A 72,089-nucleotide genomic window follows, 5' to 3' on the forward strand; every position below is an offset into this window, starting at 1 on the left:
AATAAATTTTCCCTCTGTCTTATATTTTATTTTATTTAATGCAAGTTCACACAAACTACAGATTGGGATTTTTAAGCCATAGTCCTTTTTTGCCCTCAGTTTTATTTCAAGATAATTAACCTGATTCACTGCATAAGTTTAAGGCATACATTTCACATATATTGTGAAACGTTTACCAGGATAGATTTAGCTAACATGTGTCTTCTTATATGGATACAATGAAAAAAAGGAAAACAAAATTTCTTTGTGATGAGATCTCTTAGGATTTACTCTCTTAGCAACTTTCCTATATATCGCACAACAATTTTAGCTAGAGTCATCAAATTGTACATCATATTATTATTTCATCTTGTAGCTGGAAGTTTGTGCTTCTTGACTACTTTTACCCTCACCCATTCTTTGCCTCTGGTGGCCTGAAGTCTGATATCTTTCTATATGAGGTTGGGTTTTTTGTTTTGTTTTTTAGATTCCACATTTAAGTGAAATCAAACAGTATTTGTGTTTCTCTGATTTATTTTGCTTCGCATAATGCCTTCAATGTCCATCCATGTCATTACAAAAGGTAGGATTTCATTTTTATGGCTGAATAATATTTCATTATGTATATACACCATAACTTTTGGATCCATTCATCCATAGATGGACACTTAATTTATTTCTATGTCTTGGCTATTGTAAATAATGCCACCATAAACATGAAAGTGCAAATACCTTTTCAAGTTATTATTTTCACTTCCTTTAGATTCCAGAAGTGGAATTGCTGGATCATATGGTAGTTCTAGTTTTCCTTTGTGAGGTCACTACATACAGATCTCCTTTTTTGGCCGTAATAATTTACTATCCCATGAACAGTGTACCAACCGACAGGATTTCTGTTTTTCCATATCCCCACCAGCACGTGTTATCTCTTTTTGATAATGGCCATTTTGACAGGTGTGAGGTGATATCTCGTGGTTTTTCATTTGCATCTTCCTAATGACTAGTGATGTTAAGCATCTTTTCATGTCCTTGTTGATCTACTGTGTATCTTCTTTAGAGAGTTTTAATTTTAATTGAATTGAATCTTTTAATTGAATCTTTTCTTTTTTCTTTTTCTTTTCTTTTCTCTCTCTCTCTCTTTTTTTTTTTTTTGCTATCAAGTTGTATGAGTTCTTTGAGTTCTTTATATATCTTGGTTATTAATTCCTTATCAGAAACATGGATTGCCAATATTTTTTCCCATTTCATAGTTTTTCTTTTCACTTTATTGTTATTTATTTATTTATTTATTTATTTATTTATTTATTGAAGCTTTTTAGTTTGAGGTATTTCCACTTGTTTATATTTGATTTTGTTGCTTATGCTTTGTCATATCCAAAAATCATTACTGATACTTTTATGTTTTCTTCTAAAATCTTTATGGTTTTATGTCTTACATTTAAGTCTTTAATCCATATTGAGCTAATTTTTGTAGGTGGTGTAAGATATCGGTCCAATTTCATTCCTGTACATGTGAAAATCCAATTATCCCAGCACCATCTGTTGAAGTGTCTTTTCTCTATTGAGTATTCTTGGCTCTCTTGTCAAATATTAGTTGATCATATATGGTTGGGTTTATTTCTGAGTTTTTGATCCTGTTCTGTTGGCTTATTTGTCTGTTTTCATGCCAGCATCATACTCTTTTGATGACTATCAATTTATGGTATAGATTGAAATTTGAAAAACAATGCCTCCTGCTTTGTTTTTCTTTCCCTGAATTTCTTTCACTGTTCGGGATCTTTTGGGATTCCGTATAAATATTAAGAGCATTTTTAGTTTACTACTGTATAAAATACCACTGGAATCTTGATAGACATTGCATTGGATCTGTAGATAGCTTTTGGTTATATTGACACTTACTTGTGTCTTCTTCAGTTCTTTCATCAATGTCTTATAGTTTTCAGTGTACACGTCTTTCATCTCCTTGGTTAAACTTATTCCTAGCCATTTAACCTTTCTGATGCCATTGTAAATGAGATTTTTTCTTGATTTCTTTTTCTGATAGTTTATTATTGGTGGATAGAAATGCATGAGATTTTTGTATATTAATTTTGTATCTTATTGCTTTACTGAATTCATTTATTCATTCTAACAGTTTTTTGATGGAGCCTTTAGGATTTTCTCTTATAGGGATGCCTGGGTGGCCCAGCAGTTTAGCACCTGCCTTCGGCCCAGGGCATGATCCTGGAGTCCTGGGATGGAGTCCTGCATTGGGCTCTCTCCATGGAGCCTGCTTCTCCCTCTGCCTTGAGACTACTTCCCCCTCTGCCTATGTCTCTGCCTCTCTCTTTGTGGGTCTTGTGAATAAATAAATAAAAACTTAAAAAAAAACACACACACCAAGATTTCTCTTATAGTATCAAGTCATCTGCATACAATGACAATTTCACTTCTTCCTTTTAAATTAGTTTTTTTTTTTTTTTTTTTGGTCTAATTGCTATGCCAAGGATTTCCAATACTATGATGAATAAAAGGGACAAGAGTGGGCATTATTTTCTTAGGGTAGTTGATAAAAGCTGCCAGTGAAGCTGTCTGGTATTGAGCTTTCCTTTATTGGGAGACTATTGATTCTTGATTCAATCGCCTTCCTCGTAATTGACCTATTCAGATTTTCTATTTCTTCTTGATTCAGTCTTAGTAAGTTGTATTTTTCTAAGAATTTTCCATTTCATCTGGGTTGTCAAGTTTGTTGGTATATAGTTGTTCAAATAGGTCCTTATGATTTTATGAATTTCTGTCATACCTGTAGTAATGTCTACTTTTCATATACAATTTTGTTGATGTAGGTCCTTTCTGTTTTCCTTAGTCTTTGATGATTTGTCAATTTTATCTTTTTTTCTAGAACCAACACTTAGTTTTTCCTATTGTTTTTCTATTCTGTACTTCATTTATTTCTGCTCTAATTTTTATTATTGACTTTCTTCTGCTAACTTTGACCCAGTCTGTTCCTTTTTTTTTTTTCTTTTTCTTTACTTATTTAAGGCTTAGTTAGGTTATTTGAGATTTTTTGTTGTTGTTGTTTCTTAATACAGATATTTATTGCTATAAGCTTCTCTCTTAGAACTACTTTTTTTGGGATCCCTGGGTGGCGCAGCGGTTTGGCGCCTGCATTTGGCCCAGGGCGCGATCCTGGAGACCCGGGATCGAGTCCCACGTCGGGCTCCCGGTGCATGGAGCCTGCTTCTCCCTCTGCCTGTGTCTCTGCCTCTCTCTCTCTCTCTCTCTCTCTCTCTCTCTGTGACTATCATAAATAAATAAAAATTTAAAAAAAAAAAAAAAAAAAAAAAGAACTACTTTTTTTTTCCTGTGTCCCTGAAGATCTGGTGTTTCCAATTTTGTTTGTCTCATGAAACTTTTTAATTTCCCTTCAATTACTTCTTTGATAACTTGATTGTTTAGGAGACTGCTGTTTAATTGCCATGTATTCATGAATTTTCCTTGTGTTACTGATTTCTATTTTCATGCCATTGTGGTCAGTGAAGATACTAGGTATGATTGCAATTTTCTTGAATTTTAAGGCTTGCTTTGAGATCTAACATGTGGTTTTAGAAAATGTTCCATGTGCTTGAAAAGAAAGTGCACACTGTTGTTGATTAGAATGTTCTGTATATGTCTGATAGGTCCACTAGGTTTCTACTGTTGTGTAACTGTGCTGTTGCCTTAGTAATTCTCTGTCTGAATGGTCTCTCCATTGCTAAGACTATCTGATGGTAATGAACTTCCTCAGCTGTTGTTTGTTCAGGAAAGTCTTTCCCCCTTGCTCATTTCTAGCTTCACAGTATTCAGAATTCTTAGTCAATAGTTTATTATGTTTCAGTATTTTGAATATGTTATCACATTCTCTCCTGGCCCAAAAACTTTCTGTTGAAAATCCACTGATAGTCTTCTGGAGGTTCCCTTATATATAATTTCTCTCTTTCCTCTTGCTGTTCTTAGAATTCTTTCTTTGTCCTTGGACTATTTATAATGTGTCTCAGTGTAGTCCTAAATAGGTTCAATCTTTTTGGAATCCTTTGGGCATCATAGATCTAGATGCCTATTTCTTTCTCCAGGTTTGAAAAGTCCTCAGCCATTATTGTTTTAAATATAGTTTCTATCCCTTCCACTTTCTCTCTCTCTTCTGGAATTCCCAAAATGTGGATATTGTTTTTTTTTTTTTTCCCATTGTTACCCATGATTTGCATAGACTTTTTTTTATATTTTTTTTAAATTTTTTTATTTATTTATGATAGTCACAGAGAGAGAGAGAGGCAGAGACACAGGCAGAGGGAGAAGCAGGCTCCATGCACCGGGAGCCTGATGTGGGATTCGATCCCGGGTCTCCAGGATCGCGCCCTGGGCCAAAGGCAGGCGCCAAACCGCTGCGCCACCCAGGGATCCCTGCATAGGCTTTCTTTACTCTTTTTCTTTCTTTCTTTCTTTCTTTTTTTTTTTTTTTTTAATCTTTTTGCTCTGCTGACTGGGTAATTTCCAAAGTATTATCTTCCAGGTCACTGATTATTTCTTTTGCATGTCTGAGTCAACTTTTGAAACTCTATTGAATTATTCAGTTCAGTTATTAAAGTATTCAACTTTGGGACTTCTGTTTTTCCAAGGACAGGACCTGGGACCTATATAGCTTATTGTATGGAGACTCAAATCAGGTCAGTGAGTGCACTGAATTCTCTGGTCAGGTGCAGCCAGGTTTTGCTCTAAAGATATGAAAAGCCACAGGCTCCACTTTCAGTTCAAGTACAACTGTAGGTACTGCTGATTGGGCTCCGCAGCTTCCTGTGGGTACTGGTTAGGTTCTCTACTCAGACAGGCTGCAGGCTGTACTCATTGATGAACAAGGCTACAAATTAGATTCCCTCCCAGGCACAGCAGGAAAAGCAGCTCTAAAGCTAGTAAAGTTCTTTCTTAACTCCAGCTGACTCACATCCCAAGTTCCTAACTGAACAGGGCCACTGGCTTTGCTCTGCCATCTATTAACTCTGCCTCCCATCTCTCAGCTGAAGAACCACTGGGCTGCATTTTTTTCCAAGTGTTGTGGCCAGCCCTTCTGGTCAGATGGGGGCAGAAAGAGACTCTCTGCAGCACAGAGAGCTCTGCCATCACCTCCTTGTCTTGGGAGAATGGGCAGGGGCCACTTCAAGCTACTCTCAATTTTCCAAATAGGCTCTCTAGTTGGAAGTGCCTTGAAGCTGCCCTTAGCTTTGTTCTGAATTAACTTTCCCACCTATGTGTAATATGGGAAGGATCCACACCCAGTACTGGATTTTATCTGAGTGAGGGCATTTGGTTCTGCCACCTGTCTCTTAGCCTGAGTGCTGCTGGGCTACACTGCTTCCAGGACTTGTCACCAGCCCTTTGTGCTCAAATGGTGCTGGAAGACACCTTCCATGGTGGGTGAGGCTATGCTTCAGCATCTTCCATGGGCATGGGCAAATTGAGCTCTAGGGCTAGGAAAGCTCTTTGAGGATTCGAATCAGGCAGATCTGCAACCCCTCAAGTTTCATGGTGATAGTGCAACACTGAGTTGATTCTGTGTGTGAGTAGAGACACTGGGTGGGGTTAATATTTAGGCAATTTGGCCTGCCAATATCTCTGTGCTGGTTGTTGCCAGTCCCTCCCCATTTCTCTGTCACAGTCAGATTCCCAGGGGTTGAGCCCTGCAGGTATCTCTGCAATCTCCACGGTGTGAAATCTCAATAGGGATTGCCACAACGAAGTCCACAATTATGAGGGGAATCCTGGTTGTCCCACTCAGGTTCTCTTTCTCTACTGGAGGAACTGCAGGCTTGGTGAGACTTCTCTGCATGGTACTGTGCTGGCCTGGGACAAGAGCAATACAGTTAATGTGTAGCCTCTTCTTTTTTTCTCTTCCCCTACTCATGCAAATTGTCTTGGTCTCTGTGGCACAAGGTGGGAGGATTCAGCCTCACTCTTGTGTTCTAGGATTCTCTCAACCGTGTCCTATTATTTTTTAATATTTTATTTATTTATTCATGAGAGACAGAGAGAGAGAGAGACAGAGAGAGGCAGAGACACAGGCAGAGGGAGAAGCAGGCTCCATGCAGGGAGCCTGACATGGGACTCAATTCCCCGGTCTCCAATATCAGGCCCTGGGCTGAAGGTAGCACTAAACCACTGAGCTACCTGGGCTGTCCCATGTCCTATTCTTAAATAGTTGTTTGTGGTTCTTGTGTGGGAGAACAAAGTCAGGAACAGCTTATGTCAATGTCTTGGTGACATAACTTTCATCATGGTCCTTTAATTCCCTTTCTGGGCTAATCATTTTACATGATACTGTATGTGTACCAGCAAGAGACTCCTAATGAAAGGCTTTCTTTTCCAAACAGAGTTGAATTATACCCATCTGAGAAAAGCAGCCTTTCTAATTTCATGTGTGTCTTTAAGATGCTTTATAAGTAGTGGAGTGGAATAATCTACATTTAGGTTCTGGATGTGGCCATGGAAACAATCTTGTAACTTAGGTATTTTTTAAACAATTTTTCTTTGTATGTATTTCTGTAATAGTCAAATAGCCAAACACAGTTATCCAGCATTATAAATATTTCTTTTATGTGCTTGGTGTCTTAGAATAGTTATTTTTTAAGCAGAAAAAAATATCTTGTCAGTTATTCTGTACCTTTTAGAATGACCAACATCTTTGTAAGTATTTCACAGGGTGTTTACATTTATAGTCTCCTCCATCATGCTTCAAATTATTTTAAAATGTTCAAGGCATCTAGATATAATTATCTTAAAATCTATTTAAAAGCTAGCTTGTCCCATATAGGTTTAAAACTTAAAACATGCTAAACTTTGAGAAATGTCTTCACAAATTTATAAATGAAACATTTTTTTTCCTTTGCAAATAAGCTTAACAAAATGCTGGAATTTACGTAATTGCAACTATTTGAATAACTCAGTGAGAAATGAACTATTTGAACCACTAATTGAGGAGACTAGTTTTGATGAATAGAACTGCCCAAGTTTGAGACCCATAAATCCCCACTTTCATTTAGTATTTCCAACTCTCTTCTTGACCTTATGCTCTGTTCTGGGCAGTCTATTATGAGTTTAATCATAGGTTATAAATATATGTCACAACTGAGCTTATTAACACGTAGATCTACCAATGTATAGCAGAAAGGAACATGACCACATGACCTAGCTGGAGTGCTGTAGTCTACAAAATGCACATTATAGACCCTGTACACTATTCAGTCACTTTTAATTCAATTTTATTCAAATAAATCTAGTCATGTTTCTTACTTGATGTAAATTATATTTGTCTTATTAATGTATAGCTTATGGATTCATCATCATTTTCATACAGACACGTGTACCTACACACACACACATCAAGTAACTATTTGTACTTGGTACTATGCTAAGCAGTTTAAAAAGACATAATTTCTAACCTCTAAAATTCCCAATCTATAAGATAGAAGCAATGTTTTTAAGAAGGATATGCCTAAATACAATAAAAAAGGGAGTAAAGGGTATAACTTAAGACAATAAAGGAGTTAATATATTTAATCAACTTATTTACTCTAACATATAAACAGAAAAGACAAATGGTAAATAGAAAAATTGGTGTGTAAGATGAACAATGATTTTTAAGTCAAATAGATAGACATGACAAATAGAAACATGAAAGTAATTCATATCATACTAGTAACCAGTAAATTGCAAATTATAATTAAGAAATCATCATTTTTATTCATTAGAGTGAGATTATTGAAAAGATAAATACTAACTAAAAAAAACTAAAAAAAAAATAAATACTAACTAGTGTTTGATAGACTATAGGGGTATAAACTAGTAAAACAGTAGAAGTAAAGTAACTTGACAATGTATCTATCAAGCTTGAGATACATATAATATTTGATGTAGATAATGTAGTCTAATAGTATATTTTCAAGAATATTTACCCATTTTCAGAGAGATTCTTATCAAATGATATTTAATGCAGCATTATCTTAGTAGCAAAATAACAACATAAAAACTGGAAACAACCCAACATGTCTTTCAGTTAGATAAAGTCAAATAAATTACAGTATATTTATTTAATGGAATGCTGTATAGAAATTTTTAAATAAGTATATGTTTCAGCAAAACTGTTAGTGTTTTTTATGGCAAGGAGAAAAATATAGTGAGAAAATAATGATAGAAAAGAATGTTCACTTTTTTATTAGCTCTCATTTTTAGTTTCTTTTTTTTTCACAATGAATTTGTTTCATCTAAAATGATAGATGAAAAGGGAAGAATGATGTGATTCTTATACTTGCAAATGTGACTTTAATGATCATATCCAAGTAAAAAGACAAGAGTCACTTGTTCCCTGGCAGGTCTTTTGGCTTCCTTTAAGCCTTTAGAGAACAGGGCCTTGATGGAAGAGTAATTCACCTGCCTGCTTCCTATAGCAGACATTTCTTACTGGCAGAGAGGTCAGCCTGTATTTTTATCCTAATATTTCTTTGTTTTGTCAGTTCAACATAACTCTTCACATGTAAAACCACAAAGTAATATTGAAAGACGATATATATCCAGATATACAACTCATCCCCCCCCCCACTTTAACTATTATTAACAAAGTTAAAATTCATCCTGGTTTTATCTAGACTTGAGTAGAATGCTTCTTTGTAATTTATCCCAACACTTAATTTAAGATTAAAAACTGTCTGGATTTACAGCTTCACTTATGCATAAAGCAGCCTTTGACCATGGTATTAAATCAGAACACAATGTCCCCTTGGCAATAGTACTTTGATGGCAGTGTTATGGTACACTTTGGCTTTTTTTTAAGGAATCATTTTCTTTTTGGTAAAAAACACTAAAAAAACACCCTAAAAGGAGAGAAGAAGTGACTAAAAAGGAATGCATTATTATAAGGAATATCTCTTAACTCTCAATGTTTCAGAAATAGAAAATACATGGAATTGCAGGGAATGGTTTGGTACTGAGTTGAGCTGCTGAGGAGGATGTCATAAACATGGTGCACGTATGTAAGTAATTCTCCAATGCCTGAAAACGGAGTTTTAAGTTCAGTGAGTTCCTGTGTCAGAACCTTGGTTCACAGATTGCCCCTTTCTGGGATGATTGGTTGATCTTGACCAAGAAAGTGTCTAAGACTCACTTCATCAATTGTCATAAGTAGGTAATGCCAGTGGGTGCTTCTGGGAGTATTACATTTAGGGAATTGTGAGAAAAATTGAATAAACATTTTTACCATTACAATGATTACTCGAAAAAAGTTTAAAGCAGAGTAAATACATTTTCAAATGCAAATCTCCCTTAAAGCAATGGGGGGAAAGTCTGGAAAAATATATTCTGCTTTCAGGGTACTATCCTAGAAATAAATGGTTTTTCACCATAAAATAAGTCATATGAGAGAACTACAAATGTTTTGCCAATTTTTCAGTTTCTGTAGTTACTTTAGCTACTTGACAAAAGTTATATTTTAGAATAAATAAAACTCATGATGAAATGTCCATTTTTCTAATATTTACAAACTTCCTAGAAAGCTTTGCAATCACTGGATTAAAAATAATCTTGGGCAGCCGGGATGGCTCAGTGGTTTAGCACCACCTTCAGCCCAGGGCCTGACCCTGGAGACCCAGGATCGAGTTCCACGTTGGGTTCCCTGCTTGGAGTCTGCCTCTCCCTCTGCCTGTGTCTCTGCCTCTTTCCCTCTCTGTGTCTCTCATGAATAAATAAATAAAATCTTTAAAAAAAATAATCTCAAAATTGAGTTATACTGCATTTTTGGGGATCACAACAATAACAACAAACTACTATCACCAACAATAATAGCAGCAAATCTTAGGCCCTACCAGTACTCATTTCCCCAGTGTGGACTTGAAACATGTAATAGTATTTGATGCCAATGTAATTATAAACAGGTGTTAGTGTACTTCTGAATTCACGTAACTACTTAATCAGAAGGCAGCTCTCCTGATGTTAGCCATGTATATTAGGTTTTTAGATATTTAAGAAATGGACTATACATTTTAAAGTTTCTTACAGCTTATCAATTGTTCTTGGAAATACTAGTCTTCAGCAGAGCTGCAATGGGTTATCACACCAAAGTCTGTCTCCGTATAGTTTTTTATAAAAGTTATTCTCCTCCTAATAGGAATATTACATATGCTGTCTGTAAATAATCCTACAGACCCAAGCCATCTCTTTAGTGACATGGTTAAGGAGGGGAGCCAGAGTAGAGCCTGAAAGTAATGCTCAGTATCTAGAAGACCTTTTTCAGGGTAGAAATGGATCTCTGAGAGGAGGGGAAAAAGAGAAAAAGAAATGTTTGAAGGTAGAATGGGGGCAGTGAGAGAACAGAGCTAAAAAAGGACTGTCAGAAGCTCTTTCTAGATTTATATGCATTAAAAGGTGATTTGTGGAATCAGTGAAGAAATAATTTGGATCATTTTCTGGATTTCTTGTTTGCTCATGACTGTCTTTCTAGAAATAGATTTTTAACTGTAGGGTCTTTAAGACATTGAGGCATAATAAAGAGATTAGGTAGTTTAAGTGAGCCAGTAGAATATTTGTTAACTAAAACATCCTAGAATTTTAGTCCTGAGAGGACCCAATTATTGAATAACTCTTTTTCTTAAAAACAAAAACAAAAACAAAACAAAACAAAAAAAACAACAACAAAAAAAAAACAATAAACTTTACTCTTTTTGGAATTATGCAAATCAATAGATTGGGTAGATTAATTTAAATAAGTAAGTTTTACAGAGAGAAGCTATTTTCACAGAAATTAAAAAAAAAAAAGAAGGTATACTACACTATTAGTATGATCCCCTCTGTTGTGTAGCACATAATACAACAAAAGCAACTGGTGATAAAGAGAGCAGTCTACTGGATATTTGGACCTAGTTTATTCCATTCTCTAAATCTTAGTTCCCTGTCCATAAAACAAGATGAAGATACAATTTATAGGCTTGTTACAAAGAAAGAGAAAAAATACTGTGTATGAGTACCTATATATATGTGTATATACATAAACTCATGTACCTATAACTATATATAACTATATATATATATATATATATATCATTTTTGATATACAGTATGCTGCTGAGCCACCTGGCAGATAAAATAACTTCAGTAAACTTTATTCCTAATTCCTCTTCTACAACAATGATCAATTTGTTCTTAACTACCTGACATTACATAGTATTCTCCTTTGGAAATGATCTCTATGAGCATCAAAATGTGCAGTCTTATCTTGTCCTTATTTGAAGAAAGAATACTTTTAAAAAGAATTTTCCTTTAATTCTGTTATAATAAGAGTTGAAAAAACATAGATTTGAAATTCAATTGCCAATATATACATTTTCTTTAATGTTGAAGAATGCAAAAACTGATCCCAAAATGCAGTTAATGAAATAATCAGTCATCAATGATCCTGCAAATTGGAAATATTCACAGATATGCAAGATAGCTTGTGAATTCATTAAGATATTTTAAATCTATGGTCAGTCAATTTTCTCAATAGTTTAACCACAGTAGCATTTTCAGAAAGACTTTTCTAAATAGATAATTTCATTAGTAAGCATTTACAAAAAAAAAGTTATCTAAATGAATCAGAACACAATTATAGTGTAGTTATTACCAAATCATTTCTGAAAAGTAGTATTTTCTAACTTATCCAATATGAGAATCTGAGAAATATCATTTTAACCGTTTAAAGCTTATTAATGATTACATTATTCACTAGAAGAATATAGTTTAGTATATCCTGTATCCTCAATATGATAATTAATGCAACATCATTCTTGAAAAATGCATTTCTTTTGCAGAGATGTCTGCTGCAAAAATTAAAACTTAGACAACAATTAATATAGGAAGAAGTAATATTTTTCTATTCCTCATAATAAATCCACATTTACAAAACTGACCAAAAAATGTTTCCAAAGTTTCTAAGAAGTTACTGATTTAGCCACTAATATTTTCCATAAAATTCCAAACCCATTATATAATTTTAGGGTTCCAATTAATTCAAACATAAATATAGAGAAGAAAAATATGTTCTATGGTGACCTTTATGCTCAAGGGGCTTATTCAGCCCCCAAATAACCTAGACTTAGAATATTGTTATTCTTTAATACACTCACACCTAACAAATGAATGCAATGGTATAGAATGCAATCTTGTAATAATTACAGTTCCAGAGTGCTGAATAATGGTAATAGTTGTCACCACCACCACCTTTGCCTGAGAAAGTCAACCACTGAGGGCATTCCATCTCTGTTTTTAACCTTGGAAGAAAAAATATTATTTTGGGTCAGCATTTAGACTTTTTATTCCTGACTAGCTTCTCTTAGAAGTTATTCTGTATTTTTTCATCAAAACTATTGGTATAGCAAAGGTCAGTGCAAAATTTATACAGAGAGAAATAGTAATTTTTATCATTTTATTCTACCCAAAGTATTATCAGCTGACTCTTTCATTTTCCTGTGACCTAATTGTTCTATAACCTTGAAAATTCCCGTATGTTCTTGGCTATATTAAAATTGATTATATGTGCACATCAACAAGGTATCAAGGTTTACATGCAAAATAAAATCCAGTTTCTTCCTTTTAAAATTGGCTTTAAGAAAAATTAAGTTAAAATATGTGTATGTATATATATGTATATATCATTTATCATTATGTGTGTGTATACATATATACACATATATATGTATATATCATTTATCAAAGTCAATAAATCTGGTCTCCATAGAGATTTGCTAGTCATAATCCAGACAGCTGTATATACAATGTATATGTTGAAATTTCTATTAATTGTTATTCTCAGCATGTATTGAGAGCTAAATGTTTTTCCTACAGCAGTTCTTCAAAGTCCTGCAAATTTTCCAAATGAAAAATGAAGACCACATATTTGAGTTGATTGAATTCTATATCTGTATAAACAGGGCAAGCCAAAACAAATATTGATCTTCCAAAACCAAAAACTTAACTTCTTGATAATGAAAATGATCATTTTCATAAAAGACTGACTTTAAATGGAAACATAACATCAAAAGTCACAATAAAACATTAAGAGAAAAGTTTATGAAAATGGGAAGGAAAATATAATTACATTTTATTTTATTTTTTTTTAAAGATTTTATTTGTTCATGAGAGACAGAGAGAGAAGCAGGCTTCCCCCAGGGAGCCCCATGTGGGACTAGATCCCCAGACTGGGATCACACCCTGAGCCAAAGGTAGACGCTCAACCGTTGAGCAACCCAGGAGTCCCAAAGGCTATAATTGCATTTGAAAATAATTTCCTAGGCATCCCTGGGTGGGTCAGCGATTTAGTGCCTGCCTTCAGCCCAGGGCGTGATCCTGGAGTCCTGGGGTCGAGTCCCGCATCAGGGTCCCTGCATGGAGGCTGCTTTTCCCTCTGCCAGTGTCTCTGCCTCTTTCTCTCTGTGTCTGTCATGAATAAATAAATAAAATCTAAAGAAAAAAAAAAAAAGAAGAAAAGAATTTCCTATGTAAGAAAATCATTTCATTTTTAAAACTTACCATTTTCCATAAAAATCTTTCTGAAGCAAAAGTAGTGCTGCTGATTAGAACTTAACATAAAATTTTAATTTTTGTTTCATAAGCACATGCATGTCAAATTTATTTGAAAACCTCAAATTCATGAAATCTCTAGTGTTTTTAATTATTAAATATAAAATACAGCATATTTTAGTAACAAATTTCTATTTGTTTACACTTACCTTTAAAATGATTGGAAAAGTACTAGATATGTTTGTTTTAAACTGAGCCCTGAGTTTCATTATTGGAATGTATTGTAATATCTTTTCAATTTATCTATTTTAGTGAATCTTCATGGCTATAATGACCACCACTTCTACACTTATTTCAAATGATCTCCCAATTGACACTGTATTCCTATGATCTGCATTAATTTTTTAATTTTTTTAACATGGTTTGAACTACTCCAACTGAACACCTTGCCTCCACCTCCAAGTCAGCAGTCTGTCACCATTCTTACCAAATTCCTCTTAAAACTAGTTACTAACTTCTTTATTTTTGTGATTGCACTGCTTCTCTAAATCACAAAGTTTTAATTACTTAATTAATATGTAAGTAAATACATGAATAAATAAGTTCTAGTTCATTTTAATATGACCTTGTCAAGCAGTCCATTGGAATTCAAGAGTAGATCTCTATTTATATTATTTTTGAGTATGTTACATCTTAATGTGTTGGAAGCATGAGTATGCACAACATACGTAGTGTCTGCTAGGTCTTCATATAGTGTCAATTTAATCTGGATCCGAATACTAGGGAGACAGACTTAAACTGTTTAACCAACCAGAAACGTCTCCAGCAAGCCTAGAATTATCTTCCCTGAATGGTGCTCAGTTAAAGTTGGTTGCAAGAAATATTTGCACAGGATTTGGAAAATGGAACTACAGTAGACAACATATTTATGCTGAGAAGGTCTTTGTCAGCTCAGGCATTGTTGCAGTTCACCCACACGGTGATGAATGTGCTGACTCACTCAACCAGCAGGCACCAGTCACGTCTGCAGGTCCTACAGCTCCAGTCAATTTATCTCCTTCAGCCCCACTGGATCACAGTTCCAGAGCAGTTAGAGCTCTGTAAGGAATATATTAGCCTATTTGCAGCCATCTGCATCACCCAAGATGGAGGCTTCGAAGATGGGGCAGGTGGTTATAGGCATCAATGTGTCCTCCTGAGTTCCAGTTTGTCCTTAGAGGTTCTGATGTGTCCACACTGTCCTCCACTTCATATTTAGGTACATGGGGCAAATGATTTCAATAAATGGTCTAACCAGCTCCCAGGATTTTCAAAATGAATCCCAATGAAAACTCTTTTGTGTCATGTATGATACACTTGCTTCTCTGATTGGATTATAACTGATGCAATTGCTCAAAAAAGTTAGTAATGAATGTAGACAATTTGGATTTTAAAACCATTCTTCTATGTAATTTTGTAGTCTATTCCTTCCCAGTCATTCCCATGAGCAACCACCTTAGAGTCTGATCATCTTTTCACCTGGATGACTGTGGCAGTTTCTTAACAGATATTTCTGCTTTCACTTCTGAAAATTAGGGATAAATAAACAGAATCTCATTAGATATTCTTGGAGGATTAGAGGTCACATATGGGCTTAAAGCCACAATATTTGGATGATCACAATGGACTAACCATGAGTGAGTGGGTAATGAGACTTATCTGTTGAAAAATTAACCATCTTTTTGTTTTCTACCATGCTTTAGCAAAAGAAACAGGAAGACTGATGTTTTAGTAGTAATACAAACGTGCTGCTTGAGGCCAAGAACAAATCAGATGTTTTATCCTCTCAGGATATCATCAAGAGCTTTGTGTATTTGCCTAACCATTTCATACCTATATTGTGTGATGGCCATGCTTTCCTCTTTCTGGTTAAGTGCTCAATAAACTGTTCTTCCATTGCCAAATATCCATAAATATCCATGTTCTTTTCTATCACCTATCCTCAGACTAATCTAAAAACTTTTGTTAGAGGGGAGAGGGGTGGAGGGATGGATGAAGTAGGTGAAACGGATTAAAAGGTATAAACTCTGAGTTATAAAATAAATTAGTCACAGGGATGTATAGTATGTGAAATATAGTCGGTACTATTTTAATAATTTTGTAGGTGGCAAATGGTAACAATATCATGGCATTATTTTGTAATATATATAAATGTTGAATCACTATGTGGTACACATGAAACTAATAGGTCAGGTATACTTCAATTTAAAAAAATGTAAGGGCAGCCTGGGTGGCTCAGTGGTTTAGCACTGTCTTTGGCCCAGGGCGTGATCTTGGAGTCCCGGGTTAGAGTCCCATGTCAGGCTCCCTGCATGAAGTCTGCTTCTGCCTCTGCTTCTGCCTCTGCCTCTGCCTCTGCCTGTGTCTCTGCCTCTCTGTCTCTCTCTGTCATAAATAAATAAATAAATAAATAAATAAATAAATAAATAAATAAAATATTAAAAATATATATATAAAGCAAAACAAATATTATTTTCCTCTATTTTTAAAATATTTTAACACCAACAAACCTCTTTACCAAAGTAGATTAATGTGTTTGCTTTCTTTCCATTCACTTGCACAGGCCATGTCCTCTGCTCTTTCCCTGCCAAAACATAGCTCAAAACCTTCATCATAAATCATTGGTGATTGACCCAAATGTGAGCAATATCTGACACAAATCAATGGGCACATGAGTTTATGTTGGAGAATATGAAGAGTGATGAGAAAATAGAGGAATTAGTTATGTTATGTCCTACTTCTTTAGTCTTTATTTCATCTAAGTTTATAATCTTTGTGATGTGCATTTAAGTGAAAAATTACACAGATTTTAAATTAAGGAACTAGCACTAGGAAATAAATTTTAATAAAAATAATTTTAAAAATATGCAGAGATGAAAATCATAGAAAATGTGTACTAAAGAAGTAATTTCTTGGGAAAATATTAATGTTCAGATGTATATTTATTTTTTTCTGTATAACTCCCTCTCCCAGGATGGATTGTGACAAAAGATATATGTTCAATAAACACAGGCCGACTGAATGACTGAATGGGTAAATCATGTAGAGCTAAGTATAAATTAATCTTGTAACTGAAATTAATGATATAACAATTACTTAAATTTGGGCTGCAAATAAAAACATCAAGAATTCCTTTGTATGATGACTTTTCCACTGCCTGTAAAATAAATCCAATGCCTTACCCTGGCATCCAAAGCCTCTCATACCATGGATCTAATTTTATACAAAGCTTGCATTACTATCGTGGCTAGTATTATGGGCAATTTCCTTGCACTTGGTCATGTCTTGTGTTATTCAGCCTTCAAGCATGCACTGCTTTACTTTCATCCTCCTACGACTCCTACTCATTAAATTATATATGTGTGTATGTGCATGTGTGTACACACACAAATGTGTAGTTATATGTTGATGTATATATAGGCTTGATTGTATTTACATGGTATATTTAAGGAAATCAATAGTCAGAAGACAATTGAGTACATATGGGAGAAAGAGAAGGAAACAACTAGTGAATAGTTTTTGAGGATTTAGGAGAAAATGAGCTCAAAAGTATAAGAGGGATAATTAGCTTTGAAGGGTGGAAGTATTCCATTCAACTGAGACTAATAGGCAATGATGGGGATTGGGGAAGATATGAAGATCATTAGCTTGAGAATAGGACTTTCACTATATTAACTCTGAGAAAATGAGTTTGTGTTTTCTCTATGAGTTATGGGGAATGTCCTCTTTAGAGTGAGGGAAGCATAGATGGGCTTAGATATTATGTTGTCATTGAGAAATATCTGGAAAATATTAATGTCCTAAAGGCACTAGGAACTACATATATTAGAAATGAATTAGAAATTTCCCCTAAAATTTTTATATTCTGATTAATAACCCCAGTTTCCATTCAATCAAGTGAGAAAATTATCACAGCCCATTTCTTTTTTCTTATCTCCATATTGAAAAAAAAATAGCATCTATTTTCATGGATTTGTAGATTGGCTTAAGGGGGCTGAACTAGGCAGGACATGCATGGGTAGTTTTGCTGATCTTAGCTATGATCACTCATGTGTTTGTAACATGATAGCCCTGGCTGGTGGATTTGTTTCGTGTATTTTTCATCCTCCACTAAACCAGCAAGTCATTCTCATGGTGCTGACAGAGGTGCGTGAGGATAAGCATAGCCATGCGAGTGTTTTCAAGTTCATGCCTATTAATATTGCATTTGCCAATGCAAGTTCTATGGCTAAGACCAGAGTTGAGATAGGGAGCCCTAAAAAGTTACATGGCAAAAGGCATACATGCAAGAAACAGTAAAGAATTGGGAGCTGCATGACAAAGGACAAAGACTTTGTCAAAAACAAGGCAAAGACAAGAAGCAATGAAGAATTGGGAGTATTAATACAATTTATCACTAAGAAATAGATCATACTTTCATTCAACATGTGTACCACGGTACATAAAGCTGAAAAGATCAATGCTTTTGGAATTTAAACAAACCTGGTTTCATATCTTGGCTCTTCTCTTTATCTGCTCACTTTTGATAACTATAAAATGAGGATAAGTAATAATACCTACCCTGTTATTCTCCTACAACTTTATTGAGATATAATTGACATGTACAATTGTATAAGTTTAAGGTGTACTACTTGTTCATTTAATACACTTATATGTTGGAAAATCATTGACATCATAGCTCTAGCTAACACTTCCATCATGTCACAGAATTATCATATTTTTAAAAAAAATATTTATTTATTAGAGAGAGAGAGAGAAAGCATGAGCAGGAGTGGGGGCACAGACAGAGGAAGAGGGAGAAGCAGACTTCCTGCTGAACAGGGAGGCCAACACGGGGCTCAATTCCAGGACCCCGAGATCATGACTTAAGCTGAAGGCAGATGCTTATCTGACTAAGCCACTCAGGCACCCTTTTTTATGAGAACATTTATCTACTTTCAAGACTATAATACAATATTATTAGCTAAAATTACCATACTAAAGCTTCAATCCCCAGGACTGGAAGTTTGTACTCTTTGACCAGTAGTATCTCCCCATCTTCCCCACCCCTTAACCCCTGATAACTACCACTCTTCTTCCTGTTGCTATGAGATCAGCTTTACAGATTTCACATATAAGTATCATACAGTATTTTTCACTCTCTGTCTCATTTATTTCACTTAGCATATTGTCCTCGAGATTCATTCAAGTTGTCACAAATGATAGGATTCCCTCCTTTCTTATGACTAAATGAAACCCTTTGCCTCATACCATAAAGCTCAATACATACATCTCAACCTCTTTATTTATTCATTTATTGATAGACTTGAATGTTGTTTCCATATCTTGGGTATTCTGAATAAAGCTGCAACAAATATGGGGATGTAGATTAAAACTGCAATAAATGTGGGAATATCTCTTTGAGATACTATTTTCATTTCCTTTGAATAAATACCCAGAAGTAGAATTGCCAGATCATATAGTAGCTCTATTTTTAATTTTTGGAGGAACCTCTATACTATTTTCTATGGTGGCGATACCAATTTATATTCCCACCAACAATGCACAAGTGCTCCCTTTCTCCACATTCTCTCCATCACTTGTTTATCTCTTGACTTTTTGATGATATCTATTTATCAAGTGTGAGATTATCTTTCTTTGTGGATTTTATTTGTGCTTCTCTGATGATTAGTGACATTGAGAATCTTTTCATGTACCTGTTGGCCATTTATATGTCTTCTCTAAAAAAAAAAAATCAGTTCTTCTGCCCACTTTTAACTATTTGTTTGTGTGGTTTTTGCTACTGAGTTGTGTGAGGTATTTATATATTCTGAATTAACTCCTTATCAGATATATGGTTTGCAAATACTTTTCTTTTTGTTGATCGTTTCTTTTGCTATGTAGAAGCATTTGGTTTGATGTAGCTCCACTTATTTATTTTTTTCTTTTATTGCTTGTGCTTTTCATGTAATATCCAAAATAATCATTGACAATGCCAATGTCAAGGAGATTTTTGTCTATGTTTTCTTCTAGGAATTATATAGATTCAGATCTTAGGTTTAAATCTTTAAACCATTTTGAGTTATCTTTTGTAAATGGTGTAAAAAAAGTGTTGAATTTCATCTTTCTACATCTGGTTATTCAGTTTTCCTACTTATTGAAGAGACTATCCTTTCACACTGTATATTCTTGGTTTCTTTGTTATAAATTAATTGAGTATATATGCATGGGTTGATTTTTCTTTCTCTATTCTGTTCTCTTGGCCTATATGTCTATTTTTAAACCAGTAGCAGGCAATTTTGATTACAATAGCTTGTAATATAGTTCAAAATCAAGAAGTATGATGCTTTCAGCTTTGTTCTTTCTCAGAGTTTCTTTGGCCGTTAAGGGTCTTTTGTGGCTCCATATAAATGTTAGAATTGTTTTTCTATTTCTGTGAAAAATGACAACTGAATTGTATTGAATCTATAGATGGCTTTGGGTAGTGTGGACGTTTTAACAATATTCCTTCCTCCAATTCCTGAACATATCTTTCTATTTGTGTTTTCTTCAATTTCTCTCATCAAAGTCTTGGTCTTAAAGTTTTCATTGTGCAGATCTTTCACCTCTTTGGTTAGATTTATTCCTCAGTATTTTACTGTTCTTGATGCTATTGTGAATGAGATTGTTTCCTTTGTTTTTCTATTATTTTGCTGTTAGTGTATAGAAATGCAAATGACTTATGCTTGCTGATTTTGTATTCTGCAGCTTCACTGAATTTGGCAATTAGCACTAATAATTTTTTAGTGGAGTCTTTAGGATTTCCTATATATAAGATCATGTCATCTAAAGGGCACAAGAGTGGCTTAGTCAGTTAAGTGTCTGCCTTTGGCTCATGTCATGATCTTGGGCTCCTGAGATGGAGCCCCGAATTGGACTTCCTGCTTAGTGGGGAGTCTGCTTCTTCCTCTCCCTCTGCCCTCCCCCTGCTATCTATCTATCTATCTATCTATCTATCTATCTATCTATCTATCTATCATCTCTCTCAAATAAAAAATAAAATCTTAAAAAAAGATCGTGTCATTTACAAATAAAAAGTTTTCCTTCTTCCTTTTCAATTTTGGTGTCTTCTATTTCTTTGTCTTCCTGATTGCTCTAACTAAGACTTCCAGTGCTGCGTTGAATAGGACTGGTGGAGTGGTCCCCCTTATCTTGTTCCTGATCCTAGAGGAAAACTTCCAACCTTTCAGTATTGAGCATAAGATTGTCTGTGGCCTTGTCATATAAGACTTTTATCATATAGTCTAACTCAATTTGTTGAGCATTTTTTATCATTAAAGGATGCTATATTGTGTCGGATTTTTGTGCATCTATTGAGATAATTGTATGTTTTTTAAAAGTTTTATTTTATGAATATGGCATATCATACATATTGATTGTCATATGTTGAACCATTCTTGCATTCTGGGGGTAAGTTACACTGAATCGTGGTGTATAACTTTTTTAATACACTGTTGAATTTGGTTTGCTAACACGTTGTTGGGAATTTTTGCATCTATATTCACTTAAGATATTCATCTGTGATTTTGTTTTCTTGTAGTATCCTTATCTGGCTTTGGTATCAGGATAATGCTGGCCTCAGGAAATTTTATCTCCACGACTAGACTAATTCATATTTGGATATTCTTAAGTCTTTGCTAACTTGGCCTATTCCTACTATCTATCTGCTCACTGCTTTCTGTGCTCTCAAACAGGCTTGCATGGATACATAATTCCTGCCTAGAGTATTGCTGCTAGTCCCTATTTCATCATTGTCTCATTTTCTATCCCAGACTCCTTATCTGGGGTAGAACTGAATATTCTTTCCAAGAGGAATTCTGCTAACAATGGTTGAGATAATACATTTTTGACCTTCGATACATTTGTCTATGTGCCTATCACCTCCATTTGAGCTTGTCTTCCTTAAGAGGTGTTTTTCATGTCATATATTTAGCATCAAGTACATGGTAGATAGTAAAAAAAAAATGTTAAATAAACAAAAATATGCATTTTTCAGGTCTCGTATTTCAGGTCTAATTATGTTGCAGAAATATATTACAAGACTACAGCTAAAGTAAAAAAAAAAAAAACTGACCTCATGCTGGTGAAGTATAAGCAAGAAGCTACTTTCTTTTAATATCTTTTCTGGATTGAAATACCTTATCTTGCTGAATAGTGGACTCTATTAATGATCGAGTCCCATAATTTTTAAGTCTTATCAAGTCTATTTTAAAACTTTAATTTCTACCTCCAGGATAGGCTAGACCTTTAAAAGAGAAGTGGAGAGACGGCTTTTATTGTTCTCCAAACACTGTCTTCTTCTTTTTGCCTATGCCTCTCCAAAGATGTTTCCTTTTGTTATTGCCCTTGGCAAGTAAGCTGTTCATTTCTTTTTAATTATTCCTCACTTTAACTCACTTATTTTAAAAATCCCAAATGAGCAACTGTGAAGCTGCTGGGCCCTTTTTGTGTGTTATCACTGTCTATTTAGATGAGTAAGCATCAGACATAAGAGAGTCAATTCTGAACAGCTTCTTTGGGCATCTGTAGTCTCCACAAAGATTCGTTGGGACTTAGCTACCTTCTAGCTGACAGCATCAATCCTCCTTTTCCTAATATCCAAATAGATTCCCTCCATTCTTCAGTGATGTCCACTAATCCTGTATCCTTATTTTCATTGACTTTTTGGGAACTAAAAATCCAAGACAGTGATCCTTACTCTCTTTCCCTGGACTCACCACTATTTCCTCAGAAATCTTAAAACATAAGAAAGCCCAAAATTAAATTGTCTAACAAAATGAAGAGAGAAATTATAGCTACTTTGAGATATTTTCCAAATGAAATTCTCTTATGGTCAATATAATGAACAATAATATATCAGTTATGTATTAAATAAGACAGCATGTCACATATTTAATATTGCTAAGATTTATTCTTTTAGGGTTTAAGGCTATGCAGACAGATGTCAAAGGAAAAAAGCTTGACTTTGTGAACCTCTCCTTTTTAATGTTTAATTCCATCCCTATTTTAAAGGAAATTTAATTTAAGAGAATTATATCCATATGATTCAAGTTCATTTGTATTTAACTGATCAATGTGTTGTTTTACAAGGCCTGTTTGATGTCAAGAAAGCAAAGTGAGTCCCTCTTCCCCCTAGGCTTTGAAATGCATTTTTTCCCCTTAGAAGTATTTGGCAGTTTATAAATCCCAACTACCAAAGACTGAACTTGGGTTTAAAATTCAGAGCATTAAAACATGGAACAACATCCAAAAGGGCAGTAAATTTCAATTGAGAAAATAGTCTTTAACTTAATGATTTTTCATGTCTTTCTGCTTATTTTAATTTTTAATTACAAAACTAATTTCTTAAGCAAAAAAAATTCTTAGTGAAAGCATTAGAGAAAAGAGAGCTCTATCATATTAGAAAAAGAAGAGTAATAAATAATTCATTAGATAAGAGAACTTTGAAAAGTTGGTGTCTTTCCCTGTTTTAATTATCTCCTTCTATGAAGAGGAAACATGTTATATTGAGAAAAACATGGACTTTGAAGTGGGACAGTTTATGTTCCTCTGACTTAAAAGACACAGGACTTCAGAAGAGTTTCAACCTTAGTTTCATCATTTAAAAAATGTGATAATATCACTAATATCTGAATATATTCAATATGAATTCATGACTTTCCTTATTCCTAAATTTTCCTTTACTTACGTGTTTTTGTTATGTACTATAAAGACTATCAGTCTTAAAGCTGATTGTGTGTTCTTCATTGATTTTAGTGCAGGGATGTTCAAAAGTATACTTCAAAACAATTTTTAACAACTCTAAAGGAACACATCATTTTATTTTTATGTACTGATTTTAACTTTTTCTAGTCTTGATTTTCTTTGATTCCTGTAACAATTTATCATTGTTTTGAATCAGAAATATTTTTTAAGGTTTTTTGATTAGTCAGGTTGAAAACATATGGACAGATGCACACATACATACATAAACAGTTCTGAAGCTATACCTATACTGTGCAGAGGAGCTACAACTTACCTTGAGAATTCAGACTATATAATGGAGCAAGGACAGAATATCTGAACAAAAGTGATCGAGGCCATGTTCATATTTAAAGATAATATTAATCTCTCCCATCCATGATTTACCAAAACATTTTTAAACTTACCTTAAAAATTCTTTTTCTTTCTAATATATATCCATGTTGCCACAGTTTTACATGGTAACTGACTAACCCCCAAATTCACATAGTTCAAGTTATATAAGCAATCAGTGAGTACTATATAAGACGTTTTTGCAGGCTTATAGGGAAACAAATATCTCAGATACCATGTTTGTAACAATTCTACTTGGGTTGGGACAAGAAGAGAGAAGCAGCTGTCTCTCTTCAAGATTTCTTTTTTCTTATATTTTTCTCCTTGGCCTCAATTTATTATGGTTATCATATTGCCAAGTCAGCAAGAGGAAGAGAATCAACATTGATCAAATAAAAAGAAATGGTTACCAATGAGAGTATTCCTACTGTCAATATGACTAGAGTTTCAAGAATCTAGGCCCCAGGAAAATAAAAACATTTGACTCATTGGTCAATATTCTAGTCCAGAAAACCATGAAGTTTAATGTAGGAGGAGATACAGGTTAAAATTAGATCAAATTTAGGAATTCTGGAAGCAGAAGATCCATTTCCTAAACCACTTTTTATGTTCTAGCAGATTTTTCTTCTCTTCAATTACCTTTCTTTGTCTTATTCCCTCATGGAATAAGCCCTTCTGACCTTTCAGTGACTATATTGCTAGTGCTGATGTGTTTGAAGTAAGGAAATAGGATATTTAGGAGCTGTAATTATGTTATTTACAGCTGTCACTGTATACTACGACATATCCTAGAATGTGTAAATACAGTAGGATCTCTTATCCCAATTCCGTTTAAACAACCTGCCAGATTAATCAGTGCTCTCATTTCCTAACTTAAAACATAGTAACCAAGACCAATAATCCAGTTAGCAGGCAACTTGTTAGTATAGCTACACATTTCTCTTAGCCATTAAGTTGTACTTAAAAAAAGACAGTGCCGATACCAGATATAGTTAGTATTATAATTAGCTAAATAGTTAATGAATGAATGAATGAATGAATAAATAAACAAACAATGTAAATAAACCAATGGGATATAAGTATGACAAGAAAGGCTATTTCAATTAATTGGAATGATTTGGAAAAATCTCAAAGGTGAGTCACTAAAACAAAACAAAATAAAACAAATAGCATTGAATTAGATGTGGGTGAGAGAACTAGAAAAATACATTAAGATTGCATCATCTTTCTTTGTAAAAATCCCCTGTGTTAACTAACTTGTTTGCTTAACTGACCAACCAGTGGTCCCAACTGTGCTGTTTAAGATACGTACTCTAAGTATTTGGTGATGGAATGAAAATAATTGATTCAATTCATTCATCCAAACCAATGGAACAGACGCTCAGTAAGCAGTTGATTGTATCAGGGCACATTTGCTCTCTTTCCAGTCTTAGACAGTGTCTGATTAGGCACAGCTCAACTGTACCCAGCCATGCATTTCTGAAGCCATAAAAATGAGCATTATGCATAAATATTACTCTTTTCAAGAGATATTTTTAAATAGAAGATTTTTGAAATTTAGCTCAGATTTTGGAGTGTTTTCTTTTTAGTCTCAAAGCAAGTAACGGTTTTATATTCCTTCACTCTCATATAGTGACCCCTTTTGATTTCCTTCTTGCTGTCAAAGGCATCCCAGTAATACACACTGGATATCTAGAGATCCTTGGAACCCTCCTTCCATTGCACACATAACACTTGTGCATAGTTGGATTCTCTGGGTTTAGACTCCTTATCTGATACCACTCACATCTTTCTGTTTCTTTCTATTCTTAAATCTTGTTAGGCTCTTGATTTTCTATGGAAGACACAAAAATATCAATTGGTTTATATGTGTAAATAGGCATAGAGATGGTAGAAATATGTCCAGAAATAATCCAACAAGGAAAACATGTATGAGAAAACACTATCTAATTTCAGCCCTGTTATATTTGAGCATGTTCTTTTTTTTCCGTTCGCCTAACCAAGTCAATCCTCCCAATAGCATGTTTCCTACCCAAGGCCTTGCACATGGCTCCTTGTGATGGGGCCAGGGGAAGCTTTATTCCAACGTCTCATAACATCTTTTCAGCTCTAGCTCACCATTGAATCACTTAAGTTCCCATTCTGCTTAAAGCTCCATAGCCATAAGCTAGCTTGCCCAATTTCCCTTCCCTAAGTTTATCTTCTAAAATCCTGATGAGTATGGTTCTCTTCATCCAGCTTTCCTAAGGTAAGTAATAAGAACAAGCTTTCTGAAGGAAATGGTATCCAAAGTAAATTTAACAAGTAAAAGTCAAACACGATCTTTAAGGAAAAAGGAAAGATAGATATCTCTGTCAACTCAGTCGTATTGACAGACTTTCATGTGAACACGGTGCTTCTGTTAACATTAAAATTCTCTTCTTTCTCTCCAGTTTGGCTCTGTGAGATCACATTTATTTCCATAGCATTAAATACCATCTATAGGATGAACACTCTCCTTTGAGTATATAACTTTATTCTAAATTCCTCTTTAAGATTTTCATTTGGATGTCTCACAGATCTCACACTTAATACATCCCATACTGAACCCTTAATTTCCCTGAAAGTTTATGTTTCACTGATAACTTTCCTTTCTCAGTAAATGACATGACCATCCACACTATAGGCACGATCCGATCCCAAATCTAGGAGTCATCTTTGATTATTATCATCCAAACCAATATGCCAACAAATCCCAAAATTAGGTCTCCAGGGTAGATCTCAAATCTATCCACTTCCTTCTATTTTTTTAAAAGATTTTATTTATTTATTCATGACAAACACACACACAGAGAGAGAGAGAGAGAGGGGCAGAGACACAGGCAGAGGGAGAAGGAGGCCACACAGAGAGCCTGACGTGGGACTCGATCCCGGGTCTCCAGGATCACACCTTGGGCCTATGGTGGCGCTAAACTGCTGAGCCACCGGGGCCGCCCTATCCACTTCTTTCTAATCCACTGTCACATTTTATATTCTTCATAGGAATTATTCTTATGAGAATTATTATCATCATCATTATTATTATTTTGCTTTATTGTCCATTTGCCCCAACTAGAATGCAAACTCCTAGAGAGCAAGGCTTCAATCTGTACTGTCCATTTGCAAATTGTAAGGGCTTTAAAAAAATGACATACAATAGATGTTCATTAATAACTATCGACTGATTGGGTATTGCTATCCAAGGCAAAGTTGCCATCATCCTCCCCTGGATTTCTGCATTGGCCATTCCATATTCTTACTCTTATACTTTCAAAGCCATTCTCCACACAGCGAACAAAATGAACTTTCTATGGTAACAGAATGTTTAACAGGAACATTTACTGTTACCTTAGAAAAAGCATAATGGCCTTGGGCCAGAGGCCACAAACTAAATAATAAACAAAAAACAGGCACCAAAATCCAAAAAGAGTACCCCTAAACCGAGTCTGACTAATTAGGTGCTTATGGTGAACTACCAGGACCGTCCTGACCAACATCAGTTCCTTCATCAGCCTCCTGCTACCAGATATTTCGAGCCAAGAGTTGTTGGCCTAATAGGAATTACAGTGACTTTGGTGTGGAAAGAGAAAAAGTATGTTCCCAGCATCATAGAGCCAAGTTGGTCTGTATCCTACCCAAAGATGCTTGTTCAGCTTAAGGGAATACAACTGTAAGTGGGAGTTTAGGAATCTGAGGGGCAGGATGAAAGTGGATTCCTCATGTGTCTGGACATAGCCATGGACAAACTCCTCTAGAGCCCTTTGAAGGGTTCACAATACCTCTGAAAATTCCAGCACTGGAAGTTCTGCCCTGAAGAGGGCATCGAGGCCCAGTTCCTGGTGACCAGTGAAGCAGCAAAAACTACTGATAGGCGAAGCAAAATAGACCGTGGAAAGAAAGGTCTGGAGTTTGTCCCACAACCACTGAACCACTCCCCTCGCCCCCAACTGACTCTGTGCCTTCAGGGAGCTGGTTCCAGCCCACTCTCAAATCAAGGGAGAAGATGCAGGCTACAAATCTGAGAACAAAGATTTAAACTGGCCTAGACTTTAGAATCTGAAAGTGAGGGGTTTGATCAGGGTTTTTGTTTGTTTTCAAAGGAACACAAAAGAAGGAGGTACCAGACTATGATCAAAGAATAGACCAAACTCAAGGTAAAGTTATATGATCAATCAATAAATTAGAAAATAAAATCAGGTTATTCCATGCTTTTGCTCAAAACTCTACGGCTTTCTATTACTTTTAGAAAAAGTCAATTTCTTGGTCTGGCAGTGCTGGGTCATCTGGACCCTGGCAATTTGTACATTTAGCCTAAACTCTGTTTTCTAGCCAGACTGGCATTCTGGCTTCCAGTTCCTACCACCTTCTTTTTCATCTCAGTGGGCTTTTGTCATACTTTTCCACTAACTGCATTGTCCTCCTCTGAAGCTTTTTAAGACCTACTCCACTAGGATTTAAAAGGATCTTTTCAACTGCTTTATGTGACATCTTTCACCCCTGCTTGCACCACCACCGATCTTCCCATTCCCCAAATACATCCTCATTTCCTAACATAGTACCCAACACGAAGTACACGTGCAATGAATAGGCAATAAATAAAAGACTTCTATACTTACCACCGTGAACAAAAAATGACCAGAAACTTCATGTCTCCTATAACTTTTTAATAGAATCTACTTTTCAAACCTCTTTCTTGGAAGAGATTGGCATTTCTGATAAAATATTTTATTTTCTGATGGAGCTAAATGACATTATGACCAAATAAGAAGTTAACAACTCACCCATCCAGCTGACTCTCAGCTGACCATGACCTTTTACCTTATTTGTTTTTCCTTATCTTTCCCCTACCTATTATTATCTAACTATTCCCTTGTCACCAAAAGAACATCTTTTTGGAGAAGAAATTTTGAAACAGACCTGCATGATGCTCTCATTTTGCAGCAGGCTGGAAATAAACATTGAAATGTACAAATAATAATTTGTCAAAAAATATTTTTGAATTATTGGAAGTATTTCACAAATGTTTGCTTGCCTCATGGGGACCCATTCAAGTAAAGCTAGTGCCATGACTGAATTGAAGTTTTAAAAAGACCCAACAAATTTGATGTTACGATGATTTGTGTCTCTCCAATTTTCTTTTTTTTTTTTTTTTTGATGCTGTGATCAATTAGTGAAGTTTTGCTGCTACTCAGCAAACGGAGCTCATTTTCAGAGTCCTTGTTTATTAAAGTTTTGTAGCTTTCTTAAGGATGTTTGTTCTGTTGAATTTGGGATCAGTCCAAACTCAGGATTTGAATTATGGTTTTGGTCAGGAGGTAAACAAACTTCAGAGTGAGAGTCTACAGAAGTGGTTTGATATTGGGGGGGGGGGGGTCTCCATGGGGAGCCAGGGCTTTACAAACGGTTTCTTGTCAGTGCTTTATGTCTGAAGAATTCCTGGATCTTTGAAGAATCACATGACTAATTATAGTTGACCACTGTTTTATATTTGAGAAATCTCATGATTGTTTTTGAAGAATCCCATGGCGGGGATTATATTGTGAGTGAAAAATGACCAACTCTTTAGAAAGGCTGGGATGGTTGTGTAATTAATTCAGAAATGTTTTGGCTGTGGGAAGTTATTTTGTGTTTTGCCTGCAGGGCTTTTGTTTGTGTATGTGTTTATGTCTGTTTTTGCAATTATCTTTAGCTAATTGTATAATTGCTTCAGCAGTTTTTTGTATATTTGCCTGTCTCTGAAAGTAGTTATTTAGAGCCCTTTATTTTGATGGTCAATGAGATTCTTTGGGCAGTCTTATACTTAGAAGTTAGATCCTCACCTAACGAATTGCATAGAGAATTAGAATAAGGAATTCTAAGGGTTTTTAGACTTTCCTTTTTTCATATACACTTTAACAATGATTAGCTAACCATTCTCTTCTATGGAAAAATGTCCCTACTAAAGAACATTTTGATTTGGCCTCTTCAGCCTTTTCTTCTTGTCGCATTCTTGAAATGAAGCATTTATATATGCACTGGTTTCTCTATGTAGCTAAAATGTATTGTTGTTTGACATTTATTTTGTTCTGTTTCATTCTCATTTGTATGTCCACTTACTGAAATGAGTTTTGCAACTCTATTTTCTCAAAGAGTATAAACTCCTTAATGTCAGAGACTTTATTCATCATTTACCTCTGACACATAGTAGATACTCAGTAAATATTTATCATATAATTTAGGTCTACCTTTTTCACATTGTATCCAATGTTCAGCGCAAAGCTTACAATACGGAGAATAACTCGTTTTTGAATGAAAGATCTAAAATGAATTCTTGTAATCTACATAAATCTCATCTAGTGCCTACATAAATTTGTCTACCTACATAAATGTCTTTGCTGATACATTAACATGAACTGGAAACAATTTTCTACATCACCTTTCTTCACTTTCTTTTCTGACTACAGTCAACCACTCATCAACAAACTATCTGGAGTCCTAATGTTTACTCTAGTTTTAATATCAGCTTCTGGTCCCTTTAGTTTGTAGAATTCTTGAATTATCCTCTTTCCTTTTTGGACTTGGCTCTAGCTCAGCTCTTGGTTCTGTTTACCTGTCTGGCTTTGCTGCCTTAGGTGTTTTCTCTCCAAACCATAATCTAAGCCTTGAATCTGTGGGAATCCACAGCCTAACATACTGATACTATTTCCAGAAATTAGGTACTAGGGAATAAAAAAAGTAGACTTGGTTGTCAACTGATGACACAAAATCCCAAAAAATTTTCCATGTAATGACAGGACATAAATCCTACACTTTTTAATGAAAATGACCTTCTATAAAAATTCATAGCTTTAAAATTTCAAAAAGTTTTAGTACCTTACAAAAAATAAGTCTTAATTTACCTTCAAGATAAACTAATTTTCTTACTCCACAATTACCCAGAAACAAAATAAATAAGTCTTTATTTATAAAAATATGATGCAAATATTTTTTAGAATAAGGACAAAAACAACTTTTATTTTAAAGTATGATATTCAAAATAACTAAAATGTGTGTTTATCAGTTGATAAGCCTTAGAACGTGCATTGTCCTATGTATCATTGTCCTATTTGTTACTTTATTGAAAATCCAGGAATTTTTCTTAATGTTTCAAGTTTTTATTTAAATCCTAGTTGGTTAATGTCCAGTATAAGATAGATGAAGGTAAGGGACTTTGGGCCTATGATTTCAAGGACAAATTGTACTATATAGTAATATAAAAAAAGTTTTTTCATTAAGGACAGACTTGCAACCCTGAAAAACAAATTGTCCTTAGTAAAACATTTATTTTATAAATTTGTCTATGGAGTTGACAGTCTTTAAAATTATTTTGTTTATAAGAAAAAATATAAATATATATTTGCGATTATTTCTTTGCCTCACATTGTAGCCACAGTACTTGTTGCATCTCTCATCCTCTCATTTTTTCTTAGAATATTTCTGCTACTCCATCAAAACTGCTCTTGTCAAAGTCAACAGTGACCTCTGTGCCTCTAAACCTGATACTAATTTGTCATTACACAAATTATTTGACTTCTCAACAGCATTGGCACAGTTTATCATTCCCTAGTCCCTGATAAACTTTCTTCTCTTAACTTGAGGATATCATTCTCTTTTCTGATTTTATTCCTATATCCCTTGTCTCTCCTCAGTCACCTATTTCTTTCAAATCTCTGCTGTTCTAAAATTCCAGAGCTCCTTTTGGTCCTCTTTTTCATCTACTTTCTTGTCCCTCTTATCCCTTGATGGTCTTGTCCAGCATTATGAAATTTAGTGTCCAGATATGTCTCTCCAGACCTCTTTTCCAAGCTTCAACTTCATTTCTCCATCCAACTTTCTGGGCTCTTACCCTATTGTAAAATAGATATTTCACATTTTTTTTTTTTTTTTTTTTTTTTTTTTTAATTTTTATTTATTTATGATAGTCACAGAGAGAAAGAGAGAGGCAGAGACACAGACAGAGGGAGAAGCAGGCTCCATGCACCTGGAGCCCGATGTGGGATTCGATCCCGGGTCTCCAGGATCGCGCCCTGGGCCAAAGGCAGGCGCCAAACCACTGCGCCACCCAGGGATCCCGATATTTCACATTTTTCATGTCCCAAACTAAACTCCATTCAACTTCACTGTCTCCAGCTTTTCCCACCTCTATTGATGATAATCATGCTTCCTGGTTGCTCTTTCTCACTCTCACTCTGGCTCACCATGGATTCTTTCTCTCATAACTCACATGTAATTTGTCCTAGCCTTGGAAATAGTCATTCACTGCTGCTATTCTGGCCCCGGGTTTTGTAATTTCTGGCTCAGATTACTGCAATGTCTTCCTAGCTCCTCCGGATGCCTCTACCCTTCTTCTGCTAGAGTGTAATCTCAAAAACAATCAGAGTTATTCATGAAAAATGTATGCCAGGTTATGCCAACCCTCTTCACAAAATTCAACTATTTCACTCAGAATAGAAATCTAAGTTCTTGAAATAGCTTATGAACCCCATATAGGTGTTTTCCATTACATCATTGAATTTATTTCCTTGTGCACTCCCTCTTGTTTGTCGTTAGAGTTAATTTCAACTCCTTTTTATTTTCCAGACACATCAGGCATGCTCTCACTTTAGGGTGTTTGCATTGCCTGAACAGTAGTTTTCCTTTATCTGAGGTTTCAGTTACCTGGGGTCAACTGCGGTTCAGGCAGATGGTCCTCCTCTGACTTATTGTCAGAAGATCAATAGTAGCCTAACGCTATGAAACAATGCCTATGTCATTCACCTCATTTCATCTCATTACAGGCATTTTATCACCTTACAGCATCACAAGAAGAAGGATGAGTAGAATATAGTAAGATATTTTGAGAAAGATATAACTTTTATTACAGAATATTGTTATAACTTCTATTTTATTAGTAGTTATTGTTGTTAATCTCTTACTGTGACTAGTTTATAAGTTAAACTTTATCATAGGCATGTATAGGAAAAAACAGTATACATGAGGCTCAGTACTATCGTGGCTTCAGTCATTCACTGAATTCTTGGAACATGTCCTTTATGGATAAGGGGGACTGCTGTATCTATGTTTTACAGTGCTCTGTCTCCAAGTATTCACTATGTTAACTCCCTCAGCTCTTTCAAATCCTCTTCAAAAACTACTTTCTCAAATGGAGCCTGACGATCTTCTTTAACATGTATCTTTTTCAAATGCTCCTTAGTGCCTTACTTGGCTCCATTCCCTCCACCTTCTTCCCCATATCACTTAATACCTTCTGAAAAGCTAAAAAATTATGTATGTTTATTGTCTGCCTCCTAGCATCAGAATATGAACTCCACAGGAAGTTGTTATCTTCATTGATTGTGTTGCTGTTACATTTCAAGAGCTAGCAAACGTTCTCACAACAAGTAAGTACTTCATAAATATTTTTTACATGACTGCATGAATGATGTATTCAAACACTTTTTCACAAGAGCCATATCCCCAGCAGGCAGCCAAAACTTTATCTTTGAGTGGGAGGAGAAACTGTTAAAAAAATGGAAACATACTGATCTTTGATGTCCTATGTGTAGTGGTATTTGAGACTGAATCCCTTAGATCTTTGTGGAGGACAGTGATATATTGGCTTTCTCTTATTTATTGTATTGACTGATTGAAGCAAAGTAACACCTCAGGGTAATGGCTGGAGTTTCCTCAGGAAAAAGCAGATACTTGTATGAAGAGGTATATCTTGAGAGACATAAGTAATAAGGCTCTGGCCCTACTTACTGGTTCTGACAGAGATAAGAACTTAGATGGTAACTAGATTCTGAGTAGAAGCATGCTGAAAATTGCTTCCATTTTCAGGTAAACAAGTCACTTCCAAGAGCAGGTTCATGAGCTTAAAGTATAGTCATAAAATGAGAGCAGGTAGGGAACTGATCTGATCAGAGGTAGGCACGCTAGGAGCTGGACATAGAAGCACCTATTAGTGGAGCCCTATAAAGGGCTTGCACTTTCAGAATAGAAAAGTAGCACTTTTAGTGCTTAATTATAAATGTATTTATAGTGTCATTAAATTTTTAAAATCTTTCAGCTTTCAGGTAGGTTTTGTTAACTCTTGTGTAGCCTAGATTTTGTTTTCACTATGTAAATTGGAGAAAATAATTTTTTGCCTACATATAAGCCAAAGAAATATAGGGGAGGGCAACTACAGCCTGAGTAAATCCAAATTAAGATGGTGGAGATATCACACTGTAAAAAAGGATAAGTAGAACGTAAGTCTACAACCAGATAGGAGGCTGTGAATGCAAATATGAGCCAGGACAGGTTAGTGGAACATGTTAACACTACCTTGGGATTTCCAGGAAGATTTTTGGAGAAGACTGATGATCCATTAAGCTTTTTATAGAACAATGATAAGGAAGTTCAGGTTTTTATGCTTAGGCAATGAAAAGAAATATGGATGATGAGCTGATTTTTTGAGAAATTAGTATTATATTTAGAATGAAAAACCTTAAATATATGTGTAGGCAGAGTATAAGCATCAAGTTAGAGTGACAAAATTGATGACCTGAGAGAAAATGTCATTGTACGATGGGTAAAAAATAAACAAACAAACGAAACTTAATCAAAGAAAATAATAGAAACAAAGCAAATCTACTTTTGAAACTGTTCAAAGAAAAACAAAAGCTACTATAAGTATGAATGTTAGAATGTAGAGAGATGAGATTTAAGGTAAATCCGAGCCTGGTAACCTCCATTCTTTCAAAAAAGGAGGTAACATTAGCAGAATAAAGAAAGGGAGACAAGATAATTCGTGGAAAATTAGATGAGCTGCTAAAATAAAAAAATAAAAAGAAAAAATATAATCGGATTGAGGAAGAAAAAAATATAATCAGATTGAGGATTTAAACTTGAAAAAAAAAAAAACTTCTCAAGATACTGTAGTGAGGAATAACTTCCTTATCTAATATCTCCAAATGCTTTGCCATCTATCTATGTATAAAGATATATGTAAAACCACAGGTAATAACAATAGTGTATATAAGCAGTTACGGAGACTAATATTCTATTTACCAACAATTTTATAATGTGGCAAATGCTTACAAATATTTTTACACAAAAATATATAAAATTTGGCAAGATATAACTACTCTCCCAGATTTTTATAACTTGTTCCCTTTATTATAAAACTGTATAAATGAGTCAGAGGCACCTTAATGTTGATACCAATACCTTTGTAAAGACAATGGAAGAAATCAAAGTAAATATGCTACAAGCACTCCTTACTTAGGGTTCTGCACAATCCCTGGACGAGGGGAGGTAAGAATGATTCACAGTTTACTGGTGGTGGATGTTGAAGTGAATATTTCTGGATCCCTGTGAGCCATTCTGTCTTTTTTATTGGACTTGCTTACATAAGATATTGTTTCAAAGGCTGTCTTAAGGAAGGATGATAACCATGCTACAAAAATAGAGCAATACAAATTCATAGAAAGTCTGAATATATTTGGCATCTATTAAGACATTAATGATGCATTAATGCAACTTTTTAATTTAAAAATATACATGTTGGGCAGCCCAGGTGGCTTAGCGGTTTAGTGCCACCTTCATCCCAGGGAGTGATCCTGGAGACCCAGGATCGAGTCCCACATTGGGTTCCCTGTATGGAGGCTGCTTCTCCTTCTGCCTGTGTCTCTGCCTCTCTCTCTGTGTGTCTCTAATAAATAAATTTAAAAAAATATTTTAAATAAATAAATAATATACATGTTAATTTTACATTAAATTTTTTATCAGCCATTTCTATATGGATTTAAGTCACTTCTAAACTTCCTTTTTTTCTTCCAAAATTAGTGATTAAGCTCATATGTTTGGACTGACAACTAACTTAATTATCCCTCAAATGACTTCAGGTAGATTTAGCTGAGTAGACTCAGGAACAGAACTTAAACAATTATTTTGAACTCTAGGTAGTCATATCCATACAAAGTACTTGCTTTTCCCATTTAATGGTAAATAATTTCTTGCTAAAATTTTATAATAATTGAATTTAACATGTAAACATATAAATTATTTAGATATGACATTTGTAAAATGATTTTAAAAGTCAACAAGCATCAAGTGAGTAGTCCATAAATGTTAGCTCATTATTTTTAATTCATTATTAGGATTTTTGAAATTCAGACTTGGTACAATTCATTTATTATTTTCAAATTCACATGAATTTCTTCTCTCATTGAGTTTATCATTTTTATGAAGGACTACTTCTAATTTTCACTTTCACTGAATCAATTTCATTTAAATATCAATAAAGATTGCATTGTAATATTTTAACATTTATATGAATAAATAAATTTTATAATCATATGCACTCATTTAAAGGACCACAGGAAATGTTTTTCCATCGTGCCTTCTGCATTATGCTTAATGTAATGTGTGCCCTGCAGAAAGACTTCTTGGGAGCCTGTAGGTCACTGATCTGAGAAACAAATGAGACAGAGGTTGAAAGCAATAAAAATGATGTGCATTATTTATTATTTATTTTATATTTATTTTTAATATTTGCAAATATGCACTGATGGGAGAATCTCTGAGTTTATTTGCAAAAATTAAATGAGAATAATATCAAACACAGATGCTATATAGCTACGATAAATAGAATAATAGTTTTTTATAATTCCCTCAAATGGAAAGAGATCAACAGATACTAAGAAGCAATTAGAAATACTCTCAAATTCTTAGAAGTCAAAAAAACAATTCATAATAAGTTCTTCTACATTTTCTTCCTTCAAAGTAAGAGGATACTTTATATGTACTTTATGTAAGGTAGAACACATTTGCATATATGTTGTCTATTTTATTTTTGTTTTTCTCAATGCTCTATGTGAGAGCTTGCTCTTTGTTGTAATCATGTTATTTTTATGGAGTTCAGGTTGTGTTAAGGAGTTTACCAGACTTTAATGCATATCAGAAATGGTATGAGAACTAAGAATTAGGATCTTGAAACTGCATTTAAAAGATGTTCCACGTTAGGCATAATTTTTTATATATTCTGGTTTTGGGAGAGATCAAGACTACTGTTAAACTGGGAATACAATTAATTAGAAGGCATCAGTGAGTGACTTCTAACAGTTGAGCTGTTTTGATATGATCCACCTCCTGTGATCAGCCTTCCCATAGTCCTCATGCTCTTTTTTTTTTTTTTTTTAAGGATTTTATTTATTTATGCATGAGAGATACAGAGAGAGGCAGAGACATAGGCAGAGGGAGAAGCAGGTTCCTCACATGGAGCCCGATATGGGACTTGATCCTGGGCCCTGGGATCACGACCTGAGCCAAAGGCAGATGCTCACCTGCTAAGCCACCCAGGCGTCCCCCTCACGCTCCTTTTTGCTTCTCCTAAGCCTGTTTTCCAACACTATAATTCTGATCAACGTGTGTCCAGGTCTCTCCCTGTTAGCATCTTTTTTTTTTTTTTTTTATGATAGTCACACACAGAGAGAGAGAGAGAGAGGCAGAGACATAGACGGAGGGAGAAGCAGGGTCCATGGGTCCATGCACCGGGAGCCCGACGTAGGATTCAATCCCGGGTCTCCAGGATCCGCCCTGGGCCAAAGGCAGGCACTAAACCGCTGTGCCACCCAGGGATCCCTCCCTGTTACCATCTTTGAGGAATCAAAAACCCTTGTTCAGTTAGAATGCTTTTGGCTCTAAGAAATAGAATACCCAGCTAAAAGTGGCCTAAACAATGAGAATGTTTCATTAAACTCATACTGCAATAAGCTAGAAGGTAGACAGTTCCAGAGGTGGGCAGTGGCTCTCAGCCTTATGGTGTGTCCTGACCTTTCCTTCAATGGCTGCTGTCTGAGAGTGCCCACCTAGTAGGGGACAACCCGTCATGAGGAGCTACCTCGATGGCTCCAGCTACCAACATGCTGTTACCCATGGTGGAGAGGATTCGAGTGGATATAGCTAGACCACTGGCATTTCACAAACTACCCATTTAGTCCTTTAGTTAATTTGAATAAAACTTTTTCACTTTAACCCTAGATTTATTTTTTTTAATTTGTATTTATTTAAATAATCTCTAGACCTCATGTGGGGCTCAAACTCATTACCTTGCGATCAAGAGCTGCCCACTCCCCTGATTGAGACAGCCTGGCACCCCCTTACCCTTAACTTCTTAAGAGCAAAGGAGAATAGGATTGTCAAACCCTGGTGACCATATTTCTTGAGCAAAAGTTCCCCTTAATACCTAAGTATATATAGAACAGAAAGATAGCTATCACGTTAACTAAAACTGGATGGCATAGATCAAAGGGCTGCCAATGGTGGACAATACTAAATGTCAGTGGTATTTACTCCTAAATTTGCATTGGCTGATGAAAAGCCACATGCATGGTGAATTGAAATACTGCCCCATATGATAAGATTGTCACAGAAATTTCAACATTATGCAAAGCTAAGTTTTCTCAGGGTCATCATGCCAGGTTATCATTTCTCTACCTGTGCTTGAGGGATTATTTTAATAAGTAAAGTCTCCCTAGCCTATCGACACAGTAATTCAAGACCATATCCATTCTCTGGATGTTTCTGAGAGGCCAGATAATCATGGGAGTTTGTTTGTTTATTTTTACAAAGTTTTCATTAGTTGTAAGCCATCATTCAGTGAAACAATTCTGCATTATTAGTGATTGCTCTAAACATTTCTCTCCAAGGCAATTTGACAAAAAATTGGGAAAGCTTCTTTAGAGTAGATTTCTTGGCTGTAGACCAGACTTCAAACATCCTTTTGGCTGTAAGAGCTCCTCAGCACTTACTGTGGATAACTCATTCTAATAATGACTGTACCTGATGTAATCAGGTCAATTGGAAAATTGGAAATAACTCACGGAGTTTAGAACTGTGGAAAAATATGATTTTGAGTGCCCTAATTAATGAGGAGTACAAATTAGGTTGGATCCTGTAAAGGGAGGAGTGCTGATTGGTTTTATTTATGTATTTGTTTATCTATGTATGTATTCATGTGTTTACTTTTATGTGCTTTGAGCAGAAAAACCTTCACTGTGTTCATCGGGGAGTAAAGATGCTGCATATCTCAAAACTGCAACTGAACTGGCTTTTAATATTGAAATGGATTTATTGGCTCAAGTGACTGAAGAACCCAAGGTTATTTGACTTCAGCTGACTTGATCCAGGGCTTAACTGATGTCACAAGGAACTCGTTTCTCTCTCTCCCTCTCTTCCACTTACTCCATTTGAGTATTCTTTTTAGGTCTTAAGCAGTCGCAAAATGAGCTGTGTAGCTCTTGTTGCTATTGTTCTTTTAGGTTGAAATTTAATGAACAGAGAGTGAAGTTCTCCTTTCTAGAACCTCCAGAAAAAGTCTCATTTAATTTCATTGGTTAAAGAAGCACATGAGTAATCTGCCTACCCCTATCAAATCAGTATATGAAATGCTTTGATCGTTTATGCCCGAGTAACCAAGGATAAGGTCAACTCCCTTGGGAACACATGAGATAAGAATGGGGATAGACTTGACCCTAGAAGAGAAACCTACTAAAGAACAAAAAAGAGAAGACTGAATGGTATTTGACACAAACAGAAGTTATTTGTAGCTTCCATATTTTTATTGTTTCTCTCATACATACAAATGTACATGCACACACATTCTTATGTACGTATCTGTAGAAACACACACACACACACACGTCCCATAAATATGCCAAAACTGTTCACATCTCTAAAAAGCATTTGCTGACTCCTTAACCAAGACAAAAGTCTTACTCCATTCCTGTGTACAACTCCAAATGCCAGAGATTTCAACATCATGCCACGTAGTGTCTGCAGGCATCCCATCCCATCCAACATACATGGTAGAAAGATAATAATTAAATATGATAAAATCAACTCCATATGAAATAGGGGAGCATAGGAAATGACACAGTAGTCATCAGGGCACAGCACATATTTTGTCATGCTGGACAGATAGTAAATGATTTAGGCTTTTCTGGCCACATAAAGTCTCTATTGCTTATTCTCCTTAGTTTTACTTTACATTTGAAAAATATAAATGCCACCATAAGCTGTGGGCAGTACACCGACAGACTTATGTGGATACAATTATTAGGCTCATCTCTTTATCCCAAGGTTGCAAAAGTTTCATTGTATTTAAGTACCTCTGATTGGGTCCTCTTTCTATCCCTATTCAAATCACTTTGGCCATAGGAATGGGATGTTCTTCCTTATTAGGTCTAAGTAACTTTCCTGGAAAAAGGGAAAGAACATCGTCCTTACCACATATGGACTGAAGGTGGAAAGGGAAAGTTATGCCTAAATGGAAAAATGGAGTATTGTTATCAGAATAACAATAAGAATAATAACAAACATTTATATATTGCTTGTTATGGGTCAGGCACTTGTAAAAGCTCTTCATAAGCTTTGACATATTTAATTCTCACACTAAATTTAAGAAATATTACTATTACTTTAATCATTTTACAGCTGAGAAAACTGAAGGTAAAGAGGTTAAGTAAATGGCCTAAGGCCTCACAGCTGGATAATGCCAGAGTTATAATGAACCCAGGGTGGCTGGTCGTAAAATCTATCCTTTTATCTAGGGTACTTGCCCATCCAGAAATCCAGAAATCACAATATACCTAAAAGGACTTTAAAACACAAGACTTGATGAAATTACAAAATGATATATTGAGGATGATTAACCCTATATTTTATTTTAAAAGGGATACAATCCACATTAATATCAAATTTAATAAGAATAGGCCCAGTTCCAATATAAGTCTGTAGTTACCACATTAACACAATATAACAAAAGGAATATTTCTATATGATCGCAATTTGTTTATTCATTATTAAGTTGTTGACAGAATTTGGATTGTTTCCAAACACCATCTGTGTTTCTGATCTCTTGGATAAACACCTAAGAGTAGAAAGGCTGGATCATATAGTAGATGGATATTTAACTTTTTAAGGAAACTGCCAAACTGTTTTTCAAGGTGGTTGTACCACTTTTACATTCTTACTAGTATTGAATGAGAGTTCCAGTTCTTTCACATCCTCATCCAAAGTTAGTATGGTCAGTCTTTCTTATTTTATTCCTAATGGTATATCATTATGGTTTAATTTAATTTACTTAATGAAATGATTAATTATATCGAGTATCTTTTTATGTTTATTGCTCATTCATGTATCTTCTTGATAAACTTTCTGTTCCAATATTTGTATGTTTATTGTTGTTTCCTTAAAAATTATTTTGAGTCAGTTATATATTCTAGATACAAGACTTTTTATTACATCCATACTTTGCAAATATTTTCCCCAATTCTATAGCATATCTTTTCATTCTATTTGTGTTTTAAAGAGAAGTATTTAATTTTGATGAAGTCGACTTAATTATTTTATTTTATGGATTGTTATTTTGGTGCTATATCAAAAAAACTTAGCCTGACTCAGGATCAAAAAATGTTTCTTCTATATTCCACTAGTTTTATGTTTTATATTAAGGTAAGTTATCCCATTTTGGTGTTGTGCATGGCATGAGATTGTATATTTAAGTTCATACTTTTGCACTGGACATCTAAATATTTCAGCAGCATTTGTTGAAAAGACATGTATGCAGCTCTGTTTCTGGATTCTTTATTCTTTTTCATTTATCTATTTCTCTACCCTCAAATTAATACAACACTCTCTTGACTCCTGCAGTTTTATAATAAGCCTTGAAGTTAGGCGATGTTAATCTACTAGCTTTGTTCTCTTTCAAAATTAGTTTGCTTATTCTAGGACTTTTATTTATCCATATGAATTTTAGAATCAGATAGTCAATTTTCATAAAAAATGTGTGTTGGAATTTTGATTGAAATTATCTTAAGTCTATAGATCATTTGGAAACAATTTACAACTTAATAATCCTGAGGTTTCTGACTAAGGAAAAACTTTTTTCAGTATTTCATACTCTTTGAAGCTACTGAAAATTTCAGTTCTTTAACCTTGTTTAATTCATATATTTATCTTCATTTTTTGCTGATTTCTTTCCTTATTTTTGTTTGCAGATTTCTTTAGATTTATAATTAGACTTTGTGTCATCTGCAAATTAAGACAGATTTAATTCTTCCTTTCCACTATTGATGTCCTTTATTTTATTTTATTTTTTGCCAAATTATGTCAATTAAAGCCGCCAGTATAATGTTGAATAGAAGTGGTAAAAGGAGACACCCTTAGTTTTTTCCTGATTTTAGAAGGAAATCATTCAGTGATTTACCAGTAAGTATAATGTAAGTAAGTTTTTTGTAGATGGCTTACATCAGGTCAAGACACTCTCTTTGATTCCTAGTTTATTGAGACTTTTTGAACAGTAATACATATTGGAATTGGAAATGGAGATTTTTTTACAGTAAAATTTATAGAACATAAACTATGTATTTTTCTATAATGCCAGTGGGATCAACTTGGTTGAGAGTCTTGCTAAATCTTCTATATTAGATACTCTAATTCTATCAATAATTAAAAGTTATTTTCAATTATTAAGAGATGGAAGTATGAAATCTCTAACAACAATGTGGATTTATTAGTTTCTCCTTGCAGTTTGGCCTGTCTTTGCTTTATGTATTCTAGAGCTCTGATACAAGGAATGGAATACTTCCAATTGTTATATTTTCTTGAGGAATTGTTGCCTTTATCATTATGAAAAGAGCATCTTTATTCCTAGTAACTTTCTCTGCCCTAAAAGTAACATATTTCCTGACTAACATTAACATAGCCATTCTAGGGCAGCCCAGGTGGCTCACCGGTTTACTGCCACCTTCAGCCCAGGGCCTGATCCTGGAGACCAGGGATCAAGTCCCATGTCTGGATCCCTGCATGGAGCCTGCTTCTCCCTCTGCCTGTGTCTCTGCCTCTCTCTCTGTGTCTCTCATGAATAAATAAATAAAATCTTAAAAAAAAAAAACAATAGCCATTCTAGCTTTCTTTTAATAAGACTAACATGGTGTAAGCTTTATATAGTCTTCCTACTTTCTTTGTATTTTCATATTTGAAATGTACTTCTTGTGGTTAACACATTGCCTTGTCTTGCTTTTTTATAGACAAATTTTGTTTTTTAATTGGGATATTTAGACTATTTATATTTAATGTTATTGTTGAATATTTAAGTTTATATTAATCCTTTTTCTATAAATTTATTTGTCTTATCTGATTCTTATTCCCTTTTTTTCTCAGACTTCTTTTTAAATTAATTGAGTTTTGATGAATCAATTTTGTTCACTTTTTTGGCTTATTATCTGAGTTATTTTATTATTTTATTGGTTGCAATGGGATTTATGACATACATATTTAACTTAATACAGTTATCTTCAAAGGATTATACCACCTGACCTATACTATAAGAACCTTAAGATAATATGCTTCCATTTCTTCTCCAAAAGGGTTTCTAAACCTTTTGCTTTTACACATTATAAATTCTACACTAATTTTTTTTATTGTTTAGCTATTGATTATTTTTAAAAGAGACATAAACAGTAAGCTAAAACCTCACAGATATTTACCCACATAGTTAAAATCCTCAATTCTTGATATTCCTTTGTATAGATCCATATTTCTCTCTGCTATAATTGTCTTTTTGCCTTAAGGACTACCATAAGCTTTTTTTTTTAATAGTATGAATCTATAGGTGATGAATTCTTCCAGTTGTTTTATGTCTGAACAAGTCTTTATTTTATCTTCATTATTGAAAGATATTTTTAATGGGTATAAAGTTCTTGGGAAATAGAATTTTTTCTTCTGGTATTTTAAATGTAGTTTTACTTGTTGTCTTAATTATATAATTTTCTGTAAGAAATTTGTCAACTCCATTTCCCTATATGTAATATGACCCTTTCCCTCTGGCTACTTCTAAGATTTTTCTCCTTATGACTCTGTTAAGCGATTCAATTGTGATATGACTTTGTGACATTTAATTTTATTTATTTGTATTTTTAGTGGCTGCATCTTAGATATTTTATTTAAACACTTTCTAAGCTTTGGGCGAAAAAATTTCTAAGCATCTTTTAAATGTTTCAAAATTTCTAAAGAAATCTGATAATAATCATTATTTTTAACTCTCAGAATTCACAACTTATGGCAATCTAAAACTATGAGTCAACATGGAGTTGGTAATGGAGATTTTTTATACAGTAAAATGTGTAGAATGTAAACTGTATTTTTATAGCAGTATAATTAACATTCAGCGTCATACTAGTTTCAGGTGTATGGTATAATAATTCACCAATATTTTAAAATATTTACTATTGAAGTATAGTTGACATACAATGTTATATTAGTTTCAGATGTGCAATATAGCAATTTGACAATCTCATACATTACTCAGTGCTTACCGTGCTAAGTGTGGTCACCATCTGTCCCCATAGAACATTATTATGATATTATTTACTATACTTCCTATGCTATGCTTTTCATTTCCATGACTTATTTATTTTACAACTAGAAATTTAATTCCCTTCACCTATTTCACCATTCTTCCACTCTGGCAGCCATTAGTTCTCTGTATTTGTAAGTCTGTTTCTGTTTTTGTTTGTTTTGTTTTTCTGGTTCCACATAGGTTCTCTGTCTGATTTATTTCATTTAGCATAATACCCTCTAGGTCCACCCATGTTGTCACAAACATCAAGATCTCATTTTTTATGGTTGTGTAATATTCCATTGTGTATATATACTGTATTTTCTTTATCCATTCATCTATCAATGGACACTTGGATTGATTCAATATATTGGCTATTATAAATAATGCTGCAATATACTTTGGGGTGCAGATATCTTTTTGAAATAATACTTTTGTTTTCTTTGGGTGATTACCCAGTAGTGGAAATACTGGATCATATGTATTTCTAATTTTAACTTTTTGAGAAACCTTCATGGTTTTTTCCATAGTAATTGCACTAATTTATATTCCTATCAACAGTACATGAGGGTTCCCTTTTCTCCACATCCTTGCCAACACTGATTTCTTTCTTTTTGTTATTAACCATTCTAACATGTATAAGGTGATATTTTGTGGTTTTAATTGGCATTACCCTGATGATGAGTGATGTTGAGCATCTTTTTAGTGTCTTGGCCATCTGTATGTTTTCTTTGTAAAAATTCCTATTAGGGACGTCTGTCCGTTTTTAATTAGATTATTTGTTTTCTTGGTGTTGAGCTGTACAAGTTCTGTATATATTTTGGGTATTAACCCCTTATCAGATATATCATTTTCAAATATCTTCTCCCACTAAGTTGGTTACCTTTTTGCTTTGTTAATGGTTTCCTTTGTTGGGCAAAAGCTTTTTATTTTAGTTTAGGTTCAATACTTTATTTTTGCTTTTGTTTTCTCTTGCCTAAGGAGACATATTCATAAATACGTTGCTAAGGCCATTGTCTGAGAGATTACTGATTGTGTTCTCTTCTAGAATTCCTGTGGTTTCAGATTTCACATTTATATTTTTAATCCATTTTGAGTTTATTTTTGTGTATTGGGTAGAAAGTGATCCAGTTTCATTATTTTGTGTGCACCTTTGCAGTTTTCCCAATACTATTATTAAAAAGACTGTATTTTTCCCTATTGTACATGCTTGCCTCCTTTGTTATAACTGTAAATGTGGGCTTATTTCTGGGTTCTCTCTTCTGTTCCACTGATATATATGTCTATTTTTGTTCAAGTACCATACCATACCATACCATACCATACCATACCATACCATACTATACCATATTTTTCTTTAGGCTCTGTGTTAGCTGAATACCTTAGACATGTTTGTTTATAGTTTTCATTAAATATGAATATTTTCATGTCATTATTTCTTTATATATTATCTTCTATTCCTTTATTTCTTGTCCTTCAGTTATCACAGTTACACATATACTAGATTGTTTACAGTTGTGTCATAATTTACTGATGATCTGCTCTTTTTTTTAAGATTTATTTATTCATTATTTATGATAGACAGAGAGAGAGAGAGAGGCAGAGACACAGGAGGAGGGAGAAGCAGGCTCCATGCAGGGAGCCCAATGCAGGACTCGATCCCGGGAACCCAGGATCGCGCCCTGGGCCAAAGGCAGGCACCAAACCACTGAACCACCCAGGGATCCCCTCATCTGCTCTTTTTAAAATCAATTCCTTTCCCTCTGTATTTTATTTTTAGTTTCTATTGTTTTGTCTTCAATTCTTTTCTTCTATAATATCTAGTTAGCTGTTAACCCTGTCTAGTATATTTTTATCTGATATGTTATAGTTTTATCTTTGAGTATTCAATTTGGAGATTTTATTACCCAATTGTCTACTTAAATTGGAATACACAGAACAGTTAAAATGTCATTTTAATGCCCTTTATCTACTACTTCCAATAGGAGCGTAAGTTCTGCATTAGTGTTGATTAATTGGTTAATTTTCCCATTATCATATACATTTCCTCCTTCTCTACATGTCTGTCAAATTTTGATTGTATGACAGACATTGTAAATTTTAACTGTTTAATGCTGGATACCTTTGTATTCAGTAAGAATCCAGTTTGATCCTTTGCTTTTAAGATTTGATCTTGCTTTTAAGATTTGCTGTGAAAGACCAGAGGTATTCTCAGTTATGGGTTAATTATTCTCCACTACTAAGGCAAGACGGTTCTGTTTTTGTACCCAATGCCCTGTGAATCTGAACTTTTGCCATGTGGTTGATGAGAACAGGCACATTTTCTAGTTCTGTGTGAATTCTAGGCACTGTTTCTTCTCATCATTTTTTTGTTCCTTCCCTGGCCCCAGGTCACATAAGTTCTGATCAGTACTTAAATACTCTAAGAAAATCCTTTGAAGACCTTAAGAGTTGTCTTGCTGTATAGCTCTTTCCTACCTGGTATTTTATTCTATGAACTCTTAGCCACCTTAGTCTCCCTAGACTCTGAATTCTAACTCCTCACTCAGAGAATCCACTGGGTTTTGCCTGAATTCCCCTTTCCTATGCCAGAGACTAAAAGCCTCTTAATACCATATGCTAAGTCAATCATAAGGCTATCATATTTGTTCCCCATCTGTCAGAAATCACTAGCCTTTGTTGCCTTATGTTTGGTGATTCCTATAGTGGTGTCCCTGTTTTTTATTGTCGTTGTCATTGTTTCAAATGGGAAATTCATATTACTCTAAATGGCCCTCATTTGTTGTTGTTGTTGTTTTATAATAATTCAAATGTAACAGTTGAATGTCTTGGGATTTGCTTTATCACACATAAAGATACACTATAAAGTTACAACAGATAAAATTTCTTGGTTGGTCTGGTCTGGTGCTTCCTATAACACTGGTTGCTGAGTAGAATGGGTCTCCCTTAATAAAATGTTCCTATTCCTTCAGACCCACACTTGGCTGTACAGCATATACAAATTTCTTTAAATACTAACTGTGACATTGTTTCATAAATGAGAGGAATAGTTAAGTTGTATATCACAATGAGGTTTTTCAGAGTTCAAAAAGAAAACACTTAAATAGAATAAGAATTATCTTTGCAGGCTTAAATTCATTACTAAGCTTAATGATCCTGCAGCACACCTTGCTTCTTCAATTGCTCCTTGCAGATTGTACTCCCCTGCAAGAAACCTCAGTATAACAAAGAAGTAATTGCTTGATTTCCTCTGTACTGCATTAGCATATTCCTAAGGTTTGATTCCTCTGGATAGCACATAGGAAACTTTACCAGGACAATCTATGCCTATTGATATCCAAACTTCTAAGAGTGAAGGATGAGAAGGAGGTTTTATAGTTTTAGGTCTCTTGGGTGAGTCCACTTACTTAGGTCTATCTTTCACTGTGTCTTAACCAATATTACTTAGTTTGCTTGTTTTTCAGTAATTCTAAATGCATTACAATTGTATAACCATAAACTTATCACCCAAAGCACATTATTTGTGAGAGTGAAACAGCACTTGTAAACCATTATTTGCCTTGGGGAAAAGAAACATAAGATTGCCTTATTTAGAATTTTGTTTACCAAAATTCCATAAACTCTTTAATTATATCAATACAAAATAGTATCTGTATTCCTGTTTCTAATTATAAGCACTGCATCGGTGTGCTTATAATTAGGGGGCGTTCCTGTGGCTCCTCTTTTATTCCTGAAAACCTATACCTCCCTTCAAATGCAGGAAAAGAGCTAAGCAAAATCCTATATATAGTCATGATATACTGCAACCTTGGAAGAGGGACATGTGTTACATATTAAGAGATAGCAAGGAAATATCTTTCCTTACTATTTGTTGTTTAGGAGCATTAGTTATAAAGACTTTCTGTTCTGGGAAATGGAAGAGTTAAACCAAAATAGAATAACTTGGGACGCCTGGGTGGCTCAGCAGTTGAGCACCTGCCTTCGGCCCAGGGCGTGATCCTGGAGTCCTGGGATTGAGTCCCACATCCAGTTCCCTGCATGGAGCCTACTTCTCTCTCTGCCTATGTCTCTGCCTCTCTCTTTTTATGTCTATCATGAGTAAATAAATAAAATCTTTTTTTAAAAAAAATAGAATAATTACATAAGATAGTTGCATCAAATATGGCACAAGAACAGATAATCGTAATATGATCCACACATTAAAAAAATGCTAACATTTACAGTCAAAAGGCATGAACAAATAAGGAACAGAAAAAATAAATCTAAAAGTCCTATGCACAGCTGAATAAATGTTCTCTGACTTTTGAAAATTAAAACAAAACAAATTATTTTTTCAGTCAAATTGGGGGTAGGGGAACATTCACTTTCATAGATTGATGATAAGAGTATTAATTAATCAACTTAATCTTTCCAAAAAGCAAATTGCCATAATCTGTTAGGGGCATTAAAAACTACCCAGAGTTTAACTCTAGAAATTAACGTGAAGGATTGAGATAATTTTTCTTTTTTCTACTTTTCTATATTTTCCCAGTGCTATGTCTTTATACTCCAAAGGGAACAGTAAATATTACATTGAAACCCTACAGCAAATATCACCATCTAGTTTAGCTGATACCCTTCAGAAAAATTAAGAAATAGATCTAATAAAGTGAATTTTCCTTTCTGTTATTGCCATTATACCATATGTTAATAGGAAGATATACCTCGACATACAAATGCAGGTAATTATAGACACATACTCAAAGTAAAACCTTATCTATTTAGAACTGTTGGGAACTGAGTCAGCTCTTCCAGACAGGTGAGATTTAGCTGAGCTTCTGATTGATGAAGAACAACTTTATGCTTTTGAATTGTTGTTTATAAAATTACCCTCCTACATACATATTTTGAAGAATAAGAAAGTAGAAAAATGATGTTTGGACAAAACTGATGACAATGCTCAGACACTAATAGTTAAAACTATTTATTCATAGAAGACATATTTTAAAATACATAGTATATGTCTTAGAAGTGGCAATAATAATAATAGCTACTATTTATTAAAATTTGTCATATGCTAGGAACTTTGTATATACTAAATCTATTTACAAAAAATGGTAAAGGCAGACATTAAAATGACCTTTTATTAAATAAAAGGAAACTGAATCAAGGTAATTTTTAAGAAGATTGACCTAAATTATGTAATCATTAAATGATGAAACCAAAATTTTAGAACAGGTCTCTTTTTTTCTGAAGACAAGGTTTTGTTTTGTTTTGTTTTGTTTTTTTCCCAGTTATTTTCTGTAGGTTCCTAGAGTCTTCAGTGTCAATAAGAGACTTCTTGGTGGTTCTCAGAGACCCAGTCCCAGGACACTCCAATCCCACCCAAACTTCCCCATGCACACTTCAATAGGAGTAGCTCCATTTTATCTGCCTTACCATGGAGTTCTTGGCAACAGTAAGGTTGAAAACAATCAAAGGAATCAATAAAAAACAACGCATTAGACCAAACTGCTCCTCTTTATTCTTCTCCCTCTCTCCCTCCCTCCCCCACCATCCCACTCTCTTCCTTCCCTGCTGCTCCTCCTCTTCACGATTTTTATCCCCCACATAAGGATCCCTGAAGTCAAACAAATAATTACATACACATATAAACATGTAATCAGTAAACATTTATTATGTAGGGGGAATGGGGAAAATACTTATTACTGAATCTATTTGTTTCTAAAACCTGGAATTCAGTTAAATTGTCTATCTCAATAGTAGCTTTGCAACAGCTTTTCTATAAGAAGTTATTTATCTGGTCTAGGAGCAATGGTCGAAAATTGTAGCTTTATTAAATGTCATTGAGGTCAATGCAAGATTTGTGTGCTGATGGCAAATACGTGTCCCCAATGTCTTGCCAAAATGACAGTTCTGAGTGCAATTAGAGAAGTATATGGGAACTGCAACTGGATTTAGGGCTCTAATTCATATATTAAAATAGATGTACTTAAATCGTCTGTGACATAGAACCCAGATTCTCAGCCCTGGGGGTTCAGAATTATCTGTGACACTTTGAAAAACAAATAAGGATGATATTCCTTTATACTCACTGAATCAGTATCTTCATGAATTACCTTTGTATCTCTAATTTTTATTTATTTCTTTTAAGATGTATTTATTTATTTTAGAGAGAGAGTGCAGGAGCTGGGAAAGGGACAGAGGGAGAGAGAGGGGAAGAAGCTTTACTGCTGAGCCGGGAGCTCTACCATAGGGGTTTGATCTCATGACCCTTAGATCATGACCTGAGCTGAAACCAAGTGTCTGACACTTGACCAACTAAGCCAGCCAGGTGCCACTGTATTTCTAATTTTTGAAAACTCTAAGGTATTAAGATACATAAGCTCGAGAGCAATTTAAATAGAAGATCATTGAAAGTGGCATACATTGTACAAGTGAGTGTAGATGTGCATCCATACACACATGTAATCAATGTTTACATTCAAGTTCTACAGTTAGTATATTAATTCCTAGGTCTCCCAGTTAGGGACGCTCTACCTTTCACTTTGCTTTTACTTTGTTCTTAATAGCTTAGATTTAATTTTGACCCAAGCCAAAATTTAAAATTGACAAGGTCAGTGATAATTATAATGAGACAGATCCTCACTGAGATGTTAATGTGTTGAATTGAACTCCCTTTAATATTAATGGGAGCTCAATAGGGAGATGACAGTGATAAGTATGTAATAAGAGTTTTCTTCCTAAAATAAAAACCAGTTTTAAATGTGAAACCCTTCTATTTGTTTGCAACATAAAAGGAAAGTCTACTTATCATTTCAATCATTATTTTGAATAATTAACTAAAATTTTGCAAAGGTAAACAATTACTTTGTATGTTTAACACTTCCTTTACTCTATCCCCTTACAAGTAACATGAAGGCACAAAGTGCTACAGATAAAAACTAAAGAGGTGTTGGACGACTACATATATCTTCATGAACCAGCATAATGGGAATCTAGAAGGAGGGCAGAAGTTCTATTAATTTAATAATTAAATTTACTCTGGTGCAAAATGAAAACCTATTTTCTAAAACCTAAAAATTAGGACTCTATTTTTAGTAATTTAATTTACCATGAAGGTTGCAGATAATTTTTAGATATCCAGTTACTAATTATTCACAGAATATGTGGATCTAGGCTTTTCATCTTCTATCATATAATATTTCATTACATCACCACATGATTGATAACATAAATTCCATTTGTGTAACGTAATTCAGGAAATGGGTTTCTTTTTTGTTGCAACATTTAGTTCCTATGAAAGTTCTGTAAAGTCGGTAGACGAATATCATTAACCCAATTTTGTAGATTAAGAAATTGACTACACTTAGGATAAAGGCCAAAGCTTCCAGTTTAGAAGAGCTAATGTCAAGGTCAAAACAAAAGTTTTCTGATTCCAAGTCCATAAAATTAAAGGCAAAGATTACAAGAAGAAATAAATTAAGTGCCGTTTTTTTATCAATTAGAAAAAGTTTTAAAGGGATATGATTGAATCGTAACATAAATGAATTGTGGAATTATCTTTGAATTTTATTGACCTAAGTGCTTTTTTCTGTTTTCCTAAATAAACTTAGTTGGCTAGCAGCAAGCTGACTAATAATATGAAAGTTTACACAAGTAATCTAACTTCATAAGGATATATTTATCAACTTGTTCTTAGCCTCTTCTTATGGCTAGTATTCCTACACAAAATATTGAGAATTCAGCACAGTGTCTACTATAGAGAAAGCACTCAAAAGTTTGAAATATAATTTAATTATAGAAATATTATTAGTTATTTGAGTTATACATAACCTATCATTAACTATATCTATGGGTGTAAATCATCTACCAATCTCCTAAAGGAAAATTTATCACATTTAGTTGACATGCTAATATAGTACACAATAATAGAGTTTAGTATTATGTGTCATATGTGAGTAAGTAGGATATAAGTATATATTTGACAATATTTGAACACAAGCAAGTTCAAGGAAGTCACTTTGATTCTACTCCAAAATTTATATTTAGTGGAAATGTGAAGACTTCTTCCTCTCTAATCTCACCCAATCTACCCAAGTATGATTCTCCCTTTCCCATGATGTTTGTCATACCCCCTTAGAAGTTTCAATAACTTGTTAATGAAGTATTAAAACTAATTTCCCTTATCCTTTAATAATTTTAGTCAATAGCAAAATGGCTTGCCTACAATGCCCCATCATAAATAAGTAAACAGTAAACAAATGAATAATACCTTCTAAAATTAAAATTAATGTGTTTTATAAAAATTCTACACTTAGAAAATAACACATGCTGATGATTAGTATTTGGTTGAGCTAGGAGTTGGGATAGTAAATGAGAAAGGGGTCATTTTGAGGCTGAACTCTACATAAGAAGAGAGAAAAAGGTAAGGCTAAATAGATAATGCTTAAGATTATTTATATAAAGTGCATCCTACTTGAACATAGGCTTTGATGTAGTTTTGTAAAAAAATGTAGCATGCATTTGTTTATAACATAAAGAATTTTAATATACTGCTAAAACTGGAATATATAATCTTGAAAGCCATGATTTAGATTTTCTATGGAATATATTCAATTATAAAGTTCATTATGGGGGATCCCTGGGTGGCTCAGTGGTTTAGTGCCTGCCTTCGGCCCAGGGCATGATCCTGGAGTCCCAAGTCAGGCTCCCTGCATGGAGCCTGCTTCTCCCTCTACCTGTGTCTCTGCCTCTCACTCTCTCTGTGTCTGTCATGAATAAATAAATAAAATCTTTTTTAAAAAATTTAAAGTTCATTATGCCTTTGGGCATAAAATGGGAGACTAAAATATCCGTATAAGAAAGTACTCCCAGAGGGTAGGAATGACCACAAAGCCACTTATCACAAGAGAACATAAGTACAAGACTGAACAACACTTCTCAGTGTGCAGTTTAAGAAAACAGGGTTAGAATTGAGATATTTAGTATTAGCTGGAAGAAAATCACATTATTTCATTTACATATGTGCACTTCGTACATAATACCAGCTTATAGGAATAAATCAGATGCTAAATAAAAGGAGAAAAATAAAAGAAAAATTGAAATTCACTCATCAGTTCTTTAGTTTTGGAAGCAGTTAACATCTTAGTTATTAGTTCCAATGAAGAAAGTATGTTCTGAATTATGGTAATTACATTCACGAAGGATTAAATTATTATGGTGAGCCAGTCCATTTCATAATTAACATTCATTTAAGATATAATTTCAAATATTTAAAATGTGTTAATGTAATAATTATATGATTGCCACTTTTTCAAAGAAACAGACTTATGATTGAAGCTAATGATGGATCTTAGCTACCAAAAATATTATCTTTTCTTCTGAAGAAATTGTGCAAATTAGTATTATAGGTAAATCGTCTGATTATTATTGATTCAGTGAAATTGTTTTTTTAAAAAAGTTGCCTCTAATGAAACAATGTATCATGTAACTGATATTTTGCCATTCTTTCTTCTTGTATAATTATTAAAAATAAACTGGCATAAGTGTTGTAAGTACAAACAAAATTACAGTAAGTCTTTTGTGTCCAAGACACAATTAATGCTCATGAATAGTGAATTCTTTCTCTTAGGATCCTGGCATACCTTTGATTATGCTTAACAAGTGCTAGTTCAGTTTGTACATAAGTCTGTTTATTCTTATTTTAATTACATTGTTTAATTATATAAAACAAAAAACAAAAAAATGGACATAAAAAGAGACATTTCTGACTCTGAAAATTATGTTAAATTACTTCAGAAAACTTTAAAAAGACAAGACACTACTTTAAAAATTCTGCTAAAATATACATGGATGATACATTCAAAAAAGAAGATGAGTTGTAATCTAGAAAGATCTGCTCTTCAGATTTGCTTCACAAGTCTCCCTTCACAGTAAAGAAAACAACACTGTAATTTGTTGAGATGAAATTATGAGTTTTATGGAAAAATAACAATCCAGAATCAAGAGTATCAGATCCACTTAAAAAGCCAGGAAAACTCTGGTAAACAAATTTTCATTTAGCAGCTTTTCAGCTTTCGTGAAAAGTTATGCTAAGTATCTAAGTCTATATTCACCCAAACTAATCAACATTACTTATATTCAACAAAGAACTAGTCTTAACCACTGGAAGAAAGGAATTCAGCTATATTCTTAAAAAAAAAAACAAAAACACCAACTGAAACATGAGTTTACCAAGACCAATAAAAAGTTATTGGGAGGATAGTGATAAAGAATGTAACATGTGAACAAAGTTTCTTTCATGATTATGGTTAAGTGGGGGGAAAAAAGTTATTTAGAATGGTCTAGTGTGTATGATCCAATGGGATATTGTCCACAGAGATAGGATGCTCAGGCACTAAACACTTAAGCAGCACATTGGAATCCGCAGCTACTGCCAAGTTAACCAATGCAATGCTGCCCAGCTTGCCTGCTCTCCTATCCTTTCAACACATCTAAAGTGTTGTTGGCTTTTTTCTGTTAGTGATCTTTGGTGCCATGCACATTAATTACAATCCATTGGCTGTAGTGCTACACAATAAAAAGTATGAGGATTTATCTTGAGAAAAAAATAGCTATCATTTATAATTTTATCACCTTCTTTCCTTTTTTCTCTTCCATCTTTTTTTAACCTAGTTACAGAAGTTTATAATCGTATACATAGCATATAATCATTTATCCAAATAATGGCTCACTGTTGAGAATGCGTGTGTGTTTTTTATTACCATTTGTTTTTCTCTCCTAATGCAGCCAGTGGCTATCTTACACCTTTATTATATTTCCTTTTATGTATTAAATGTGTTTGTTGCATGTGTATTAATGAGATTAAGCTAAATTTCTATAACAACAGCAACAACAAACAAAACTAGATGCCTCAAACCAGTAGAGGTTTATTTTTTTCTCTCATGTTGCAGTCCAAGTGGTTGTTCTAGATCTGAGTTCCCAGGTTTCAAATAGATAATTAGTGATCTGGGTTTTTTCCATCTTGTATCTGTGCCATCCTCTTCAGAGATTTCCTTTTAAACTTTAAGGGGGAGTAAGGGATTAGAGCTGATATGAAAGAGAAGAGAAAATGGAGAAGTTAGTCTACTGCTCATGGGCCCCAGTCCAGAGATGGTATATGTGAAGTCATTCACAATCCATTGGCAAGAATGCATTGGGAAAGTTCATAATCCACTGTATTTTTATCTTATGGTCTATGATGTTAAAGTTTTAGTTGAGAAATCTTACCTCTCATACTTCTTTTCTCCTAACTTTGTCTTTAGCATTTGTGTCTTTTAGTGCCCTTGGAGTACTTTCCAGGAGTATTACTAGGAATTCATATTTATGTTTTCCCTAAAATGGATCAGTTTTCAAACAACATATACTAAGAAATTTTTATTTTTCCAGTTGATTTTTGGAGCCATCTTTATCAAAATATCAAGTTTTTTATATTCATGAAGAAGCTCAAAGAAGTTTGAGCTATTCATTTAATTATAACAATGGCTTTGTAATCTGTCTTAAAATTTTCTGAAAAAAAATTGAGATATCTTTTCCTCAGGGTCACAGCTACATGTAGATAAATTTCATGTAAATTTTAGAGTAAATTTATTAAATTTCTCAAAACACCAAAATATTATGGAATATTTTTATAATATGTTACTATGTTTTCTAGCTGCTTATTGTTAATGTAAGTAAATACTATTAATTCCTATTAACTTACCATGTATCAATAAAATTATTGAACTCTCATTTCCTTAAATTATTTATTGATTTTTTTTCTAGGAAATTATAGCAGTGGCAATAAATACAACTTACTTCTTCCCTTCCAAATTATGCCTGTGCTTGTTATTTATTTTTCTTTTCTTATGGTATTAGCCAGGATGTCAAATATTATGCAAATTGTGATGAACTTAGGCATTTTATATCTTTCCCATCCATAAAAATAATATATTTATTATTTATCTCTATGATATTTTCCTATAGGTTTTAGTGTTTAGTTTTTACCTCTACTCTTAATTTCTATGCATAAATTAATAAAGCTTTTATTGTATATTAAATAGGCACATAAATAAATGTACTGGGGCACCTGAGTAGTTCACTGGTTAAACATCTGCCTTTGGCTCAGGCCATGATCCGAGGGTCCTGTGATTGAGCCTCATCAGACTCCTTGCTCAGCAGGGAGCCTGCTTCTCCCACCCCCTCTACTTACCACTCGCCCCTGCTTTTGCTCTCTCTGTCAAATAAATGGATAAAGTATTTAAAAAAATAAACAAGTGTACTTAAAAGATTATCTACATCATTATTTTCCTTTTTAATGCATTAAAGTGGGACCATCTTTGTATTCTGACAATAAGCCAAATCTAATCATGATGCACGCGTATTAATTACATATTGGATTTATCACCCATTGTTTTATTCAGTTTTGCTTCTACACTGATGAGTCTATAATTAACTTTTCTTATATTATTGTTACAGAGTTTTGAATTCAATATTCTATTACCTTTGTAAAAGAGTAAGGGATAGGTAAAGAGACAATGAAAGAATTAAAGTGGAAAACCAATTCATTTTATTATACATTGACTCAAAAATAGATTAAAGACTTGAGTGTAAGAACTGAGACCATAAAAAAGTTTCTTGACATTGGCCTTGGGAAAGGTTTTTTTGAATTTGAAAGCAAAAGCAAAGGCAATAAAAACAAAAATAAACCAGTGAAAGTGCATCAAACTAAAAAATTGCTAAGCAGAGAAAGAAATCATCAAAAACTGGAAAGACAACCTATGAGATGGGAGGAAATATTTGCAAAGCAGATATTTGATAAGAGATTAATATCCAAAATAAGTAAAAAACTCATAACTCATTAGCAAAAAACCCAGAAATATCTCAATTAAAAAAAGGAAAAAGACCTGAATAACCATTTTTCCAAATAAGATATTCAAATGGTCAATAGAGATGTGAAAAGATGTTTCTAATCATGAAGAAAATGCAAATCCAAACCAGAATGAGTTGTCACCTCACACATGTTAAGACTTCTATTATCAAAAAGACAAGAGATAAATGTTGACGATCTAGAGAAAAGGGAAGCCTTGTACATGGTTGGTGAGAACGAAACTGCTACAGCTACTGTGGAAAACAATATGGAGGCCCCTGAAAAACTTAAAAATAGAACTACAACCTTGTTTCTTCAAGTTGACATAGGATGTGCTCTGTGGTTACAGATGGTCTCAGGCAGACTCCCTGGTGGTATGAGACTGGTGGCTTTGCTCAGCAATTGGGTCAGACTGCAGTCTTTGTTTCCTGTCTGGGCAGGGCTATAGAATGGCCTCCAAGGCCTGGAAGACGATTTGGCTGGAAACCCAAGCCAGGAAGAACTGTTGAATGAGCTCCCTTGCCAGTTGGGGCCACCATCCTGGTTCTGCAAGTGGACAGATGTGCTGACTATGATCTCTTCTTGAGCACTGCTGCCTGCAAGAATACAGTTTGCTGAGATCCTAAATGCTGGTCCTCTACCGATCCCCAGTGGTCTGGCCTTCAGATTCCCCCAGTGTTTCCTGTGAGGCAAGACCCAAGTGGGCCCTGTGAAAAGTGTCCTGTAATGCTGGGAAAGCTAAATGTCTACCTCCAACTCTGTTTTTCCACTAGAGAAACTGTAGGCCTAGAAGAGCCCTCTTGGTGTGGTGCCCTACTGGCCTGAGAGTGGAAGACATGCAATCAAAGTGAAAGCGTTCCTCTTTTCTCTGTGGTCCTTCTTTGTCTCTGTGGTAGTGGTGGGGTTGGAGGGCTTCAGCTCCACCCTCAGGTTCTGGGATCTGCACAATGATATCTTGCCTAGGGATAATTGCTAGAAAGTCTTTTTGTGAGGGGGGCTGAGGTTGGGAATGTAATATTTTGCTACCTTGATGACATCACCACTCAATTTCTTTTTTAACAGTTTATTGAGGTGTAATTCACATATCATATAATTCATTTGTTAAAATTGTAAAATTTGATGGGTCTTACTACAGTTATAGAGTTGTATAGTTATCACAATTAATTTTGGAATTTTTTAGTACCTCAAAAAAAAAAAAAGAAAAGAAAAGAAACCCACACAGAACGCACACACTTTAACACACCCCATCAATTTTCCCTGTCTTCATCTGTGCCAACTCCAGGTAACCACTTATCTCCTTTCTGTCTCTATAGATGTCTTATTGTGGGCATTTAGTATAAATAAAATCATACGATATGTGGTGTTTAGTGACTGACTTCCTTAGCTTAGCATGTTTTTAAGTTTCATCCATACCAGGTATCATACTTCATTCATTTTTATGACTAACTAATGTTCCATCTTATGAACATACAACATTTTTCATCCATTCATCACTTGTTGGTCATTTGGATTGTTTCTACTTTTTGGCTAATATGAATAATGCTGCTATAAATATTCATGTACATTTTTCTGTGTGGGCACATAAAACCCCAAGAGTCTGAGGTCCCTAGGGGACACAGTCAGTTAAATGACTAACTCGATTTCAGCTCAGCTTATGATCCTAGGGTTGTGAGATTGAGCCCTGCATCAGGCTCTGTGCTGGGGGTTTAACCTGCTTAAGTCTCTTTATCCCCCTTCTCCTTCTGCCCCTCTCCTCACGCTCTCTCTCCCTCTCTAAACACAAAACCAAAAACCAAACAAATAACCCCCCCCCCAAAAAAAACCCACAAAAAAACACCTAGGATCAAATTGGTGTGTTATATAGTAACTATGTTTAACCTTTTGAGGAACTGTACAACTGTTTTCCAAGGTGGTTGTACAATTTTATATTCCCACTAAAAGTGTATGATTACTGATTTTTTCCTATAGTGGTCAATATTATTATCTGACTATATAATTATAATTGTATTAATACATGTGAAGTGCTATTCATTGTGGTTTAATTTATATTTCCCTAATGGCTAATGATGTTAGATATCTTTTCATATGCTTATTGGACATTTATATGTCTTCTCTGAAGAAATATCTATTCAAATCCTTATCCACTTTTTGATTGGATATTTTGTTTTGAAATTAGCTTCTTATATAAGTAGGTAATTTTGATAATATTAATCATCTTTGCCTCCTTGGGATATATTCTACTCAGTCATGGTGGGTAGCACTTCTCATATAATATTTAACTTTCTTTCCTAATATTTTATATAAAAAATAAAAATTCAGTAGTGAGACTATATTTTTAAGCTATAAATGTCACATTTTAATATCAGGGTTTTGCTAGCATCATAAAGTGAATTTGATAGATTCCTATCTTTTTCAATGCATGGTATTATTGAGAGCTTTTGCTTGAATAAACTCTATAATAAAACAGTCTCTGCACAGAATTTTCTTTAGAAAAAATTGGAGTATTTAGGAAACTTGGGAATGTTGAGGTGAATCTGAGGCAGTCAGGAAGGCTACTGGACCCTGAGAAAATTGAGAAGCATTTGAGTTGCACTTACCTTTTAACTTCAACCTTTGGAGCCAGCTGGGAAAGCAGCTCTAAGAAAGGAGACATCACTTTGGAGATTTGTGGAAGCAAATGATGTGCGTCAAGAACCCCACCAACTCCTCCAAATCCACAAGGGTGCATAATAAGGATGACAGCATCCTAAGAAGAGAAGCATGAGAAAGGGATACGGTGTGTGTGAAGCACCTTGAAAGGCTGAGCATTTTTAGCCAAGGGAAATTAGAAAATCCTTTAATGGACTTACTAAAAACTGCTCCAACTCCTGGTGGACAGTCATTTTTTTTTTCTTTTCCTCAACTTGTCAAATAGCAGTTGTTCTAGAAAGTAGATCAGAAATGGACAAAGAAGTTGCATTTCTCTGAGTTGTAGTGTGATGTAAAATTTGTAGTCCCACTAAAACAATGCTCTCCAAACTTAGAAGAGTGGATGTCAGTGCCAAGTAATTATGACTGTCATTATCCTCATGGATATTCCCCTCATTTTAATTTAACTGTAGGCCTTTAGTTTTCAGTGGCCAAGAAGAAATGAGAAACAATTAACTTTACATTAAAGATAATATTTTTTTTTACAGTAGCATTTTAATGTAAAAGCTGTAATGGGCAAACAAATCAGGTTAGTTTCTCCGTAAAATGTCGATTAGGCTTCTGGGCCCGAGAACATGCATTTTACCAAGTTTCCAGTCTTTGCTGATACTGCTCGTCTATTGAGCACACTTTGAGTACTGAGGCTTTAGAGCAGGTGTTTCTCACTAAATTACCCTAACCAAATCACCTGAATACTATTTTTAAAAGCCAACAGCTAATCCCATTTTCTTGCCATTCCTCACTTCTCCAAATAGAGCTGAGGGCGGCTCATCAATGATGTCAGAGATGACGACCTGGCCATACGAATTTAGAATAGAATAAAAATAGGGGGGGGAAAAGCCCAAATAGTTCTAACAACGTATCTTCACTGGTGCTTTAGAATAATTCCTTGGTAATTGTAAGAGTAAATCTTCAAAATCTAGAGGTGAATCTATAATTAATTAAGTTCAAAATAGCTTTACTAAATTTGGGATGAATATAGAGTAATTCTGATTTTGATGCAATGACAAATTGGAGATAGGCTCCTTGGAAAATAAAGAAAAGCGCCAAATCATGAAGCCAAATGCCATATTGCATTAAACACAAGAAATGCATGAGTTTTGCTAATATGCCATGGTTTATGTGATTCTAATTGTAACCACTGTGGGTGCATTAATGAGTTTAGCCTCATATACATTACAATGACATTCAAAGACAAATTAGATTATTCACTCATGACTTTATTTAGGAAGAAACTTATTCCCATTAGGAGCAACTTCTCATTTTTTCTCCATGGAGTAGCAGTGCAGTTCCTAGGAGAAATCACTTGGTCAATGCCAGCAGTCTGGTTCAATTTCCTACTATCCAGGGATCCTGAGATTCAAACATCTGTGAAATTTCCAATGGCTTCTTCATGCCAGTGGAAAGTAAAAAATTTCTTGCTTTGATGGTGTTTCCAGATGTTCTTAATGCCGCACATATGGCAAGGGCCATTCTTTCCTAATAAGCTGAGGTTTTCAAAGAATCACACTAGGCAACTGAAATGCAACAGACCCTGAAATCTATCCATAGATTGGCTTTATCTGAAAAGCATTTATATTCTTGACAACCAATATAATGATCCCAAAACCTATATGTAAGGTCTTCCACAGTCATAATGATGAAACAATTTGTAAAATACCCTTGGTTTCTGGCAAAGAGAAGCAGCTTAATTACTGAAAAAACAAAAAACAAAAAACAAAAAAAAACTAGTTTGCTAGAATTTCCTTTCAAAATTGTATGTTTTTCTATTGCTACAGTCTTTGAGGATTAGCTATTGGGAGATATTTCTGGGGCATAAACCTGGAAAAGTGAAACTGCCTTTGGTTTGTCACTCTCCTTTCAATGTAAACTTATCCAGGTCCTCAACTGGTCTACTCAGTTAATTCTTTTTAGTTACATTTTAATAAAAACAAGTTAAATTGTTTGGATGGAAAACAGTGTAAACTTTTCCAATGCCATAACAAATTGTCCAATTGAGGAAGCAGATACGTTACCTAAACTATTGAAAGAGTCTCTTAAACTCAATAGACCAGTGTGTTTTAGACGAGATTGGGCACGTCCAGGGTGATATGGCTGTAGACAGATCAGTGTTTTTTAAAATGCAGTCCCCGACCAGCAGTGGAAACATCACATGGAAACTTGTTAAAAATGCAAATTCTCTGGTGCTACCACAGATCTACTGAGCTAGAAACTCAGGTGGCACTCAGCATGCTGTAGTTTAACAACTACTTCCAGGTGATTCTGAGCAAGGTAAAGTTTGAAAACCATTGCCTAACTCTGGGAAACGAACTAGGGGTGGTGGAAGGGGAGGAGGGCGGGGTGTGGGGGGGAATGGGTGACGGGCACTGAGGGGGGCACTTGACGGGATGAGCACTGGGTGTTATTCTGTATGTTGGCAAATTGAACACAAATAAAAAATAAATTTATATTAAAAAAATGAAAACCATTGGCTTAGACTCTATCAGTGCTAGAAGAAATTGGAAAGATTGTGGTGGGACACTTAGGGAGAAGTTAGCTACAATGAAGAAGATCAAGGACGCCTTCATAGTGAATGTGGAATTTAAACAACTTAAAAAGCACCTTTTACAAGTTCAGAAAGATTTTACAGAAGTAAAATGTATCAAAATTGAAAAGAACATTAGGTTCTCACAGAACGCATGATCTCTCTGGGGGACATGGAGAAAATCTGAGTAGTTAATTAACAGGGCTACTTACGGGAAGCAATGACAGGACAGGATGGAGAGAGTTGTCTGGCTCACCTTGTGAAAAGTTGTTTATGGATTTTGTTCTCAGCAAAAAGTAACCACCAGAGGTTTCAGAACACAAGAGTAACATCATCACATTTGCTTTTTAGGAATATGACGTTTGGCAGTAAGGTGGTAAACTGAGCTAGAGAGTTGAAAGGTACCAAATAATCAGTCATTTTGATATCAAAATGAGAATTAATGAGGTTTGAAAAGATAATTAGGGAAACCAGGGACTAGTTTTAACAGTTTTTCAAGGTAGCATTGTGGTCAGGTAAAATAGTAGAAGATCCCTTCTATCTAATGTGTAGAAGGTAGCAAAAGACCATTACTCCATCCAAACTCTCTTTGGATCTGGGAATTATTTCATCTCTGATGATAACATCCACGTGTCTGTTAACTTGATATTTTTGCGTGTGTTATATAGATATGCATAACAATATGAGTTACCTTTCTCCTAAATACAGTAATTCGGATTTTGGGTTCCTGTATAATGATGGGAAAGGGTGGTAAGGATACAAAGAAACACAAAATAAAAAAACAAATAAAATAAAATAAGCACAAAATGGATTTAAAAAAAAAAAAAAACAGCAAATCTGAGAAGTGTAATAAAATTGGATTCCCGGGTGGTTTAGCTCTGTAAGGCACAAATAGTATGGTGTTCTGGGAAAAAAACACTGGTTTCCATTTCAAATTCTGTCACTCTTAACTGTGTATTGGAAAAGGTCATCAAAAAGACTTGATCACCAGGCCTAGGCACTCAGAGACTCCTTGGAGAAGGGTTCTGCTTATCTTTTCTGCTTCCAGCTGCCGCTCCAAGAAACAGCCTTGAGATAGTGATGTGGTGGTTGTTTGTTTGTTTTAAGATTTTATTTATTTATTCATGAGAGGCACAGAGGCAGAGACATAGAGGGAGAAGCAGGCTCCCTGTGGGAAACCGGATGCAGAACTCAATCCCAGGACCCCAGGAACACACCCTGACCTGAAGGCAGATGCTCAACCACTGAGCCACCCAGGTGCCCTCTGGGATGTGATGATGAGGACACCTGCACAGAATATGTGATGGAGCCCAGTCAAGACCTCTATATAAACTGAGGATTTGGCAGTTGGGTGTAGGGATCTACTTGTCTTGCTGCTCCTGGAGATAAGCAAGTATGTAAGTTCTCTTGTGTATTGAAACTTCCACCTACCAACCTGGAGTGGCTTGTCTGTTTCTTCATCTCTCCCTACCCTGGGTCCGGGGGCCAGTTTCAGATTATACCTGGGAAGCTCCCAAGGAGCTCACAAACCAACACTGTGAGACCATGGTCAAATCACTTTCTTTTCCGGGTGAAATTTATTCACAAGTTAAAGGAAATGGAGTGGATTAGATGTTAAAAACTTAGATGTGTGACTAAGAGGAGAGTTATCTGATTTATTTTGGCTATTCTAAAATTCACAAATGTTTTTCGGAAAGGACGTTGGAAAAAAGTCAATAGAGTTGAGAAAGGAAAATACTTATGAAGAACTATTTGTTATCTTCCGTCAAAAAATCTAGAGTAATGTGTCTGGGATCAAAAACTGGACAGACTTTGATTGGATTGGATGATTATAGCTTGGTTCGGTCTGAAGGCAGGTGACATTTCTCTCATTTGTGTTCATATGCTTATTTTATCTTAGCCTTTGAAGGCTATCTTGTAACTGTCTACTGTTCTGCAAACCCAGGTGTTTGTCTGATTTACTATGTATTCCCGGTATTATCACATGCCTGAAGAAAGTTATATTTGATAAATTAATGAATTATTAGCTAAGAAAAACAACCTCTTTGTTAGCCTTGGACATATTTACTTACTTGAAACAGGCAATTTCTCACACAAAACAATATGATAGTATGTCTTTATTTTCATAACCTTTCTCATATTTATCACAGTATTAGAAGATACATGAAAAATTAATCTTAAGTTTTCACCATGTCAGATATATTGCATGGCATATACTAAGGTTCTCTTTTAACCTACATCACAATCCTGGAAGTATTAACCCTCTCATTTCTAAATAAGAAAAATTACACCCAAAATTTCAATTAACTGGCTCAAGAGGTTATGTTTTCAGACCTACCACATTATCCTGATTCTTCTTTTGCCATAATTAAAACTAAAATACACTTCATCATTTCTGTGGATTGTTGATCTTGGCCTTTCTGATTATATTCTTTATAGTCCACACACAACGTTACATTAGTTTCAGGTGTACAACATAATGATTCAACAAGTTCTACATTATCCTATATTTGCAAGTGTAGCTACCATCTGTTCACATACATCACTAATGTAGTAACATTGACTATATTCTTTATGTCGTCCCTTTCATTCCCATGACTTATTCATTCCATAACTGGAAGCCTATGTCTCCCACTCCCTTTCACCCATTTTGTTCAACCACCACTCCCGTCCCCTATGGCAACCATTAGTTTGTTTTCTGTATTTATAGGTCTGATTCTGCTTTATGTTTGTTGATTAATTTGATTTTTTTTTTGGGGGGGGATTACACATTGAGTGGAATCAGATGGTACTGGACTTTCTCAGTCTGACTTATTTCACTTACATAATACTCTCTAGGACCATCCATGTTATTGCAAGTGGCAAATCCCATCTTTTTATGACTGAATAATATTCCATTGTATATCTATAAACCACATCTTCCTTATCCATTCATATATCCATGGACACTTAAGTCACTTCCATACATGGGCAATCTATAAATTGAATGCAACCTCTATCAAAATATCAAAAGAATTTTTACAAAACTAGAACAAACAATGCTAAAATTTGCATAAGACCTCAAAATCCGGGGCAGCCTAGGTGGCTCAGCGGTTTAGCACTGCTTTCAGCCCAGGGCCTGATCCTGAAGCCCCGGGATCGAGTCCCATGTGGGGCTCCCTGCATGGAGCCTGCTTCTCCCTCTGCCTGTGTCTCTGCTGCGCTCTCTCTCTCTCTCTCTCTCGTTAACAAATAAATAAAATCTTAAAAAAAAAACCCTCAAAATCCTGAATAGCTAAAGAAATCTTGAGAAAGAAAAACAAAGCTGGAGATATCACAATTCCAGATTTCAAGGTATATTACAAAGCTGTAGTAATCTGTTGTTTATTGCTAATGAACCTACCCTAAACCTTGAATTATGCCTTCTCTTATGCTACTCTGGCCTTCTTCAGTCAAACCTTACCCCTCGGTGTGTGGTTAGACCATGTTCTCAAGTTAAGGCAGCAAAGAACATGCCTATAGATCTTGTCCATTGAGCTGATAAAGTAGTCTGTATAGCTGCTATGTATTTAGAACTGTTCAATCTGTCTTTTCAAATTTCCTTCTGTACAATAATAGGAACACTGCTACTAAGAGTAAGTTTAGACTTTATTTCTCTTTATCTTTTTTAACTTTGGGAATAGCACAGTAATTCACAGGATAGAGAAGACCATTTTAGCATTGACTCCATCAATTTGTGGTATGACCTTATAAACTTAATCAAATATTTTGCTTAATTTTGAGTGTGTATAAATTTATTGGTGAAAATGACATCAATATTTTTAGTGAAATATGTGAAAGCTTGGGAATGCTTGGAGCTGTGAGATAAGAATGTAGATGTCATAAATCATTTTATGTAACTGTCCTGTTGATTTAAATTGATGATCATACACTATCCACAGACTTAGAATATATTTGTTTTTCTCCCATGAGAAGTAGAAAAACCTCGAAATTAGTGCTATACATCTGTATCTATTATAAGTTGTGAACTGAATCTCTTTGATAAATGCAAAATGCTTTTTTTTTTTTTCCAATGTGCTATCAAATTTTCTTCCAGCCATACCACTGGGACAGTTGCAGAATAAATGAGGATATTTAGCTGGAACACAGAGATGGCTCTCAACTAATGTTTGTTATAAAAAGCTTAATAGTATTGTTATGAAAATGTGAGATAAATATTGGTACTATGGAGGTGCCTTTTGGAATTTAGTGGGCTTTATAGTTAAAGTGAGGTAAAGTTGTCAGGATGATTGATTACTATGTTTCATCATATCTGCTATAGCTGTATGATTTGAAGGCATTCTACGGAGTTAGGAAAATCTATAGACTTTTTTTTGCTTTCCTTTGCACCACAATGAGCTATTTGGGATTTGCCACTTTCTTTATAATGTCTGATAGGGTGAACACAAAGGAAAAGTCAAAGGTGAGTCCTTCTGTTGAGTTAAAAGGAATAGATTTTTGGCTGTGTATAAACACAACTGCAAGATTGACTATTCTCATTGAATTGACTGATCAATTTGGTCCAACAACAAATTTGAGTTTTATCTTCTTTCACTATATTGATTAAACACACTGGTTGTTTTTGTACACTTGCTTGTATGAGAACAGCTGCAGCATAGCTAGTTAACATGGGCCTTGGAGTCAGACAACCTCCATTTATATCTTGCCTTCTCCAGAAATAACAGTTATTTTGTCTCAGTTTTCTCCTATGTAAAATGTAGTTGATTATGGAATGAATTTCTTAGAGTTGTTATGAAAATTAAATTAGATAAGATATTTAACAGGCTTGAACAGTACTTGGCACAAACTAAGCCTATTAACTATTGCTTTATCATCATAATTACATTGTGTGTCTACATATATAGATACACAAGCTCCAGTATCAAGTTATGCCTATAACAAATTTACTCACGAAATTCAGCTTAAAGACTCATTTAACTAAATAAAATTTTAATTAATTTATTTTTACTTGTTGCTTGAAATCATGTGGAGAAAATAACCAGATGTTTGACAACTTACATTGTGTCAACTTGCCACAGAAAAGCCAATTCAATTAAAAAATGTAATTATTCATTCCAATGGTCTGTTTACACAGTACAAGTCATTTAGTTTGGCCACATTTTTACTTAATTGTTCAAATAATTGGACTTTGGGTAGATAGAGCCTGGAATGGTCAAATTTGATGCTACTGAATGATTTGGTTGTTTAGATTTGTCATGACTCATTAACTATAAGTAGCAACAGAATTATTTCTGGTTTCTTGCCATTCACAGGACCATGTAGTTAGGTTGCAGAAAATTTTAACAGAAAGAACATTTTGTTGTTTTATCTAATTGTATTTCATCCATGAAGATACATATAATTTTTTAAACTACTATATAATAGATTTTGGAGACTACATATATCCACACAGTATATTTTGGATAGCTCTATGTAGACTCCAAATTGTGCACTGATATATGTACATATGTGTAAAATACCTATACACATATGCATAATTGCACTCATTACCTGAAATCATCTTAAATTCTTATCAGGAGTGTGACAAACAGTAAAGAGTGAAATTTAGTCACTGTACTAAAGCCAGGCTACATGTCTATGTATCCGGAGAAATATTCTCAAATATTTAAAAGGCAAACACTCATATTTACTTATTTAAATAACATGGTACTGTGATATTCATGTCATTCAGAATTACACAAATAAGGCAATAACAATCAATGAAGAAATAGAGAAGTATATGAAAAGCAATTTACAGATAATCCAATTATCTAAAATAAAATTTGCCATCAAAGGGAATTCAAATATATACAATCCATTAAATTCATATTTATTTAGGGGTTACAGTTACCCCTACTTCTAGAACCAATATGTAGATGTTACTTTTGTCCCCAAACTATTCCTGATGTTCTGTGATATTAGCTATAACACAAAATAGACCAAGCCATAAAGAATTTCCTCTATATCAAGAACTTAAATGAGAAATTACATAGCTTGAAAGTCACTTGTGCATTAGCCCTCTTCAAAAGAACTTTAAAAGAGGAAGGAAAGTTCCAGGCAATAAAAAGTCCAATTAAAACACCAAGAGAAACTTGTGCGGTTTCAGGTTTTATATTTTTCTTTTGTTCTTTTGTCATTCTTTCCCTTTAAATCATCAAATACAGAAAGCTTTTCTAGTTGTATTACCAAAAAATATATCAAACTATGTACATACACAATATGTCTACTCATTACCTGAAATATTGTTATAAGGTGAAAAATAAACGGGAAAGAAATAGGAATGTGCTTGCCAGACCACAGTGTTCCTAAGTAAAAAACTAATTTCTTTTTACTGAGAAATACCTCATCTTTTTCTATTTTGTGGACAAGGTCTTTGGTGACCATCATAACCCCCAAGAGGATCTGAGGTGAGGAAAGAATATCATTTAAGTGGAGTTGTTTTCCTTCAAGGCATGAAATAACTGGTAAGAGTCTGTACCTTTTTACCTTTTCAGCTGGAGTTGAATGTGTATGAATCTGATGTGTCAAAAATATTTATAATAGATGACTTGGGGCCTGATGCTGCAGCCCTCGGGCAGTCCAAACTCCAATTGACTTCAGTGAGAACTTTACCTGTCCAAGGTCCAGCTTCCTTGTGCCTGTAGGGTAAAAGGAAAAACTTAAATGAAGCACCAGTTCAGGGTTTCAAGAACTATAGACAAAAAGTCTTAGATGACTGGAGAAAGAAATCTGCAGATGGTTGCCTGTCTGAAAGCTTTAACTGACAAAAGTTTCTTGATCTAGTAAGAAAGGAATAATTTTGATTGATTCTCCTCCACTCATTTATGAGCATAAAGTCTGTATGTTTGAGTAGCAAAAAATAATGCCAACACTTGGAATGCCTGGGTGGCTCAGCAGTTAAGCATCTGCCTTTGACTCAGGGCATGATCCTGGAGTCCCGGAAGCGAGTCCTGCATCGGGCGCCCTGCATGGAGCCTGCTTCTCCCTCTGCCTGCGTCTCTGCCTCTCTTTCTGTGTCTCTCATGAATAAATAAATAAAATCTTTTTTAAAAATGCCAACACTTCCCAGACTTTTTAATTCTATTTTGATATCAAAACCTCTTAATAAGTATTCATGGAGAGCAGACCAACTTCTTTCCTCTAGAAAGAAGTGGATATGCCTTATCAATTACAAGGCATAATGAGAGAAATACAGTTAGTATAAATTAAGGGCTAAAAGATCACTGCATGAAACTTTAAGAAAGGCTTTCCATCCACAGAAATTAAAGGTAAACTGAGGCAGGGCACTTTTGAGATTTGCCAGTCCTAGCACTCCACTGTGTGTATGAGCAAATTAGAACTTCTTTCCACTCTACTCCAGTGGGAAAACTTCTTTCCGCTATACTCCAGTGAGCTCTCCCTTTGCCATACTCTGGTCTCCACTATTTCTCTTTCCCTCAAAAAAAAAAAAAAAAAAAAAAAAAAATCCTTTTATTTGGGGAAAATTTTCCATTTTAGTTGAAGAGCTAACACATGTTCTGATTTTTAAATCCAATTGCTAACTGTTTAAGTAACAGTGTCTCTGAGTCCTCTTCTTTCTCTATTAAACAGGGTGTTTGAGCTAGATTACTTCATCAGTTAACTTCCAAACATATTATAATTTATTCAAGTTTATTTTTCTACTTTTGACTTCTACATTATACTAATAGAACTGCTACAGGCAAAAAGCACTTGGTAACAGTGGGTTTGGTGAATTCCTTGCTTTTCTCTTTAATATCTCCCTCCTTTATTTCAGGTACCCTTACCTTAACACTTATCAAACCATAATAATTTTATTTTATGCTGAAAATTATAAAACAGTCTTTAAAGTTATCAAGTGCAGTGAGATACATAGGTATCTTCTGCTTCGAACATTTTGATATAGAAGCACTTGAACATTTACTATTACCTACAGTAAGAAATAACCTATTTACATTGCAATTTAGTGTGCACATTCCCATTACTAAACTTTTTTCTGAATTAATACTTTCCTTCTTATGTGTAATATTAATTAGAATTTCATTCCATTAAAAATACTGGGTGAGTCTCTGGAAACTGATTTTATAACCCACTCATGAGTTGCAACCTACAGTTACTAAAATAGTAAACTCTGTTATTTTTCACAACTGTTAACTTGGATCATCATCTTGGTAATATGTTTGCACTTGAGAAAAGATAAATGAAGATCTGGTGCTTTTTATGAAGTGCTAATCTTAACTGTGAGTTCAATTGTCCTGGGGCAATAGTGTTAAGAAAATTTGAGAGCAAGAGGTGTTTTTAATTGTTGACCTTTTCCCAGGTATTCTCAGATATTGATAAATTCTTCATGGTCTTCAGTGAGGCCTCTCCATGTGCTATTTCAGAATTTCAGAGGTACTTATCATATTGGAAATACATCAATGTAGTTATCAAGTAAGATTTTATTTTACCCAGTAGTAGGTTTCTCATAGAGACCACTACTGACATGACTATCTGGTAAATAAGAACACTGATTTTTGTTTCTTAGACATGGCATGGTCCTACCTGTTCTGACAGTCTTTTTTTTTACAGTGTATCTAAGACTATCATGAGTCAAGTTCTGCTCATTTTTCTCCCCCAAGATTTCTTTATGTTCTTGGAATTCTTCGAGAGTTTTGATAAGTTATGGAGTCTGAATCAAGGAGAAACTTCTGAGGGAATTAATAAATCTTTTTTTTTTTTTTAATTTGTAAATGTAAGCATTGTTACAGGCTCTGATATTTTTATTTTATTTTATTTTATTTATTTATTTTTTATTGGTGTTCAATTTACTAACATACAGAATAACACCCAGTGCCCGTCACCCATTCACTCCCACCCCCCGCCCTCCTCCCCTTCTACCACCCCTAGTTCGTTTCCCAGAGTTAGCAGTCTTTACGTTCTGTCTCCCTTTCTGATATTTCCCACACATTTCTTCTCCCTTCCCTTATTTTCCCTTTCACTATTATTTATATTCCCCAAATGAATGAGAACATATAATGTTTGTCCTTCTCCGACTGACTTACTTCACTCAGCAATAAATCTTTTTGTGTTGGGATCCCTGGGTGGCGCAGTGGTTTGGCGCCTGCCTTTGGCCCAGGGTGTGATCCTGGAGACCCAGGATAGAATCCCACGTTGGGCTCCCGGTGCATGGAGCCTGCTTCTCCCTCTGCCTATGTCTCTGCCTCTCTCTCTCTCTCTCTCTCTCTCTCTGACTATCATAAATAAATAAAAATTAAAAAAAAAACCTTTTTGTGTTTTATATGTGTTAGAAGGTAGACACTTGAGGATAAGGGAGTCTTTGCTTGAAGGGGCAGTTATGTCCATACCATCACTACCTTGCCAAACTGGGTACATGAAGAACGATTATTTAGCCAAGAACTGGCTAAGCGTGATATGAAACAGCCTCATTATCATAGCTCATGTGTTGGATAGATATGAAAATCTACAAAAGTGTTCATTTGGAGTGCCTTTCATTTATTACTTATTTATTAGGCACCTATGATGTACCTGGTGATGTGGCAGGTGCTAAGTGCTAAGGAATAAATGATGTGAAATGCATGCTTGCAGCATGAAGAGCTTTAGGAAGAGAAAAAATCTCTAAAGACACCTATAAGAAGCAGCATTGCCACCAGACTAATTCTAATGATGGCATTTCAGTACACAACAACCAAAGAGGGTTGTTTCATCTCTTCACACTTGTATTTTACTCTGAGCTTCAGTAATGCTGCTGACAGAAAAGGAATGAAACAGAGACAGAAATCAAACCATAATAATTTTATTTTATGCTGAAAATTATAAAGCAGTCTTTAAAGTTATTTTGCTATCAAAGTAATTAATTTAAAATAGCAAGTGGAAATTCTACAGTTACTGAGAACCCATTATTCAGAATTCATTGTCCAACAAAGCATTTA

General features: G+C 34.6%; 1 long non-coding RNA gene across 1 annotated transcript; it reads left to right on the forward strand.

Moving 5' to 3' along the window:
- The first annotated feature begins 27,649 nt into the window (after window positions 1-27,649).
- LOC140636244 (uncharacterized) lies at window positions 27,650-40,825 on the forward strand. The gene is made up of 3 exons (XR_012033540.1): window positions 27,650-27,833; window positions 32,989-33,077; window positions 38,705-40,825. It is a non-coding gene; the product is annotated as an uncharacterized lncRNA (long non-coding RNA).
- Window positions 40,826-72,089: the final 31,264 nt, after the last annotated feature.

Source organism: Canis lupus, chromosome 7 (assembly GCF_048164855.1).
Source record: "Canis lupus baileyi chromosome 7, mCanLup2.hap1, whole genome shotgun sequence".
In the NCBI taxonomy this organism is placed as follows: domain Eukaryota; kingdom Metazoa; phylum Chordata; class Mammalia; order Carnivora; family Canidae; genus Canis; species Canis lupus.